The 72,089-nt window shown below is 35.2% G+C and overlaps 1 protein-coding gene across 3 annotated transcripts; it reads right to left on the bottom strand.

The window, feature by feature from the left end:
• Window positions 1-12,666: 12,666 nt before the first annotated feature.
• Window positions 12,667-41,143, bottom strand: LOC141503279 (cyclin-dependent kinase inhibitor 2A-like). Of its 3 annotated transcripts, none has more exons than XM_074208482.1 (3): window positions 18,158-18,342; window positions 14,578-14,878; window positions 12,667-13,011 (listed from the first exon to the last, which is right to left on the bottom strand). In XM_074208482.1, the coding sequence occupies exons 1-2, from the start codon at window positions 18,281-18,283 to the stop codon at window positions 14,588-14,590; spliced, it is 417 nt and encodes a 138-aa protein (XP_074064583.1). In that variant the 5' UTR covers window positions 18,284-18,342; the 3' UTR covers window positions 12,667-13,011; window positions 14,578-14,587. The 3 variants fall into 3 exon arrangements, with proteins under 3 accessions (XP_074064583.1, XP_074064584.1, XP_074064585.1); XM_074208483.1 differs by lacking the exons at window positions 12,667-13,011; window positions 18,158-18,342 and adding exons at window positions 40,247-40,573; window positions 40,993-41,133 and having other exon boundaries at window positions 14,587-14,878; XM_074208484.1 differs by lacking the exons at window positions 12,667-13,011; window positions 14,578-14,878; window positions 18,158-18,342 and adding exons at window positions 32,092-35,516; window positions 40,247-40,573; window positions 40,993-41,143.
• Between the last annotated feature and the right edge of the window lie 30,946 nt (window positions 41,144-72,089).

The following is a 72,089-nucleotide window of genomic DNA, read 5'->3' as shown; positions in this document are numbered from 1 at the left end:
AAAAATTACAACTGGCATAAAATGTCACATAAATTATGTTTAAGCATTAAGCAGTGTGGTTTTTGCATGTGTGTAATACATATGCAACGCACATATTATTCCTGATCTCCTATAAACTACATTTTGACTGAAAAGAGGGAAGAAAGAAGCAGTCTTTGCTAGCAATCCAAATAAAAGTCATGTATCATTCTCTTTTCCCCTTACTTACTGTTATATAGAACTGTACTCCAATTTCAGTATATATATTTTCTATTTCTTCTGGAAATTGTTGTCATTAGCATTGATTGGTATTAGTTTGAGAAATAACTTTTAAAAAAAGTCTTTCCTATATCTTGCATTTCAAAAGTAGGTGAAGTTTTCACCCATTTGAAAGAAACAAGATATCTTCCCCCTCTCTTTACCCCCTGAATCCTTTCCCCCTTTAACCCTCTGTATCACCTTTAAAATTTAAATATGCATTCATGAAGAAACTATTTGAAATTTCCTTTCCAACTTTATTTCAGATTATTCTCCTTCATGTACTCCATATCCAGCCAAAAATGGACAACCAACTGTTCTCCCCAAGAATCCCTGAACAAGGATCATTCCACTTACTATACCTTTGCATTCCCAAAAGCTTCTACTTATCCACCCACTTGCTCTTCTTTACAGAAAGGCAGGAGTTTTGGCTAGGTAGAGAAAAGAGACAGAAAATGATTATATGAAGTGAAATGATGCAGCTGTGGTAGAGGAGTTTCATGTCAAAACAACATGGTTGTAGAATGACAATGTCATGATTCTCCATGTCATGATGGGGAGAGTGCTACTGGGACCTGATCCATGAAAGATAAGATGTGACAAGAATTAGTCAAAGTTCTCTCTACTAGTGATGGCACTGCTGAACCTGAGAAATTAACTGATTTTAAGAACTTCTATTTTTTTTTCAAGTTCATTGGAAACTTTTCCAGAGTTCATCCCTTATACTATGTCAGACTGTTAATTCTTTCATCTAAAGACTGACAAAAAGGAAGCATGAACTGAGCATCAAGGAGTCACTTCTATGCCTGTTCATAGAGAGAAACAATAATTTCAAACTGTATTGCTTAGAATTCCCAAGTTCAAATCAATACTATGTATTCTCTAGTGACTCTCCAGAGATTTATAGGATTTGGCTTCCCTCCCTTTCCTCTTTGTAAGAGATAGAAAGGCAATTACAAAAGATAGACAACTTTGATTATTTGAAGCTGAAAAGTTTCTGAACAAAATTAATGCCTATAGAATTAGAAAAGAAGTAGTCAAATGGAAAAAATTTTTGCATAAAATTTCTGATAAGGGTTTGGTAATCAAGATACCAAATAATGAACATACTTTATTATTATAGATAATATCAATGATAGATTATAATTATATCAAAACTGATAATATTAATCAATGTTATCTAAAATAATATCAATGCATAAATATTTAGCATACATTTCATATATATTTATGAATGTTTATATATCTTGGTTACCAAACCCTAATCATATATATTTGTATAAGAAAACTATAATATATAACATATTTATAAATATGTCCTATATGACTAATAACCATTCCCTAATAGATAGTCAAAGAATATGAATAATTGTAAAAAGAATACAAAGTATTCACAATCACATGAAAGAACATTCCAAATCACTGATAATAAAAGAAATGCAAATCAAAACATCCTGAGATTGTACCTCATACCTTGCAAATTGGAAAAAGATACCCCCAAAAAGGCAACAATCAATACTGAAGAGGTCATGGAAGAATTAGTCCATTAATATATTGGAAAGCAATTGGGAATCATGAAAATAAAGTGACTAAAATAGTCATACATTTTGAACCAGAGATTCCCTTACTAGGTTTATATGCCAAGAAAGCCACTGATAAGAAAAATGTCCTCTTTAATGCCAATTTATTTATAACAGCACTTTTTTGAGAGGTAAGATTTGGAAACAAAGTAAATGACCAAATTGAGGAATGGCTAAACAAATTGTGGTTCATCAATGTAATGCCATATTGCTGTGCTATAAGAAATGATGTGTGTAATGAATACCCCAAACATGAAAAAATCCATTTGAACAAATGCAAAGTAAAAAAAAAAAGCAAAGAAAACAATATACATAGTAAGTTCATCAGTGTAAATGAAAAGAAGTTACACACTAACAAATCAAAAGTAAATATAAAAAAATTTTTAAGGATCAAATAGGATTCAAATTAAGAGATGAGAAGATACTCCAAGCCCACTTCTCTCTGTAGATAGGAAGTTCAAAGGTGTTATACATTAACACATGGTTTTGGTGTTTTTCAAAGTATTGATCAGTTGTACTTACCTTTATTTCTCTAAAAAAATACTACTTTTCATAAAAAAGGAAAGGAGGGGTGCATTAAATACTGTGGTGATTTTTTAAAAAATTATAAAAATGTGTATAAAAAGGAACACAGAACTGTGGGATAGAAAGTTGTACACTCATGTAGAACTTGCAAAATCTATGAAATTACTAACCCCCCCCCCCATATTACATGTGAATATAATTGCAAAGCATCTGTCCCTATCCCTTAGCAAAATAACTGCTTTCTTAACAACTCTTTTTTTATAAAATGTATATGTTTCATAGTCACACCCACTGATTATACCCTCTAAGCATAAGTTTTATATACATAAGTTTAAGGGGCGCCAAGGCACTGTGCTGAACAGATTCAGGTGAGTGGCTAGAAAAACCTATAGTTGAACCTCTAATATGTTTCCTTCTCACACCCTTTTCTCAAAATCCTTACCTTTCTTCAAATCAGATACCTTTACTTTGTGAAGCCTTTCCCATTTCCCAAGTTGTTTTTCAAATTACTTATTATTTGTCTTTATGTTGAATGTAGAACATATAGAACAAGCTCCTTCACTGTAGAGACTTTTTTTGTATTGGTATCCTCAGCACCTGGCACAATGCCTTGCCCATAGAATATATTTAATAAACGTTTTTTAATTGAACTGAACATTTTCAGAATCAGTAGTATGAATATTCCAATTAGATGAACATCCTGAATATACATTATAGCCAGCTTCCTCCCGGACTCTGTCAAAGGCTAAACTCATCATATGTTTGCTCCTTTGCATATAATGTTGGCGCACTCTGTCATATTCTATACCCTTTTCTTTTTCTAAGTTCTACATTTCATTTAACGTCTATTCCATGATTCACCTTCTCTGAACACATTTTTGATGTCACTTTAATTCTTATCTTCTTTATGTGACTTCTTTCTTTTTTGAGAGATGATGAGAGTGCAGTCTTTAATTTACTAGCTACAAGATCTCAGGCAAATCTTTTAGTCCTTTAGATCTTTTAACTTCAAATACATCCATCTCTCCTCACCTAAATATGTCCCAGAAAACATGACCTGTTAACTACTTTAAAAAGTATAAGGTCTTTAATTTAGAAGCAAATATAAAAATAGGATTTTTAGGCTATGCAAACTTTATATCACCTTTAACATAAAACCTTCTTTGGACTCATGAATACTTCTAAGCGTTTCATGGAATAACGGAAATTTCTAAGATTTCTAAGTTATAAAAAAAAGGAAAAAAAAGATTTCTAAGTTATAGCCTGGTAAGAGTAATTTTCTCTCTCTTCTACAGTGACATGCTTTCAATCATTTCTTTCTTACTTGTTTTTCCACTCATATGGAGATAATATTCAACATTCATTTTTGTAGTTTTGTTCCCCTCATTCTTCCCTCCCCTTACCCTAGGGATATCTGATATATGATATAGGTTATGCATGTTCAGTCATGTTACATATATTTCCATATTAGCATGTGACTTATTACTGCTAAAGAGGAATGATGTGTTTCTCCTTCTATTCCAGGCCTACTTTTGAAGAAAAGACATAAGACAAGTTATTTCACACTAAAGTGTAAATTATCTTGATTTTTTTTAAAAAAAGTACCAGTATATGCTAAAATATCCATAGTAGCACTTTGTGGTAATAAAGAACTGAAAACAAAGTAAATCATCAATCAGGAAATAGCTAAATAAATTGTGGTACATGAATATCATGAATGTAAAGGAGCAATGTGTATAGTAATAAGTAATGAATATTGTGAAAAAGCAAAAGTATGAAAAAACTGAACTGATGCAAAGTGAAATTTAAGTCATGTCAAGAAGGACATGACTACTACAACATAAATGTAAAACGATGCAAACATCAACCACAAAATAATAAAAATTGAAACTTGCAAAATTACAAAAAAACAAATGATTCCCAAAAAAGAGATTTTAGACAATGCCTTTCCCAACTCCTTTGCAGAGCTGAGAGGTTCATGAGTGTAGAATGTTTTGTATATTTTCACATTTGTTAATGTAGTAGTCATTTTTGATTATTTTTTCTCATTTATCTTTTTTATTTTTCCATTTTTTTTGCTATATGAGATAACTCTCTGGGAGGAAGAGCGGGAGTGTTAGAGAAATATAGGCAATATTTAAGGAAAATATAATTTTTTTTAAAAGTAGGAATGGTACATACCTTTAGATTGATGAACACACTCATTTGCTGCTTTGCCTGGTACGAACTTCATGGAAGAAGAAGGCATTTGATCCCTCTTGGGAACTCCCCCTGCTTTTTTCCCTCTTTTTGTATGTTGTCTCTCCTCATTAGATTACAAACCAATTCTAATTTGGGGATTCTATCTTACAAGTTTCTTGAAATAAGGTTCTATCTTTCTTTTTACTATTCACTTCTCTAGGATACTCAGAGTCTGGCATAGTAGATCTTTAATGTATAGTTATTGAATTGGATTAGATTAATTCCCTACTTTACAGATTAGGTACATTATGAATGTTCTTGCTAATGGTGATGAAGAAAGATCTTGGGGCAGCTAGGTAATGCAGTGGATAGAACACTGGCCCTGGAGTCAGGAGGACCTGAGTTCAAATCTAGCCTCAGACACTTAATAATTGTCTTGCTGTGTGACCTTGGGCAAGTCACTTAACCCCATTGCCTTAAATAATTTTTTTTAAAAAAGATCTTACCCTACTCTCACCTGATATTCAATCTCTGAAATCCTCATTTTCTAAGACTTTCTTGACATTAAGAATGAAATACCTATCCCATTCCAAGTCTCTAGCTGTATATTGTTTTCTTGGCTCTGTTTACTTCATTCTGCATCTTTATACCCTGTACATAGAACACCTAGGAACCCTTTTCTAACCCAATTCAAAATACTTTCCCTGGCATTATCTCCAAAGGCTTTCATCAACTATCTCTGAAAAAGATAAATAAGATGAGGAGATAAGAATATACTCTCCATATCAGCACTGTGGTTCCTTTTAGTTTTAGTTTGGATTTGTATTTGTCTTTGCAGAGACAACCCTTTGCAGAGTTTTTCCATTATATGTGTGTCAAAACCAAGTAGTTCAGGTTTGATTTTATGAAATAAGATATGTGTAAGTCATTTAAACAGTTAGTAGGATAGTCAAGAAGGAAAACGGGGAGAGAAAACTCTATGCCTTGTCATCTCTTAACTCTAGCACCTTGATAATTCAAGTTTGAAACTAGAACAAAAGAAAACGCTTTTAAATCATTGGAAAGTTACATAAAATTTACTTAGCCCAAACATAGTAAGAGATACTAAAACAATCAAAAAGGATGCAACGATCCTTAGCTTTTTAATATGTTCCTACATTTTATCTCTACATAGAAATCTGTTTTGGCATCAGGGTTTCAGGACATCAGGTGACTCAAGAAGTCTTCAGAAGAGGATCCTTGACTCCATGTTGATGGAATTTTTTCAAATGACTACTACCCTTTTTCAAGAAACTGTGTGAAGGGAGACAAGAGCTAATCATCTCCCAATGTCAAGTTGATTTCTGGGGCAGCTAGGCAGCACAGTGGAGTGCCCTGGAGCCAGGAGTTCAAATATGGCCTCAGACACTTAATAATTACCTAGCTGTGTGGCCATAGGCAAGCCACTTAACCCCATTGCCTTGCAAAAAAAAACCCTAAAAAATTATTTCCCTCTAGGAAAAACTAATCCCTGCTGGTAAGAAAAGAGTTAGATGATTTCGATTACATTAAATTAAAAAGCTTTTGCACAGATAAAACCAATGTAATCAAGATCAAAAGAAATGTAGTAAATTGGGAAACAATCTTTACAACTAATGATTCTGACAAAGGACTCATTTCTAAAATATACAGAGGACTGAGTCATATTTTTAAAACAAAAAGCCATTCCCCAATTGACAAATGGTCAAAGGATGTGCAAAGGCAATTTACAGATGAGGAGATCAATGAAATCCATAGCCATATGAAAAAATGCTCTAAATCATTAATTATTAGAGAAATGCAAATTAAAGCTTTTCTGAGGTACCACCTCATACCTCTCAGATTGGCCAGTATGACCAGGAAGGATAATGATCATTGCTGGAAGGGATGTGGGAAATCTGGGACACTATTACACTGCTGGTGGAGCTGTGAACTCATCCAACCTTTCTGGAGAGCTATTTGGAACTATGCCCAAAGGGCAACAAAAATGTGCATACCCTTTGACCCAGCAACACCACTACTGGGTCTATACCCTGAAGAGATGAGGGAAAAGGGTAAAAACATTACTTGTACAAAAGTATTTATAGCAGCCCTGTTTGTGGTGGCAAAGAATTGGAAATCCAGTAAATGTCCTTCAATTGGGGAATGGCTTAGCAAACTGTGGTATATGTATGTCATGGAACACTATTGTTCTATTAGAAACCAGGAGGGATGGGATTTCAGGGAAACCTGGAGGGATTTGCATGAACTGATGCTGAGTGAGATGAGCAGAAGCAGAAAAACATTGTACTCCCTAACAGCAACATGGGAGTGATGTTCAACCCTCATTCCATCAGTGCAACAATTGGGAACAATTTTGGGCTGTCTGCAAAGGAGAGTACCATCTGTATCCAGATAAGCTGCTGTGGAGTTTGAACAAAGCACAAGGACTATTCCCTTTAATTTAGGAAAAAAACCAGATATCTTATTGTCTGATCTTGTTACCTCTGAGAATTCTGTTCTCTTTAAGGATATGATTTCTCTCTCATCACACCCAATTTGGATCAAGGTACAACATGGAAACAAAGTAAAGACTGACAGAATGCTATCTGTGGGGTGGGGGTGGGGGGAGGGAAGCAAGATTGGGGGGAAAATTGTAAAACTCAAATAATATCTTTAATAAAAATAAATTAAAAATGAAAGAGTTAGATATTGGTAATATTATAGTAATTTTATGGCTTGATCTTGAACTAATATGTATCAGAATTAGATCACAAAATTAAGATGTATCAGGCGCAAGGTTTAAACTCACATCTTCCTGACTTTAATGATTGAACTTTATCAACCATGCTAATTTATTTCTCTAAAACAGTATTAATCTTTAAAATTTTTTTTTTGTTTTTTGCTAGGCAATTGGGTTAAGAGACTTACCCAAGGTTACACACTTAAGTATTATGTGACAGGCTATGTGCCTGGTGTCAGGTCCTCCTGACACCAGGGCTGATGCTCTATCCACTGTGCCACCTAGTTGCTCCCAAGCAGCATTGATCTTAATAGGAGCTGAGGAAGGTTGAGTAGCTAGTGAAGGAATGTCCAACAGATATTTATTTTAGTATTTACATCATTGTATCCCTAATTCATCATGCCCTCCATCAGTGCAGATGTTACCACTGCTACTTTCTCATTATGTAAAATCCTTTTTGTTCTCCCATAGATTCCCTAGAAAGGATCTGTTATCTTTTAATTTTTGAAACTTTTTCATTATACAAAATCAAATCAATAAGAAAATTCTGGCCATAGGATGCTCCTGGATCTCAATATTAAAAAACTAAATGCCAAAAGAAAAAGGAGAACAAAGCTTAGTGATATCTCAAATCTCAATAAGAATTCCACAACTGCAGATCAGACAAGGCTAATCGCTATAAAGTATAAGAGAAAATCAAGGAAAACTAGCAAAGCACCCAGATGAAAGTGATTCATGTGGCTGAGGTACATCTCACAACAGTTTGGTTCTGGATAGCCAGGCATCTGAACAAGTGTGTTCTTTTACAAAACCTACTAGTATTATGCTATTTGCAAGGTCTAACCTGCTGTGTGGATTGGAAACCAGCCTGGCTATTGATATCATCTGCACCACTGGTATGAACCTGTTCCTTTTTTCCACGTCAAATGGCATGACAAGTTATCCAATGAGAAGGATTGGGAATAGAATCACTCCACAAGCAGTAAAACTGAATTCCTCCCAACACAGCTAAATAAGAATTAGTCATGAGTTGATATCTGATGCCAAAGGCAGGAGGGGGTGCACTAGGGCTTGAGCAAGTGGATGTTCATCATTTTTTTCCTTTGCCAAAATAAACCCAGGAAATGAGATATAGTTGAAATCATCTAGCAAGAGCAGTAGAATCAAAGGGGGGAAAATCATGACAGTAATTCAAGGACATAAATAATTATTACAGTTTCCTGCTCACCACAGGGCATCTTTAGAAGCCATTACTTGCTTACAGCAGGAAAGTTGAAATTTTCTCCCTTTATGGAAGAGGAAGACCTGAACAGATTAAGTAAAGGTTTGCATTTGGAGTCATCCACCTCTGAAATGTCCTTTGTTTCACAGAATAACTTATTTCCAGAGGGGAAGAATAAAACATATATAGGAATAAATACAAAATATTATGAGGAGAGAGGGAACATTTACAAGTCAGGGAAGGAGAGAGATTTCTGGGAGAAGGGAATTATAAGAACAATAGTAACAATGACTGATATCTAAAAAGTATCTATTATATCAAGACTGTACAAAGCTCTCCTCAAATATCCCATTTAATCCTCGAAACAATCTTGGGAGGTAGGTGCTATTACTACCTATATTTTACAGTTGAGGAAACTGAAATAGGCAAGGGTTAATTAAGTAAATGCCTAAGGAAGTGTGCCTGGTCTGAGTCATGAAGAAAGCTAAGCTTTCTAACAGGCAGAAATAGGAAGGAAAGATATCCAGGCATTAGAGATCAGAGACAGACAAGGTGAAAGGGGAATGGAGTAGGAGGGAAACAGATTTTAAAATAAGTAGTGTTCACTATAAAAGATGGAGTGTAACATAGTGACTAGAATACTGAACTAGATTACCTACATTCAAATTCTATCTCAAACACTGTGTGAACCTGAACAAGTCATTTAATTTTTCTATTAATAGAATAGAATAATAGAATTAATATTTGGGCTCTAAAGCTATACTCCTATATACATTATATATAAAACCTTCCTATATTTAACAAAATTTATCAGCAAAAATGGTGGGAAAAAATCAGTGGCACTAGATCTCATTAATGTAGTTACATTATTTGAATTCTTATTGTGTATTTCCTTAGGACTAGAATCAATGATCATATTTATATATTTATAATTTTAAATGGTGCAAACTTGACTATATGTCAAGGAGATTTGTTGTTCATACTCAGAAGGACCAAGTTGTAAAATCATGAACTTAGAGAAACATATGTATTTTTTATGTTATCTATCAAAAAAAAAAAAGAAAAAGTTTTCTCAATGACATAAACATTATCTTCTTTATTGCTTGGAATCTCTGATTTTCAAATGTGCTGGCAAAGAATAAGTTGCAATTATTTTGCATGTCCCTTCCCAACAACCCTGTGAGGTAGAAAGTGCAAGTAGTATTGTTAGCCACAACCCCATTTTAAAGATAAGGAAACTGAACTTCAGAGCGTTAAATACCTTACCCATAGTCTGTCACAGTTTGCAAGGATCAGAGCTAGGATTTAACTCAGAGGAAATGACTTCTAATTCAGCCTTCTTTCCAATGTTCCATGGTATTACTACTTTTCTAAAATCAAAAGGTATTGTTATAATCTCAATCAAAATTTATATAACAGAAATTCAGAATCAGAAAGCAATTTAAATGATATTCTGACTCCCTACATTCCATGAAGTGGTCATCCTTTCTCTGTCTGAATATTTCCAGTGATAAGAAGCTCACTACTCAACATGTACAAAATTAAGCTCATCATATTTTTTCCTTTTAAATCCTACTCCTTTCAAACTTTCCTACTTCTGACTTGAGCAGATTATCTTCTTACACATTCAGAATTATTATGCTTGGTATTATCTTTGATTCCTCTCTTTCATCCCATATATACAATCAATTATATTTGATCGTAACCACCCAACTAAAATTCTCACCTCTCAATTGGTTTCCTTGTCTCAAATTTCTTTCCTTTACACTATTTTCCACAGAGCTGACAAAAGTGATTTTCCTAAAACTTAAGTCTGACCATGTTAATGCCCTATTCAATAAGCTCCAATGATTTCTTATTGTCTTTATGATCACTATAACGGCCTCTATTTAACTTTTTAGGCCTTCATAACTTGGTTCTAACCTACCCTTCCAATTCTATTATATATTGCACCCTTTTCTGTACTCTTAAGTCCAGTCAAATTGGACATTTTGCTATTCCACAATATAACATTCTATCTCCCACTTTTGTACTGGAATTTTCCCATTCCTGGAATTAATTTCCACTTTATTTTTGCCTCTTTAGAACCCCATGTCTCCTTTAAAACTCTCCTTAAGTGATAAACTGTACATAAAGTCCTGATCTCCCCAAATTCTACCATTCCCTCAAAAATTCCCTTGCAATTATTTTGTTTTTGATTATTTACATACCTAGAGTTCCTTATGAATTCTCCTGATAGAATGAAAGTTCGTCTTAAGGAGACCTTAGACAGAGACTTTTTTTTATTTTTGTCTTTTTCTTTCCAGCATCTGCAATATGCTTGTTGCATAACAAATGTGGAATAAATAATTATTAATTGATTGATTCTTTTTTTGACTGTTGTTTATTTATTTAGTATCTTATTTTCCCCTCTGTGTTTTTAAAACTTTGAGTTCCAACTTCGTGCCCTGTATCTGAATTGAGAAAGCAAGAAATTTGATATAGTTCAAAAATATGTAGTCTTGCAAAACATTTCTATAATAATCATGTTGTGAAAGAAAACAGGAACCCCCCCCCCAAAAAAAAAGAAACCTCAAGAAAAATAAAGTAAAAAAATTTGTTTAAATCTGTATCTAGACATGATCAGCTCTTTCTCTGGTGATACATAACATTCTTCATCTTAAGTCCTTGGGTCACTATATTGCTGAGAAAAGCTAAGTCATTCACAGTTAATTCTCCTACAAAATTGCTACAGTTCATTTAATTTTGATTCAGCTCATTTAAGTCTTTTTCAGGTTTCTCTGAGAGCATCCTGCTCATCATTTCCTATAGTAGAATAGTATTCCATCATAATCACATACCATAATTTGTTCAGTCATTCCCCAGTTGACAGGCATCCCCTCAATTTCCAGTCCACAAATGGACAAAATGAAATAATTTTCCATCCAAAGACAATTTAGAGGATCATCAGAAAGGGTCTGTCCCCTCTGGATGAGAGTGGAGCTCAATCCTTCAACGGGAAGAAGTCAGTGACTATTACTCTGAGACTACTTGATAGAATAGCTGGAATTAAAGCAGAAATTGGAGACAAAAGTAATGTCTTAATTTGTTTTGTGCTTGACTGGGAGAGATAAAGAAAATTTGTTTTGAAACTGGGTGGGAGAGTGGGAATGCGAGTAAAGGTGGTGAAAATAAGCCCTCGTTTTTACCACCTTCACCCCACCATTGCCCCTGCCCAAACACAGAGATTAAATACTTTTAGTCTGCATGGTATGGGGATGAGGAGGAGAATGTCTTTTTAAAAACAGAATAAATGTGTATTTGTTTACATTGCAAAAGGAAATGAAATAAGGAAGCTCAAAGCTTTCTGAACTCTTTGGTTATAGTGACTCATTTGCCTGTGTTGTCATTTTAAGAAATCAGCACTTGATTATCTTAAAGAGTTTCTGGGAATTTTATTGCCTCTTGGTAGCACTTGTGAAGCTGTGACTTTACCTGTGTATGACAAGATCAGTCAGAAGAAGGGACTTGAACAGACATTTTCCTGACTCTGAAGCCAACAACATCAAGCTGCCTCTCTTGCCCCTCAAAATCTTTCACTAAGCATTTAAAACTTCTACATTTAAAGTTTTCTACAATCAGGATATTAGCTACCTTTCTTGCCTCCTTTCAAGAGTTGAGTGGGGAGGAAGAGAAAGAATTTGGAAATCAAAAGTTTTAAAAATTAATTTAAAATTGTTTTTACATGTAATTGGAGAAAATAAAATATTAAGTAAAATTTAAAAAGTGAATGCAAAGAGAATTCTGATATTTATATTCTTTTTACAAGAAAACCCTAACAATTCAAATTTAAAGGACATGGAAACAATTTTAATATTTAGCATTTAATATGCTTATTAAAAATAAAGCAAGTAGATGATTCTATTCACTCATAGATCACTGAGACTGCAGTTGAGAGGACCTAAGTTCAAATCCAGTGTCAAATATTTACTAGCTATGTAGCCCCAGGCAAGTCATTTAATCTCTGTTTTCCTAGAAAGTAGTTAGATGTGGATAATATTGATCTGGAGACAGGAAAACCTGAATTCAAATCTGATTTCAGATACTTACTGTCACCTAATCTCTTTGCCAAGAAAACCCCATGGAATAGGCATGACTGAACAACACCACACACACACACACACACACACACACACACACACAAACACAAACACAAACACACATAAAGATCTCTCTCTGTCTCTGTGTCTCTCTCTCTGTCACACACAAACACACACACACACACACACACACACACACACACACACACGCACGCACACTTCAATCACAGCATTCTGAACGGCTGCCAAACTAAGAATGATAGAGACTGCCATTTCGGGGCCTTGTCAGAAGCAAGTTTATTAAAAAATTTGTCTCAAACAAATATGAAAATGCTAACCAAGATGTAGCTGAAAGCAAAGACGCAAGACGGTATAAGTATGTAGAAGCGTTAAGAAGCTGGTCCAGGGAAGGAAGAAGGCAGGAAGTACTATGGAGGATATCGAAATCTGCAAAAGAAAAGAGCAATCTAAGAAAACTCCTTAAGACCAAAAGTCAAATACCATTTCTTATGCCATTCCGGTTCTCATCCAAAATTCCAAAAGTGCTACAAAGAACTTGCTTTCAAATCTCGTCTAAACTTCCTACCACGAGCTAGCCAATTTTCTTTCATAGGATTTAAAAGCAGTAACTTCCTATGTGGAAATTTGTCTATGTATATATTAGTGTCTGTGTCCTCCTAAGACTTTCCCCTCTTTCTATCCTCTTCATACTTGACTTCCTTTTGCTGATTATCACCAACTTATCTTGTACATATCTTATTTGTGCTAAGTTGTTTGAATGTTGTCTCCTTCATTAGATTGTGAGCTCCTTGAGGGAAGAACTTTTTTCCATTTTTAGTTTATTTTTGTTTTCTCAGAGGTTAGCACGGTGCTTGACTCATAGTAGGAGCTTGTGGCCAGTCAGGGTTATTCAGAAGCAAGTACCATAGAACAAGTCACTTACCTGAAATTTGCCTCTCTCCCACTTCCCCCACGCCATGCCCTCTAGCAACAGCAAGAGAACCCTGTTTCTAACACGGCACACTGTCCCTAACTTCAGCTATTGATCTGTAGCAGCTCGTCCCTCATTTGGATAAGGGTTCTTCTGCGGGCTTTTCCTCTTTGCTGATCTCTGTCCCTCCCTCCCCAACCCCACCTCCAGTGAAATTTCCCCCCAGGTCATTGGGGAAAATGGACAAAATCAAAGATGTTGATTTAGAAAGGCTGGGGGAAAGTTGCTCGTAGTTCTTTTCTTCTCCACTACACAAAGGCTGTATGTAGTCTCTACTACAGATTCCTTTCCACAACTCTAAGAAGAGCACATACTCTATCTGGGTATTGTCCATTGCTAAGGAAGACACAAGGGAGAGAAAATGTTTCTTGAAAGGTCTAATATTTCTACAGACTTGGTGTGAAGAGAACGTGCAAGGAAAATTTCCTTGAGGTCCTTAGTCAGTCAAAACAAATGAGTTGCAATTTAGAATCTTAGAACGCTGCATGGCCTGTACACAGTTCATTTAATCTTGAGCTCGGTCACTGATTCTCTTTCTTGAGGGTTGCATTTGAAACCAGGTCTATCCCCTACGCCCCAAAACCTCTTAAAAAATCATCCATCAGAAGGCATATTTATAAAATGGAATTGTATTTCTTTCTTCTTTGCCACTCAATTCTGAACATACTTGATCTCAGTAAGTCACAGAAGCAACCCGCATGCATACGAGGGTGGATACATTTCATAATTGGTTGAGTGTTGGACCTGAAGTCCGAGAAACCTTAGTTCAAATCAAACTCGAGACAACGAGCTTTATGACCATGCGTAAATCATTTAACTTCCCGCTAACTGTTTTCTTAGCTAAAATGGGGATAATCATAATTACCTTCCTGGGTTTTGGTGAAAAACAAATAAGATATTTTTTAAAGCTTTTGCAGACATTAAAGAGCTACTTAAATGGTAATTATACTACTTAACTTTGATGATTCTAGGGAAAGGAAAAAGAGGCTCCACCTATTTTTTTTTTTTTTTTTTTACCTCACCTGAAAGGACCTATTCTGCATCCTGGATCTCCGATTTCATTCCCCCCTTCGCCACCTCGCGCAGATATGTGACCACGAGGTGGTGTCCCTGTTCCTCAGCTAGGTCCACGGGGAGGCGACCCAGGGAGTCCTTGACATCCAATCGTGCTCCCGCCTGGTGAAGTAGCATCAGAGTGTCCAGGAAGCCCTCCCGGGCAGCGTCGTGTACTGGTAGAGTGAGGGTTGTCAGGTCTGGAGTATTGGGCTCTGCTCCGTGCTGCAGCAGGAGCTCTGCCACGCGCACACTGCCCATCATCATGACCTAGAGGGCAAATGGCAGGATTGGTCACATTAACAACGCATCTTGGGAAGATTCCTAGGATAAGGCGCAAGAAATGAGATTTAGATTTATCTCCATATTCCCAGCACATAACAATGTCTTGCGTACAAAATGTGCTTTAGATTTTTTTTTAAAGTTGAACTTAATATAAGGATAGGGATGAGGCGACATAGAGCTTAGTGTATATGGGAGAAAGTTGGGGAAAGTGTACTAGACTACAGCAGCAGCAAGGAGGAAGTGAATTTAGGCTTTCGTTTTTTGTAAAACTAATAGAGCTGGAAATGTATTTGAATGAAGCATTGTTTACTATTCAGAACAAAGACACTAGTTTAATTTTAACTTTGATGTGGACAACACTTCCAGAGTTGCCCAGGCAATAACTAGCAGCACAGGATGAAACGGCTTCAGTTAGTTCCAATTAACGTTACTGAAGAGAGTACACTTCTCTGGAGTCACAGAATCACTAAAGAGGCAAAAAATTGACTCCAGGATGTCAACACAGGTAGAGGATCTGAAAGCCGTAGGGCTCTTGCAAACAGAGCAGACCATTGAATCCTTGAAGAATCTAAACTCAACATAAATTGATTTAAATTTAGTCAAAGAACCACAGATTTGTAGTTAGAGAATCTGTATTTGACTCCAGGCTCAGTTAATATGTGTGTGTGGACTAAGTTACTTTGTGGGGCTCCAATTTCCAGCCCCATAGATTTTCTAAGTCTTTCAAGCTCCGAACCTATGATCCTAACATGAAAAACCTTATCCCAAGGATATTCAGCAATCAATCACTGAAATGCTCTCAGACCAGAATAAATACAAAGCTATTTGAAGGAATTTATTTTCTGGTTATCAAATATATATATTATAGTATTAATTGCATTATATTGTAATGGTAGTCACATTTAATTGGTTTTAAATTTTTTTCAAATAAAAAATTAAACTGTCATGGCTTTCATATGAAGATTCGTAATTATCAGATTCTTCTGTGGAATTTTCAAATCAAAGTATAATGTCCCAGTAGCAATTTTATACATTTGGAAAATAACTATATTTGTACAAGTGGTCTGCAGATTGGAAAATAGCGTGGCTATTATTAATGGAGGGTGGATATTAAAACGAACTTTTTTTAAAAGTCTGAAAGTGCTAAAATTTTAAATAAGTTAATGAAACAAAATGAATTTTGGGATTTTGCTAGATGTATACAGCAGAGACGGTTATACAATTGTGAGTTTTGCCACATCTGATTTTTCAAAAAAAGAAAATCTTGAAACTTAAAGAGAAATCTAGTTTAATTTAATTTTATTATTTAGTTTGGTTTGGCTTATCCAAGACCTACATCTGTTTCATGGCTAATAAAAATAATTGTGATGTAATATAACTTGTCAACTGTCTTTAAAGAGAATTTCCAAAGGGAAGTGTTTTGAGTTATGATGACATCAATTAAAAAATATATAGCACACTGAGGTGATCAATTTAAGGGCAATACTCATGGATTTTCATTTGATGAGTTCATTTACAAATCAGTGTCATGGCTTTTTAATTGCAACACTCACAAAGCTTACAAGATAAACAACAAGGACAAAAATTAAGAGATTTTAGAATTTGAAGTTGGAACAGATCTTAAAGACATCAAATTCAGCCCCCCCCATTATTTTATTTGGTTTTTGCAAATACCAATTAAATCTTAAATAGTTTACAAATTATATTAAAGGAGCTGAATATTCATTTCAAATAATAGCAAAGCTGTTAAAAACAACCATTTAAATATTTATTGGAAATAGTAATATTATTGAATATTTTCATTTAAATTTTCATCAACAATCCCAGAAAGTAATCAGTCTATGGGGAACCAAATTAGATATTCAAGGGATTGTTATATCACCTCTCATTAAACTCTACAAATTTGATGTCATAATTCAGTTCATCTCATAAAAAGTCAGAAACAATATAACATTTGTTGGAAGTGTTTCTTAAAAAAAATCACAAAATATTTAAAAACAACTTTAAAATGTTTGTTTTCACTGTTTCCAACAATGTCATAGGTGCCATCCCTAATCTGCCCACCTTCTTGCCTGAATTCAAAAAGCTGACCACATCTGACCACCGGGTTGCACTCATGTTCTAGAGGTCTTTCAGTTCTCTCCACTTTTAAAAAAGACTACTTAAATATAGTCTTTTTTGAAGATTTTATTTTAATCATTTTTTCAAAACATACTAGTCATTTTCTGTCGTTCACTTTCTTTCAAAAGCATTTTTTTCAATGCTCTCAAAAAACTTTTTTTCCTAAAAAATAGGTCCACCTTATTTCACCGACACACTTAAAATAAAAATTAAAAGTCACACATTTTAAAACCGAACATTTATAAGGAAAAATCATTTTTGAGTGAGAAGTGAAACCCATAAAGTACTTTGCATTTTATGTATGGTAGGCAATAGTTACAAGCCCATATCTTAAAGGTGAGTCATTTATTTCTTTCGAGGACACATTTTGAAAAGACGCGAATATAACTAAAGCATTTTATTTGCCTTTTTATTTACCTTTTCCCCAAGAGTTGATTATTCCTCCACCTCCACTCCACTCCTCAAACTCACAATAAACTAGGCTTTTATAAGATAACTTTTATATTTAGCACTGTTAACCTTTTCCCCGATGAACTCCATTTTACAACTTGTAGATGTTTTGAAGTCAGGAAAAAGATTTTACATTTGTCAATGAAGTCCTTGTTTTTGTTGTTGATCTCTATTTTCTTAGGCAGTGACTGAAATTAGTAAATTCTGGATTTGAATAATCCTGGGATCCTGTAGAACAGTTTAGCTCTAGATTTTAGTAGTGAAGTAATAAAGGGCTTTTGTAAACTGGAAATAGCTAAGTAGCTAATATTTGCCACTGTTAATTTTCTCCCCAGTGAATTACATTTTAAAAACCTGTAGAAGGTTTGGAGTCAGGAAAAGATGTTTCATTTGCATGCATATATATGAACTATTCCATAGTTTTCATCATCTGTAATCCTTGACCATGTGAACAAGTAATTCATTAAGAAGCACAAACCACTCAATTGCGAATACAATTTTTAAAAGTTAGCCATTTTTAAAAAAGTTACTTTTAACCCCCCCCCCCCCCCCGCGAATAATTCGAATCAATACTTCATTCTTTAATGCCTACGATGAATTCCCTTTTATACGGAGCTCCGGAACACTCTCCCCCCTCTCCTCGTTCCTTTCCACTCACTGCCTCCATTCTCGAAGATTTCCTTTTCCCTCTACCTGAATGGCGCTCCGGCCGAAGCGATTCTTGACATTGGGGTCAGTGCCTGACTCAAGGAGCTTCTGCACTAACTCCGTCCGACCCCTAGCAGCAGCTTCTGTCAGTCTCTCTACGGACAGATTCATGATTTTCTTTGGATTGTGCCGTTTGTATATCCCGGCTTCTTTGTAGTGCGCTGCACCTTCACAACTTCCCTCCGAATTAAATAAGGCCTATTTCCCCCTCGCGGCATCCCCCCCTTCCTCTCCCATCCCCGTTAATTCCGCAACCCCTCCTTCCTTCTTAACAGTCCCTTCTGATTTGAGGAACATAGCAACTCTGTCACCATTATTTTTCGGATCCTAAAGAGGGGCGGGACGGACTGGGTCTGGGCGGAGCGAAGCAGGGAGGAGGGAGGTGAGTGAGTCAGCAGTGGTAGGGTAGAAATCGGGCAATTTGCCAAAAACGTAAGGCTTTGTTCCTGGGTCACTAACTTTTCTCAACTACTGGATTGATACAGAAGACAGCTATATTGACAGCTTGGGAAATTATCTTCTAAGGGTAAAATTCTCCTTTTAAAAACTAACTTTAGATGAACTTGGCAATGAGTAGGACGCATAGACCACATGATGGGAAGTAAGCATAAACCTCCCCCCCTTTCCCCGCCCCCCGCTTTTCCATTGTTTTCTATACCGAAAATTGCTTGGGATCCATGACTGTACCAGAACCTCACACCAACTGAGTCCTGCTCAGACACAGTTACGGAAAATGGAAATAGTTTCTCTAATCTTCATGTCAATTTTATTACTATGGTAGATCAAATCACCCATTAAAAGGGAATACAGTGTGATTTAATGATAAGGACTTTGAATTTTGAGTCAGAAGACTTTAAATCCTGATTTTGCTACTTAAGAACTATGAGTTTAGCTTTTCTGAGCATCAGTGGCAACTGATAAAAGGATTGGATTAGCTAGGTTTATCGGTCCTTTCCCCAGCTCTAAATCTTATGACCCTGCACAGATTGGAACACATGGGTCATATGCATACATATGTGTACGCATATGTATCGAAGTTTTTTTAAAGGGTTTTTTTATGTGAGAAATTTTATGTGAGATTTGATTTGCTTGAACCCAGAGGGCGGAACTACAAGCCATGGATCAGAGTAAGGTGTAGAAAGACAGTTTTAAACTTGCAAAACTTCATAATATTGAGTGCTATCCCAAAGTGAAATGAGTTGCTTGGGGATTTAGAGGATCGCCTTAGTACATATCTTTCATTCATCAAATATTTATTAAGATAAGAATCCTAAGCATTGAGTAATATGAAGAGCTTACGCACTGATGGGGAGAGACATCATAGGTGCAAAAAGATAAGTCAATATAAATACATAAAAAGTAAATAGTGATTGGTTGTTCATGGGAAACTGAGGGGAGGAATGGACATGCTATACCGATGTAGTATTATTTCATATGCAGGGGAGTTACAGTTAGCCTGGAAAGTGACTTTGGATAACAACTACGATTACATTTGTGTCCAATCTAAAGTGGATCAGAGCTCTTAAAAGGCTGACAGAAACTATTCTTGGAAATAGAGTGGAGCATGAAAAAATAGAGATGGAAAGAGGAAAATGTCATAAAATCTTAAGTGTCCATTTAGTCTAATCCACACATGAAGGAAATCCTTACTATAACATTTCAAAAAATAAATGGTTCCTCTGCTTTTGCTTTGAAGACCTCTAAGGAGAAGAGAAACTTCTACTGTTTGAGGATGTACAATGTGCCTTTGAACAACTTCAATTATTAAGTTTCCCCTTCCATCAAGTCTTAATTTTCTCTTTTGGACTTTCACCCATTGTTCCTAGTTTCACCCTGTGAGGTCAAAGAGATCAAGTCTAATCATTTTTTCATGTAATAATTAATCCTTCAATTAATCTTCAAAAGTAACAGCCTCCTGTCCTTTCATCTTACTGGTAGGTTCCAACGGGCATTTTCCAGGATTAAACACAACATCGCAAATGAAGTCTGAAGAGGGCAGAAAACAATGAAACCACTAGCTCCCCCTTGCTACTAGCTTTGCCCATCTTAATGCTGCTCAAGATTGCATTAGCTTTTTTTTTTTTTTTTGGAGGGATGAAGGTGGGAATACTACACATGGCTACTGATTCAGATTGAGTTTGCAGATTACTAGTTATTACTCCTAATTTTCATCATCTGCAAATCTGATAAGCATATCATCTATATGCTTTTATCCAAGTTATTGATAAAAATGTTAAACAGTAGTGGAAGGGCCAAATGCAAATACCTAGAGATAATTCTTCTGGAGAACTCCTGCCATACTAATATTGAATCTTTAACAACTACTTTCTCATGAGTTCTGAATCTGCATGTTTGCATCATTATATAATATAGCTTTCCACAAAATGGCATGAGATATTTTATCAAAAGTTTTGCCAACAGTAATTCATTGTTGATAGAATTGTGAATTAAAATGAGCTAATGATTTTAGAAAAACATGAACAGACTTTCATGAAATAAGAGCAAAATGAGTAGAGCCAAAAGAACATTATGTACTGTAACAATAATAGTATCTTAAGAATGGCTTTGAACAAATAATTTATTTTGGTTATTATTAAAAACCAAAATTAACATATAAATTAATATAAGTATAAAATGATATAAGAAATAAATTATCTGCTCTAGAGAAAGAACTGATAATTAGAAGTATGCATAGAATAATTTTACACACATACACTCACAAACATACACACCTATTTATGTCTAAGGGGGAAGGAAAAAAGAAATTTGCATGATATTTTTTATATATTTTGAGAGGAATAACAAATTGTGCATAGTGGATTTTTCAGTTTCATGTGTGTAATATTTATGTTGCACTTTGTTATAGAAATGTTTTTTATTCTATATATTAAAAATAAAATATAATAATAAAAAGTTCTGCCCCAAATTAAGCCATATCCACTGCAATACCCTTTGTAAGCCTGTGAAAAATATAAACAAGATTAAACTGGCATGACCTATATTCTAAATGAAACTATGTTTGACTCTTTGTAAACACTACATCCATTTCCCATTATTCACCAATCATCTCTTTGATTAAGTGGATTCTGAGTTAGGAAAACCTGAGTTCAAATGGAAATTCAGATACTTGACCCTGGGTTAAGTTAATTTAACTTCTAAGTCTCAGTTTCTCCATTCCTAAAATGGAAATAATAATAGCATCTCCCACTGAGGACTGCAAACCTTAACGCTTTCTATGAATGTTAGTTCTTAGTCATTTCCCCAAGAATCAAAGTCAATGTCACTAGTCTGATAGAGGTGACAGACTATTTTCAGTCTTTTGGAAAATCGGGGTATTGATCCTTCTCCAATTATGTGGGACAGCTCCAATTTCTACTGATTTTTCAAATATCAGTGACAGTGGCTCAAAACAATCACTTCTGACAGTTGTTTCATGACCAGAAGATGTAGTTTTTCAGAATCAGATGACTTAAATTCATCAAGGGCAACTAGATGCTCTCTCACTTACTCTCTTTACTTATTAAGTTACTTATTAACTCTCTAACTTACTCCTTGGGCATCAACTCCATGTTAGTCATTTTTGATCTGTTATTTCCAACGTAAAGTTCATTCTCCCTAGCAGAGAAAACAAAAACAAAATGTGTCAAGATTTTCTATTATAAAGATACTATCCCTTTCTTGATTTTCCATTTTCTAATAGAGGTTACCACCTCTATTTTTAAAAATAAATTTTGTTCTTCGATTCCTTCATCAGTCTGAGTTCATCATAATTTTTTTAAGCATTCATGTTAATCTTTTTACAAGGATGGACCATGCTTTTATACTCATCTTTTGTTACTTGTTGTTTCTTACATATTGTGTGTATTTCTCTTTTAAATTTAAGCAAGCTAATAAGTTCCCTGTTAATCACACTGGTCTCCTTAGACAAAACCCATCTTTTCTCTTCCTTGTAATTGGTTACCTTTTTGTCTTCAGAACTTCATTCTTGAGCTGACTTTCCCTGATGTATTTTAACTATGGCTTCATATCCAACTTTCCTCTAAACCTTTTTAAGTATGTCAAACATGGCCCTCCTGGGCTTCCTGGACACAGTGCACTACCCGCTCTACTTGAGGTCTTTCTCATCTTTCTAGTCATCCTTCTGCTCTTGTGCACCTGGGCCCTCTGTGGTTGGCCCCACTGGGGCATCCCTAGATAGATTATGTCCAGTATTGAGAGGTTGCTTTTTTGGATAGGGTACAAAGTGCATGCACCCACCTGGCTGGGTTATCTCTTGGACTGAAAACAGTTTTAGAGGGCAGAAGATTGATATCTGGATGGTCACTCAGTTATACAGCCCCGGGCCTTTATTGGAGAGAAGATGCACCCTAGAGAGGTATTGCTTAAGTTCTTAAAACTATGGAATCTGCCTATCCTAGTAAGTATCATACATTTCAGCATCAAAAGTCTCCAGGGGTCATATAGATCAACCACTTTGCCATTCTTTGAACTGGTGGCCTCTTCTTCAGTGATACCCCAGAATTTCCTGTTCCATTGTCTTCTGTTTCTTACTCGTGAGAAATCTTCGTCTCTATTTAACATAAAATCTTTCTCTTGTACTCTGAATCTGTTTCCTTTTACCTTTACATGGAAATGGAAAATCACAGGAATATGAAATAATTCTTCTGACTGAAAATCAAATATTTGACTCCTTCAAACCTTTGTTATCATTATCTCTTTCTGACTTCATTGGTATGATGAGTCCCTAAGAGGATGCTGCCTTTCCCCAAATGCAGATTTCCACCTCCAATGGGAATAGTCTTGAGAGTTGACTGGGGCATCCAGCAATCTCAGAAGCTGAACCTGAATCCAGCTCTTCCTGAGTTGGAAGCCTGTTCTCCAAACAGTCCTGTTTATCTTCTTTATAAATATCGACTGTAATGATTTGGTTTGTTTGTTTTTTAATTTGAGAGATTTAACAATCAACTCCCCTTTGTTTAAATAGGATTATAGTAGTATCAAGGAAAACTTGAAGTACAATCATTTTGACTTGAATGGAGTGAAAACAGCAAGACAAATTTCCATTTTTCTGAACTGTCTAGCTTTTAAAATTTAGATTAACTATTTTTTTAAAGCCAGGTACTTTTATTCAAATATCTAGAATAATATATCCTTGGTAGTCCAGGTAAACCTCTCTTCCTTCTGAAGACAGCCTATCTGCTGTAGAAAGGAAAATCTTTCTTCCTAGTATTCTTGCCTGTCCCATCTTTACAACCTCCTACATCTGAATTTTTCTTTTTCTTTTTTTTAATCTGATTTTTTCTTGATATGAATACAACTTTCTAACCAATTGAGGCTTACCAATTAGACACCTGCTAGGGGTCTGGTCTCTCTTCCCTCTCCAGAGCAACCCAGTTGTATAAGATGGCCAATACAAAAGGATTAACATCAGTCAGGAAGGTACCTCATCCAGGATCCCTTTCTTGCCACAACCTAATGATCACTGTACCAGACCCTGTGTACCCTTGTCTTCTTTGACTCCAGTTATATTTTTTTTTTGCCCCATAAGTGACTATGATCCAATTGTATCCATGTGTCTGACTTTCCTTTATTTTCCCACCTGTATTATGTTAAGCCACAAACTTTTTCTTGTGAATGAATATATCTCTAATAAAACTCTCTCTACTTTTTTTTTTTGAAAAAAAAATGCCTTCTTGAAATTTAGGATACATGTCAGACTAGGCCTAGATTTCTTTCCTTATCTATCATCAACTCTAAGTTGGAGTAGTAATTTCCCCCTAAGATTTCAATCATTTCCACCTAGCAACAAATTCCTCCCTCTTAGAATCAAATCCAGAATAGAATTTTTTCCTGTTGGTTTCTTCATATGTTGAAAAATGGAATTGCTATCACAGCAAATCAAGAAACTATTTATCAGCTGTTCTGTTTTTATTGGAGAGCATCAGCAGATATCTGGGTAAAGATCCCATGATAACCATATTTTACCTTTGTGTCATCTTTTCTGAACTTCTCATTTTCTTCTTTCTACATATGTGATCTGTTGCAAACTCCAAGGACAAAATCACTTCTCTTCCCTCACTTGTCTTTCAACTAATTTTTTTTCATTATTCTTTGTCTTTCAGTGATTTTCTTAGGATTTGTGTGCTACATTAAAAAGTAAGGGGATGGCGGCTAGTGGAGCAGTGGATAAAGCACCGGCCTTGGAGTCAGGAGTACCTGGGTTCAAATCCTGTCTCAGACACTTAATAATTACCTAGCTGTATGGCCTTGGGCAAGCCACTTAACCCCATATGCCTTACAAAAAAAAAAACCCTAAAAAGTAAGGGGAATTTTATAGTTTAAAGGCAGGACATCTTGAAAAGATGCAGAGGTCAAAATATCACCCTACATATCTCTAAGAGTTGTGGACCTGGAAAAGGGATTTCAGGTAAGAAGGAGTTCTTTGAGTTTTCTAATTTCCCTTTATTTTATCTTTACTCTGCCTCCCCTTAATAACTCTCCACCCTTTCCCCTTGTCTTCTGTACATGTTCATTCTTTTTTTTAAAAATTTATGTTCATTCTCTAGACTGGAAGACCTAAATTGCTGTATATATTCAGACTCAAGGAGAAACTACATGTTGATAAAAACCAGTATAGTATAGTAGGGAGACCAATTGTTTGAAAGTTATAGAAGCCAGCTTCTAAACCTTAACGTCATGGAATTTCACATTGGAAGTATGTTAAAACACAGATAACACTGTTGAAAAGATATATCTTTATATTAATTGCTTATATTTAGAATTATAATTACAAATTATATTTTCTTATATTTGAGGCCTTATGTCTAGCAATGTTTGATACAAGGAAGATAGTGTGGGGGAGGGAATAGAATCTGAATTTTAAAATGTATTTGTTACACTAAACACAGAAATGCCACATATAGCTAATGAAGAATTATTTATCAGCACAAATGGTATCTGTTCTATAAAGAACATTTCTTAATGTCAGATCACAATTTTCCCTTTGATAAATGACAAAACAAGAGTGGGATTCTATTTTATCTTTTAGTTTTCTACATGGACTCCCCATGATTCTTCTACCTTAAAAAAGTCACTACTTTTTATCAGCATAATGTTTAAAGGTTGTTAGTTATAGTTTCCACTTACATAATTTATTCTTCCACTTTTATAACTTACTGCATAATTGTGGAAAAATCAATGAACTTTTCTGGGTTTCAGATTTTCCTACTTCAAAATTGTAAAAAGAAATAATACTATCTTTGTTTACTAAGGTTATTGTAATAATAAAGAGAAGTACACTTCAATTTATAAAACATAAGTGTTCCTGAAATCTGTGTCAATCAAATTTTATTTTAATATTTATGAAAAACACTATTTAAAATAATACTACAGTAAATCTTGTAAAAAGATAAAGGTATTTTCCAAAGTTTTCACTTTTTGTAAATTAGATTTTCTTAGAATGTGGCATACATCCATATCTCTTTGTTAACATTTGAAGTCCTTGGAGATCTAGAGAGGAAAAGATATAGCTTTAATAATTGAGAAGTCTTTCTTTTATCAAATCAGAATCTCCTTCTATATTATTGTATTCATTACTCTTCATTCTGCTCTGTTGGGCTAAGCAGAATAAGTCTGATCCTTGTTCCACACCAAAGATTTCCAAATCCTTGAAGATCACTGTCATGGCTTTTACAAGCATTTTTTTTCTCCATACTAACCCCTTCTAGTTTCTTCAAATGATTTTCCTACGACATGATCTCAAAGGCATTCAAACAGGTCTCTCTCTCTCCTCTTGATAGGAGGATGATGTTCTCTTAAGTTGTTATCAATGTTGTTCATAAAAATTCTTGTCCAGAGTTGAATGAAAATTTCCAGATATTATCTTACCATGGCAGAATATAGTAGAAATAATACTGGGCTGCATGTCAGAACATGCCAAGTTTTTCTGTCTTTTATCAGGATGTCAAAGAACAGTTTCTATTACACAAGGTTTCTACTATATCATTTCAAATTATTTTACATAGCATAAGAATGTGGGGTTTTTTAACTTGCCATTTTAGCCTGTAGGTTCATATTAAGTTTAAAGTGACTAAAGACTTGAGATTATTTTTCTGAGATGAATAGCTATATCTATCAATATTTCTTCTATTTTGTATTTATGAAGTTGATTTTTTTGGCAAGGCAAATGGATTAAGTGACTTGTCCAAGGTCACACAGCCAGGTAATTATTAAGTGTTTGAGGACAGATTTGAACTCAGGTCCTCTTTATTCCAGGGTTGGTTCTCTGTTTACTGTGCCACCTAACTTAGTTTCCCCTGAAGTTGATTTTTAATAAGTTAATTTCTTTATTTGCCCTTATTAAATTTTATCTTGCTTGACTTGGCTCTAGCAGTCATAATCATTTTGGGATCATGACTTTTTCATAGGTATCTTAATGATAGCTTTGTGACATATGAAAAACTGAATGCCATCTCTATTTTTAACTAAATCTTTGATAAACACAAGGTACTCCACTAAAGACCTCCACACAAGATGAAAAAGATTTTGCTTTGGATCTGAACACTGTAACAATTCCAAATTCATCTAAATTTATCATAATTTTGCCCATATGTTTCAAAACCATGAGATTTAGTCAAATTCTTTGGGAATCAAGTAAATTATAGCTTTTGCATTGAACGAATGAATGAAAATTTTCTGTATGCTTATAATGTGCTAGACATTGTGATAATTGTTGAAAATAAAAATAAAAATAGAGAATAAAATCCGTGCTCTTAAGAGTCTAGATTCTAAAATAGCCCCTGATATTAAGCAAGGTATTAATTTTATATCAGCTGATTTGGTTTTATTCTTTATTGTCCAAAGATAATTCTTCCTGAGACACACAGACACACACAGACACACACACACACACACACACACACACACACAAACACAAACACACAGAGTAAGACTTGAATGGCCTTCCCTCTTTTACTTTTTTTTTTCTTAAAAGTTCAAAATCCTCTTTTCTTGTTCTTATGTTTCTTGAACAACCTAGCTTCAAAACATTTTGAACATTAGCACTTCTAATACAATTCTTACTGGATTAAGACATGTTTTTAATATTCATCTTTCTCTATCTACCTTGTTTTCCTTTTATGTACATTTCTTTTAAAAATCTATGTTGCTGGGGCGGCTAGGTGGCACAGTGGATAGAGCACTGGCCTTGGAGTCAGGAGTACCTGGGTTCAAATCCGACCTCAGACACTTAATAATTACCTAGCTGTGTGGCCTTGGGCAAGCCACTTAATCCCATTGCCTTGAAAAATCTAAAAAAAAAAATCTATGTTGCTTAATGACTTCTCTCTGAATCCATAAAAGTCTTTAAAAACATTATCCTTTAATGCAGTGTAATCAGAGTATTGGCTCTTGCTTCAGTAGACAAGGGTGCAAATACCAACCCTGAGGCTTCCTACTTGTGTAATCTTAAAAAAAAATTCCTTACATATTCAGAGTCACATCTGTAAAATTAAGGCTTTATATTAGATGACTTCTGAGGAACCTTCTGGCTTTAGAGCTAAGATTCTATTGATCTTTTCTGCAGATTTTTCATCTTGTGTCCTTATTTGATTCTTTAAAAAAAATCCTATTCTTTTATTATCTATCTTCTAGAGAATTTTAGTCCATAGGATTTTACAAATACTTTTGTAGGAACAATAATTAGAAAGTTAATTGCATTATTCTAGATAAGAGCCTAAACTAGGGTGATGCTCTTTGAGTGGAAAGCAGAAAGTATGGCATATATTACAGAGATATTGTGAAGAAAGATAGGACCAAGACATGTGAGTGAAGAATTCAGAGTTTGAGAATGGCAATTAAAATCACTGATCTGGATGACTAGAAGGATGGTTGCATCCTTGATAGTGATATGAAAGTTCAGAAGGAAATGTGTTTGGAGTAAAGATGAATATTCTTTTGGAAATATTGAGTTTGACATACCTATGGGACAATCTCTTCAAAATGTACATGAGGGGGGCGGCTAGGTGGTGCAGTGGATAGAGCACTGGCCCTGGAGTCAGGAGTACCTGAGTTCAAATCCAGCCTCAGTCACTTAATAATTACCTAGCTGTGTGGCCTTGGGCAAGCCACTTAATCTACCATTTGCCTTGCATCATATCTCTCAGAAGAGAGATTAGGTCTGGAAATTAGCTATATAAAGATGATAATTGGACCTTTTGGGAATTCACCAAGTGAAAGAATATAGAAAGAGGAAAAATTACAAGACAGATCCTTAGAGAACATCCACAGTTAGTAGCATGACACAGAGGAATATCCAGCTTTTTTTTTGACTGACAAGGCCAACTGTACAGGCACTAGGAGAACCGAGAGAGAGAATATCTAGGAAAACACAAAGAGGAGGTGGTTTATAAGAAAATCCAGTGTCAAATACAGCAGAGAGATCTAGAAGGATAAAGATTGAGAAGATACCATTAAATTTAGCAATGAAAGGATCATTAATAATTTGGAGAAACAATAGACAAGATCTAGTGAGAATGTTATTTTGTTTTGTTTTGTTTTTCTCTTGGACTGGGGAGACTTAGTCTGGTTTAGAAGTAGCAAGAAAGGAACCAATAGAAACAGATTGAGGACTAGAGAGGTAATGATAATAGCTAAAATTATATAGTGCTTTAAAAAAGTTTATGAAGTGCTTTAATTAGGGAATCCCAAGGGTCTTAAAAAATTACATTTTACGTTACATTAAAATTACAAGGCATTTAAAAGGCCTTAACAGTTTAAAAATGCACTAAGACTTTTGGGACACCCTGTTTAAATAATTCCATTTGCACCCCACACTAGCCCTATGAAATAAATTTTATAGGTATTATTACCTCACTTTATTGTTGAGTAAACTGAAATCCAGAGAGTTAAAAAAACATATCAGCAGATTTAAATGCAAATATTTTCCTGATTCCTAGACTACTACTTGATCCACTATACTATGGTTATCTTTATTTTCCTTATCATCATATCATTCCAGTGTTTTCATTGAACTTCCTAGACTAAACACAATATGTATGGGCACTACTACTTCACTCAGACCCAAAGGTAAGCAGCTTCACCTTTAGGGTATATTAATGAATACAATAAAATTTTCTTTTCTTTTCCAGTAGGCAAGAAGGTGAGAGAATTCTCTCTCCCTCCCATCTTTTCTTCAGCTATTCAGTGCTTTTCTAATTTTAAATATCTTCCCTCCATTACAAGAGGAAAGGTACTGAATCTTCATTTAGATTTGCTGAATAGTTGTAACTTAGTTTTTAGTTTCAATTCAGATGATATACTAGTTTAAATAATTTGTTTCTCTGGTTTTAAGTAACCAAAGACATTATCAAACATGAAGAAATTATTTGGAGGCAGAATAAAAACAAAACAGAGATAGGAAAAGTGTTGAATTTGGTTTCAGGGAACCACTTATTATCCATGTGTCATTGGACAATTCACATAGATTGATTTTCCTTGGCTTTAAATATGGAGATTGTACTAAATGATCTGAAATGCCCTTGAAATTCTAAACCTATGACCCTTAAAACCCTACTGTTCAGATCTCATTGGTAAAGATGATTTTCCTTTTTGGGGATTGAAGAGTAGAAAGGACATAAGTAACAGTCTAATTATGTTACAATAATTTATACTTCTACTATAGTATTTTATTATTTTATTGAAGTATATAATTATGATCAAAGAATTATTGTACCTCTTGCCATTAAATGTACAATTACATTTCTTTTGCTGTATTATGCTGTATTTGTTAGGGATAGGGACTGGACCTGTGATTAGAATAGTTTAAGGTATTCCCAGATGAGGAAATTCTCTCTACTTCAGGTCAGTACCTATCAATTATATAATTATGAAAAATTGCCTCAGTATGCTACATTTAAGTGATTTGTACAGGGTCACTCGACTAGTATGTGTCAGCCTTGGACTCAAATCTTGACTTTAAATTCAGCTTGGTCATCCACTGTGCCATACTAACATTGCTTTTCCTGCTTACTATTGGATAGTGTATTTTGGAAACCTTTTTTATACAAAGGTTCATAAAAACAATTCATTGAGGGATACATGGGTTAATTGGAAAATTCATATAATGCTTACTGAGGATCATAGTTCCTGGTTAATAGAAGATGCTTAATAAAGGCCTTGTTGAATTATCAAATGAATAAATGAGGCATCTATCTACACCCTGGGTTCTTAAACTTTTGTGTGCTTATCTCAAACCACCACCATCTCTTTAGAAGTTCTTGGAATCATATTTTTAACTCATCAAATAAAATTCAAAGGAAGGAAGGAGATGCATTTATTAAGCAGCTACTATGTGCTACATACTATGTTAAGTGCTTTTTAAATATTATTTCATTTAATCCATATAACAACATGCAAGGTAGATGCCATTATTATCCACATTTTATGGTCAAGAAACTGAGGAAGACAGAGATTAAGTGACATATGAAGAGTCACACATTTAGTGTCTATGAGGCCAATTATGAGCAGGCCCACCTCCTTCCTAGGTACTTATAATTAGTAATACAAAAGAAACCAAATGGTAATAAAACTAAAGCTGCAGTTTTTCCCCACCCAAATTTATAATCCTACTCCTTTAATCTATACATGGATCCTGTGATTTCAAATTCTTTTTGTTCATTTTAAACAAAGTATATCAAGAAATTTTGAAACATTATGAGTTTATTTAACTCACAATAGAGTTCACTCTATCCATTTTTATTATGAAATTCCATTTTAGATGATCAAATATTAGAAGCAAATGGGATCTTGAAACCATCAAATATTTCCTTTTAATTTATATTAGATGGGGAAACTAAAGGTAATTGAGATTACATCACTTACATCAAAATCATGCTGATGTCAAATGGCAGAAATGGGATTTTAACCCAAGACAACCCAAAGAACTATAGAAATAATTGAATTACTTGAGTCAAGCAATAATATTGATAGCTTTTCACTTTGTGATATCAGTGGTCATGAGTACATGTTTTTATTGATACTAGGCTGACTCAGAACATCTAACTTTGACAAAATGAAACTGGATTAAGCCTAGTGATATTATGACTTGCCACAATCACATTGGTGTTAAGTCTCAGATGAGATTTAAAAGCAGGTTCTCTGATTTCAGCACCAGTGCTTTTCCACTTTGTAACAGTTACTTTTAATAACAATTTAGAATCATAGAATAACATTTAAGGGATTAGTATTCTAAGTACAGAAGATATATACAATGTGATCAATATAATGTAAACTATGTAAATTAATGTAAAATTAACACTATAAAACAGTTTTCCATTGGAATTATTCAATTTCACTTTTATATTTGTTCTAAAAATAAATTTGAATTCTAACATGGTTTAAAATGAGTCTCATTTCACAACCATTTTTGATTGTTTGCTAATCTAGGTAGACATATAGGGCCAAGATGACTTATTTAGAGGGAATGACATTTTTCTTTGTCAGTGTTTTCCTCTCTCAGGGCCCCATGAGTGTTTTCACTTTGTGGTTTTGTTGTAAAATACCCTATTCTAATATCCTACCCCAGATCTATTCATCTCGTGTTCCAGCAATATTTCCTTCCCCCAGCCCACCCTGACTCCAAATCAAACTGCCAAAACAAAATATCAGTTGGGCACTAAAAAGAAAATGTGATAATTCACATTAAGTTATTAGCAGCCATCCCCTTTTTTATTTTTTAAACTCCTAGGAATCTAATACTATGAGTTGTACTGGAAAAGGGATTAGTACCCACTTCTGATAGTTGGATTATTGTATTGTTTCCTACTTTAGAAGAACCTTAGAAATACCCCATCATTTTATAGATGATGAAACTGATACAATGTATATTTTATAAAGTTTAAACCACTTTATAAATACGATGACAAAATTTGAATGATTAGGCTAAGCAAATCAGTTTTGGGCAAACTGAAAAAAGTAATCTGTGATTTTTTAAATCATAAGCAGAATGCAAAAGCCATTAGTATGCCTTCATTAATCTTTTCATGAGGGTAAAAGTTCTTTAATCAAAGAATGCTTGAGCTGGAAAGGATTTTAACATTCTCATTTTAAAGATGAGGAAACAAAATCTAAGAGGGAGGGAACAAAATTTAAGAGGGATGAAGCAAGTTGACACAAGTAAATGACAAAGTGAACATTCCCATTCAAGTTTTGTGACTCCATACTAAGCTACCTCCCAAAGATTTGTTTTGAAAACAAAATGCTAATTTAAATAGGTTTCTTTGAAAAACTCAAAAGCAAAAAAGACACAATTTGAAACACCTAGAATATGAACAGTAAATTTCAATTGAATAAAGCGTACATTTGTTATGTTTTTTTCCATGCATACATAGTGAACACATTTTCAAACTCACTCATCAGAATTAGAAAGATTATCAAACAGGGGAAGTGACTGTTCTCTGAGTGACTGTTTCTTTAAAAAATGGTGAAGTGAAAAGTCTACTGAACAAGTGCTGAATCAGATTATCAGGCAACCAAAAAGAATCATAAGGCAAGAAAAAATGGTGGCACTGAAAGAAGAGGCAAAACATAAGCTTATTTTTAGAATAGATCAACCAAATGAGATGCTGTCCCATAATGATCAAGACCACAAATGACAAGAAATATTAGCTTTTGTACTTTGGAAGGCTCATGTGTTTTCATTTCTGTTTCAAAATCATAAGTAATCATTTGGTTTAAACTATATTAATCAATCCCTTCTCTAGTGTGCTGCATAGAAATACACACTATTTGGTTTTTCTCTTAGAAATGGATACTACTGGGATCTTATTTTCTGTAGTCTTACTGTGACATTTATTTTTGGCATTTTAAAAATTGAACATCTCCTATGCAAGTTAATAATGATATTTGTACTTGCCTGCATTTGAATTATATAAACTAAATGGAAATATTATTGTAGACCCTTTCATTGTGAGAGTGGGGTTGTGGGGGGAAGATAGTTAAGGTAGTATTATCTAATCAAAATGACAGATCCATACACGTCTTTTTGTTAGAAATTCACTTTCTCTATAAAATAGAAAATGTATATACACACACATACACATACACATACACACTCTAGGTTTTTGTGTTTTCTCTTCTTTCATTTGTTAATTTAGTTGAAAGCTTCAGCAGCTTCTTAAATTTTGAACAAACAAATCTAGATTGTGATATGGAATCCAATCTTTCTGACTGAGATGAATGAGCACAAAATTATAAAGTTTATCTTTCCTTTGACAAAAAAATAAAAAGTTTTCTCCATTGAGTACAGAGGCCTTCCCCAGACATTATCTGTCCTTAATTATTATTTTTATGTTACATACACTATAAGCATGAGACCTTTCAGAATAATAAATAAAAACAAAATCACATCATCTCCAATTTCTTTATTGTTACTTTTTGGAAAATCTCATAATTAAAGATGTAACCAAGACAGAAGAAAGTCTACCTCCTTGAATAGACAATGAGTGTGCAGAGAAGGAATTTTATAGAAACTACTTTTACTTTCAGAAAGGAATGACTTTATATTCCCTATAGCTCTTCAACTTGTTTAGAAGAGGTTCTTTTCAGTTCTATTTTTGTACATCTCAATTCTGAACGTCTGCATATTATAACTCTGTATTTACTAAGAGCTCATTGGGCCACACCCATTCCAGAGTATTCATTTAAAACTTTTCTCCAGGGCTAAAAATGAATTTTTTTGAGGTTAAGCGATGGGAAAGGAGAGAAGATGAAGGAGTGGGAGTTAAGGGAGAGGACAGAGAAGGACAGTTAAGAAGAACAATTTATCCAAATGTTTACAAAAACCCAAACACAAAACAGAGGTCACTGTAACTAAAAATGAGCAAGCATTGTTACATTTCCAAACAACAACAACAATGCATTGATTTCTATATGTAGAAAAACATTTTAGCAAATTTTAACATAGCAGTGACAATGTGAATTATTTTAATGTAGTTTGTGGGCCAGATCAACATCTAGAAAATGAGTCAAAACGGATCTAACAATTTTATACAAGTTTGCTACATAATGAAAAACATTTTTGTGTTTTAGAATCCATAGTTTTTTTTTTTTTTTTACTATTTACATTCTTTTAAACAGTTATAATAGTCTCAAACACAGGAAGGGACTTTGGGAATCATAACATCTTTTATTTTATATGTTTGTTTCACTGAGATTGTCACTCCTATATAACACAAACTTGCAAGATCTAGAAGCCAGACTTGAAGCCAACTCTTCTGATTTTAACTCTAACAATCTTTCTATACTCTCATTAAAGAAATGTTTGTACTTTGGAGATTTTAATGTAAAGCTTAATGATAATGAGTGTATCATAATTAAAGTTCTTATTTAAATGCAGGTAAGAAATAATGATTCAGGTAGACTCCTGACAGAATTTTCTTAATAAAAATATTGATTTTTAAACTTTTATATAATTGGTTTTCAAATAATTCTCTTCACCTTTTCCCCAGCTCTTTGCAGCAAATAATTTTAACTAAAAATGATAATTCAGGAAAATAAGCCAACATATTAATCAGCTTGAAAAAACTTATAAATTTCTACATTCATACTTCCCCATTTCTAGGGGTTTATTTGGAGCAATGAATTTTAAGTTTTCTTAAAGATGTTTACTTATCTACCTCACTTATTTCCTCACTTTTATGGAGAGAGAAAATTTTTTTAATATGGGAAAAGATAGAATGAAAAAATTATTGTTCATATCTGAGTACCTCTGCTTCTTCCCTTCAAAGATCACTAGCTATTGTGTGAAGATGTGTGTGGGTATATATATATAAATGTATACACACATGTATATTTTAATGTCATGTATGTTAATGTATCTTAATATATACATATGTGTGTGTGTGTGTGTGTGTGTGTGTAAAGCCTACACATAACTTTGAACACACAAAGCCAGAGTGACAGCCCCTTAGGGTGAAGTGAGGAGTGAGGAATAGGGGAGTTAAGAAGGGGAACGAAGATGGGAGGAGAGTGAAGATGGAACCAGGGTTTGCAGCTAACACTTCCAGTTGACAGCTGTAGTCTAAGGGCTTAGTGCCTGAGGAAGGCTCCGGGTATGTGTATGTACATGTTAGACAGCCGGTGGTGAGGAGAAGAGAGACTGGTGGAGTCTGCTACTGCAGAATTGATCATATCGCAAGAGAGAAGTAGTGCAAAAAATGATAAAGGATCTCCGGTAGTTTTTCCATGACGTACAGAGAGGAGGGAATTCTCCTAATTAACGGTGTACAGCATCTAGAGTTTTCGGCATTCTTGAAGCTGGGGGTAGACAAGGGATGATGTTCCAGACCTGTAAGTCCAAGAGACTTCTTGGTAGTTAAGTGGAGGGAGACAAAGTGAATTGAAAATAAATCCCTTAAAAAAAAGTGATGATTCACAGGAAATAAAACAACTGCAATTCTAGAAGTCTCCCTGCCTTCAGAGGCCTCTGAAGATGAAATTTAGTCTTAAAAACAAACACAAAAATCAAGCAAAAACCCCCAGTTTTTCAACAGTCTAATCTTTCATCTATGCCAAGAGAGTTTGGGGTCCCACCTCCAGATTAGGAAGAAATCTGTGCTCAAGGTATATATTTCAGAATTTTATGATTTCCTGGGCATAGGAACTCCCTCTCTGAAATCCCTTTACCAGTTCCATAGTTTAGGTGGCATGCAACTAAGAATGTGGGAGAGTTCAACTGGTCATAGATATGTAAGTTGCTCATAGTCAAGTTACTCGCAAGGGTCAAAAATAAGATCAGAATCTGATTACTCTAAACCCATATTATACCACAATGTTTCCCCTAAATAAACATTTTGTACGTATAAATATATATCCTGGATTTATTCTCTCAGCATTTTGTTTTTTCCCTTTCCCTTCCCTCTTATTCTTAACTCCTCCCAAGTAAAAACAGATGAATTAGAGAATTCATCTGTACCTGCAATGTTTTTTATTATTCAGATTAGTTATGTCAATTTCACTCTTTTAAAGTGTAGTGTTCAGTTAACCATGTACAATAGACTCTAAAATATACCAATAGAGATTGAATTGCTAAAAGATCTCTGATTTAGGGCTAGAAGGAACTTTAAATATCATCTAGTTCAACTCCCTCTTGGTAATGGAATGGAAAAGGGATAATTTGTTCAAGGTTACATAAGCAAAACTCTGATTTGAACCAAAGTTCTCTAATCTCAATTTGTGGATTACCCCCCACTCCCAGGTTAATACAGTGTTCCACAGTGTCTGAACTTTGTAAGGCAAGTGATCTGGAAAGTGCATCAATTTCTCCAGGTCAATACAATATGTTTAATATCCTGGTGGGGAGGGAGAAGGGAGGGAGGACCGTTAAATAAAATTTTAATAAGCTTTTACTAAGTGCCAGGAAAATTGTCAGCTGCTGGGAATAGAAAGGCAAGCAAAGACAAACCCAGTTCCTTGATGCTGAGATGAGCAGAACAGAACACTGTAAACCCTAACAGCAACATGGGGTTGATGACCAACCTTAATGGACTTGCTCATTTCATCAGTGCAACTATCAGGGACAAATTAGGGTACCTGCAATGGAGACTAACATCTGTATCCAAAGAAAGAATTGTGGAGACTATTACCTTTAATTTTTTTAAAAAAATCTTATTATATATATTGCTATTTTTTCCTTAAGGATATGATTTCTCTCTCAATACATTCAATTTTGACCAATATATAGCATGGAAACAATGTAAAGACTATCAGACTGCCTTCTGGGGGGAGGGGTGGGGGAAGGGAAGCAAGTTGGGGGAAAAACTGTAAAATTTAAAAAACAATAAAAAATTTAAAAAATAAACATACTTCTTACCCTTAAGGAGCTTATATTCTAATAGGGGAAGAATATAAAAAAGAGGAGTTAGTAAACCCTGTGCATGCCTAATTTAATAAGCAGTTTCAGTCACTGTGGACAGTGCTCAAAAATTATTAGTCACCACACAATATTTCACAGTGATATATTACAAATCCATAAAAATTCATTTTACACATTTTATTTTTATAAAACTAGGGCCTATGTCTTGTTCAATCTGAGATATTATGCTATGCAAAAAATGAATTTATATATATTTATTAATTCTGAGGCTCATATTGCATAGATGCTATTATGTAAACTTCACATAAAATGTCATTACTACTAATTGTAATTTTCTTGTAAGGAAAAAATCTCAGAATCATGATTAAATGATAAAATGTCTGAGTTATTAATAAGAGCATTTTCATGAATACATTTACATCTGTAGGCTTAATATATAGGCATATTTAAACTAATATTTTATATGAAATATATTTTTGTAAGATAAATAACTGATGTTCATTAGTATTTATACCTAAGTAGCTATATAGTTCAATTTAATACTGTTTTCAGCACTGAATTTTTTTGTTTTTGTTGTTATTGTTGCAAAAATACCCTTTACAGATCTACTCAAGTGCCACAGGGAAAATGAGATTTATTAATATAGACCCCATCTGCTGTGGATCAATAGTTGACTAAAACCTTGTTCTACAGTTTTGATAGTCAGTTCTAGTACACTAGAAATGTTCTCAGTATCGGCTTGATAATGAACTGTCTGTTTCATCTCAACCAGTCTAGCTAAATACAATAAGCTTATAAGGTTTTTCTGCAGGGTGATTTCTTTTTAGTCAAAGGATCTCATGAAAACTAAATGGTTTGAGAGGTTATGATCTTCACTAGTAGCTAAATTATTTACATCTAGAAAAATACAGATCTTTTAAGTTACAAAAGTGTCTCTCTGTGAGTGAATGAATGAATCTTCATATATGAATCTATAGAACCACTAAAACATAGTTTATAATTTCATATTTTGCTGAAAGTAAAAAAATACAAAAAACCCTTATGTATACCTTTATTTTTTTGGCAGGCAATTGGGTAAAGTGATTTGCCCCAAGTCAAATAATTATTAGGTAAAAATTAATTATTACTTAATCTGAGGTCGAATTTGAACTCAGGACTACACTCTCCTGGACCAGTGTTCTATTTGATGTGCCACTTGGCTGTCCCTTTTGTATATTTTTAAATGAAGACATTATTATACAGTCTTAAAAACAGATTTTTAAACACGAACAACTGAGTAGTTTTTGCCCCACCAAAGAGAACATATATGTGTGTATGTATGTGTATATGTATACATATATATATATATTACATATCTAAAATACTTAGCTGTTGTAATACATCCTTGAATACTAAAATATTATTTCATAAATATACAGTATTGCTGAAGGCAACATGGTGTGGTCGATAGGGAGCTGGCTTTGGAGAATGTAGAGTTTGGATTCAAGCCCTATATTTGACACATGCACATTGAAAAACTCTGGGTAAGTCACTTAATAACCTCTCAGTATTCCAGAAAACTGTTTAAGATCAATGAATGGCAGAGAGGGTTCTGATTTCAAGGAATGGCAGAGAAACATTGCCTTACCAGGACCTCCCAACATGGATGAAATTACAGGTCCAGTTCTTAATTCTATATCATATTATTCCCATAAGCAACTAGTCTTTTATGTGGAATTATTTGAACAGCAATATGATATAATTGACTGTGTTCATTTAAAATTATGAATGAATAAAATATTATGTATATAATCACATATCCTGAAATGTAATTAGGTTATTTTTTAAATTATTTATGCAGTAATGGATAACTGCATTTCTTCAAATACAGATTTACAACTAGACAGAGGAAGTAGGACTTTTAAAACAAAGAAGTTAAGCACAAAACTAACGTGCATATTTCTATCTTATATTTACTTTGGAATATCAACCTATTACAAAGGCTATAATTTATCTTATATATCAAATTATGGTTGTGAGATCTCACATTTTGCTTAAGATTCAAAACTGTGATGTTTAAGAACCTCAACACAAGAAAAAAAGATCACTAGAAATAAAATATATTTCTCATTTGAAATAAGTGAACCCCAAATTCGACTTTGCCGCTTGCTTTTACAGAGTTTTTATTTTATTTTATTTTTTTAATGGGGAAGGGTGGCTACCACGTGGGAACTCACTCAAATAATAGGCCTCATTACAGGGCTGGCTACATTGTTTTCAGGATTATTATCAAAGACAGATTAAGCAGTTTTGTTATCGTGACTCTAAAATTTCCTTTCCCTCAATATTGCCTTCAACATGTAGACCAAATAGAACTAGTACATATTAATAACTAAATAGTGTTGTAATTTGATTGGTTAGAGACGATCAAATTTAGATGGTCAATTGTCCTTATTTATAACAATAGGGACAGGCACAAAACATAGCACCCCTATAAAAAAACAAGATTGAGTGTGCCACTGAAAACAAACTGATTAAAAAAATCATTCCTTAGTGCAAGTTGGCTCCTGCTGGTTGACAACTGAAGGGTACAATTACGGGGGGGGGGGGAATTCTTCGAGGTTTGTCTCACTTGGGCAAGGTTATGAGGGAGTTAAATCTTTTGGGGTGCTCTCGCCCCCATTTCCCTCCAAAAACTTCTAGAAAACGGGAGAGAGCGATACTAGGAAAAGATGCCACCTCTAAAGAATGAAGACGTTGGGACGGTAATAAATTTTCATAACTAACAACAATAACAAAAAACCCAGATAACCACGAGAGGACTAAATATACTGTCACTACATGGGATCAGACTTCCACTCATTCTTGGGCATTCATTCAGAAGTCTCCAGATCACTATGATAGCTTCGGAATTTCCTACTGAGAAGTTGTGGAATAACTTCCACGAAAGAATGAGAATACCTGAGTTGGGCAGAACAGGGCTTTATGTGCCCCGAGCAAAACGAATTTTAAGATTTTAAAAATAGAGATTTTTTAAAAGAGGTACGAGGATATAAAAGGCAGCCAGAGTGGGATGGGTGGAAGTGGGGCTTCTTTTCTGTCTGAAGGCCCCCCCCCGTCTCTGTTCAATTACGTATTAAGTAAGGTTGAGTTCTCTATTAATCACAGGCACCGATAAACCCCTCTTTTCTTTTCCACAGCTTCTCTCCACGGTCTTTGCCTACCTGGTCTCCTATGGTCCCGTTTCCTCCTCACTATTAGTAGAACTTGGAAGGGTGTCGCCTGGTTGCTGACGGCTAATGCCCGGCACAGCGCCTGCACCAACTTGGCCACGAGAGTCCTGATGCGGTGGGGCCGACAAGCTCTGCTCACGCGGATGGTCACTCTCATTCTCCGAATCATTCTTCCCCCCGGATTTACAGGCCCAGTCCTTCTGCTCCACCGTGCCGATCCCTGCAGCGCCGCAAACTCGCCCTCTGCACGCAGACACACTCTCACACACGCAGAAACACGCACACGCGCGCACGCACACGCGAACACGAGTCAGAGCTCTGCAGGAGGAGAGGGGCGGGAAACCTCCATCAGTACCGTTGCTCAAGATCCGCTTTGCTTGCTGGGCTGATTGGGACCAGAGTCAAGTCAGAGTTAAGGGCACGAGAATTGGGACCGGGGGATGGGGACCTGGGGGTGGGGAGAAAACTTGGGGGCCACCTTCTCCTCCTCCACAAGCCAGGATGGCTGCTCTTTAGCTTCCCCTCCCCTTCTTCGGCTCCTTCTCACACCCCCTCCCCTCCCCCTCCTTCCCCCTCCCTCCCCCCGCTTTAGTTCCGCCAGTCATCCCTAACCGCCCCTTCCTGCTGCTTTCTCCGCCCATTTCACTTTGTACCCCAACAATCTTGTCCGCCCTGCCCCCAGCCTCTCCTTTCTTTCACTCTCCCTGGAGGGTCGCTAATTTTTCATTCTTGCTTACAATATAAAAAAAAAAGCTTCGCCCGGATTGTTTTCTTTGACCAATCAGGAGCTAGAGGTCAAGTTTGAAATAAACGGCTGCACAGACCCACTCCTCAGGAGGCGCGAGATCGGGCAGCGGTGGGGGGCTGGTGCGAGGGAAGAAAAGCTTAACTTCACCTGGGGCGGCTGCACGGCCGCCTGGGCTCAGGGAGGCGCGGGGCGCGCGGGCTCCGGGGGCGCAGCGGGGAAGCGTCACGGAGCCTAAAGGCTGCTGAGGAGGCCGGGCACTAGGTAGGCAAAGCCGGGGCGAGCCTCCGGCGCGGTGCCTCGCCCCTTCCCCTCTCCCTCACCCACGATTCTCTTCTCCACCCCCTCTACCGTTCTCGCCTGTAGCTGTCCGGCGTCATTCTGTGTGGCCGGTCTGCTTCTTTAGCAGACTCCGCTAAAGGAGGTGTGCCAAAACACATTTTTATTTTCGGTTTTAAATACACAGAGCCTCACAGAGAAGAGTATCGGGATCTGGCATCCCTTTTCTCTTGTCCTCTTTCCAGGGTCCTTTTTCTCTGTATCTCCTTTACAACAAGAATTGTAACCGGAAAAGGAGGCGCGGGGGTGGGGAAATCCACAGGGTGAGGTCAGGACACCAAGGCTCCCTTAACAGCTGGGGTTTGGGAGGCGAAACACCCTGGTATTTCCTTCAGCCAGAGATCGCTCTCGTCAGAGCTCGGGTTCTAGCTCAAAGCCCGTACCAGGCCGCCTGCCTTAAGGCAGACATCTCTCTCTCTCTCTCTCTCTCTCTCTCTCTCTCTCTCTCTCTCTCTCTCTCTCTCTCTCTCTCTTTCTCTCTCTCTCTCTCTCCCTCCCTGGGGACAGTCCTACTGCCTGTCTTCAGTTGGAAATGAGAATGGTGAATTCATTAGGGACGTGGCAGTAGGAGTCTATCCTCGTCTTCTCCCAGTGATAAGGAAGTACTCCATAGATATTTTGAGATAAAGTCAAGCACTCTGGAAAAAGGATTTCAGTGTAGGATATTTACTTTTCTCTCCCCTCTTTTGTACGTTTTAAACACTATCGCTTCTAAGGTGTCTTCTGTAATTCCAACCCTTTTGCACACTACCCACACCCACACCAAAGCAATTTTTAAGGATGTGTCCTAAATCTAGGATGGTAAATTTAAACTGTAAGGGATCTCAGAAGTCGAACCTAACTTCCCCATTTGACAAATAAGGGTACTGGGGCCCAAAAAAGTATTTTATTGACAGTTAAATTTATATAAAAGTAGAGATTTGAGATTGACATCCAGAACCACCGGACTCCAAATTCAGATCTCTTTTCATTGTCCAAGTAATCTATAAAATTTCAAGCAGATCGTTGTACCTGAAAGACACTCCCCCCCCCAAATAAAACGCAAATAGATATGCACATATATTGTTCTGACATGGAATGTAGTGTCTTTCCCACAGGTATGATCAACAGGTGATACTTCCAGATTCCTGTTTATGCAGAATCTGACTTATATGTACAGTTCAAATGAACACATATTATAATTTACAAATTAAGAACTTTGCTGCTTGTTAAGGATGGTGTAAAATACTTATCATGTTCCTTTAAACTAACTCCTTTTCTAATTCATCTTTAGCATGGCATCACAGTTAATCTTTTTTCTTATGCACAGAACTTTGGCTGTGTCCCTCCTTAGAGAAGAATCCTATTGCCTATTCAGTAAATTTCAAGCTATTTAATTTTGAATTCCATTATCTATCCCTCAACCTCACCTTTCCTTTCTTATTGCATACCACTCATTTCCTTCTACCTAAATCTTGGTCTAGTCAGCCTAGATTATTTATTATCTCATATTTATCCTCAGTTGCCCTACAACTGCGCTTTTGGTCAGTGCTGTACCCTACATCTAGAATGCAATCTTAACTTAAATCTCACCTCTTCTTGAAATTCTATCTAAATAGAAATTAAATAATGAGACCCAATTTCAAATGCCATATACTTTTGTGATCATTTTTAATCCCCTCAAGGTTTTGATACTCCACACATTTGCACCTTGAATAGCACTTAGTTTATCACACACATATGCACATATATGTTTACACATACTTACCTTGTATCACTTTACTCAGTCATATATGTGCTTTAAAACTCTACTAGATAGAATTTGGGCCCCAGGGGTTCTTGCACTGATGGTGGGAAGGAAGAATTTTTTTCTTAGCCATGCTTTTTAAAATATAGAGATGCAAGAAATTTGACAATCATAAAGTGAAACTGAAAAAAAATTTTAAACAGTCAATTACTGTATAATCAGGATACTGAATGTTGCAGATATTTTTTCCTTCCTGATCTGAACTCCCATATTATTTTTTTTAGTTTTTTTTTGCAAGGCAATGGGGTTAAGTGGCTTGCCCAAGGTCACATAGCTAGGTAATTATTAAGTGTTTGAAGCCGGATTTGAACTCAGGTACTCCTGACTCCAGGGCTGGTGCTCTATCCACTGCGCCACCTAGCCACCCCTGAACTCCTATATTATATCAATTTTGTGTTCATTTGGTGAAACAGAGATTATCTATGTGAGACCATGTTAGTTCTAACTTGTAAAGCATTCTGAAAAGTTAAAAAAGTAGGCACACTATGGATTGTTTCAATGAATGGGGAAATAATAGTATATATGAATTCAAAGAATTTTGAATTCATACCTACCCCTATCTTCTTCAGGGACTATTGTAAGGAGAAAGATAATAAAGTAGACATTTCATTCTTGGTCCCCTGAATGGCGAACTGTGCCTTATTTAAAAAAATTTATCTGTTTTTTTCCTGCCATCCTGAACCTGACCCCACTGTCAGTTGGCACATCCTTGGGAATTCCAGTTTACTTAAATAGCACTTATAACAAAAAAAAATAGTAAGATACCTCTGAAGCAAAAGCAAGTTTATACTTCCTTCCATTGAAAAACTGAAATTCCTTTGGATCAATCAATCAATCAATTGATCCATCAAAAAGACCAAGTCCTTGTTATATGCCAGGAACTGTGCCCTATGTCCTGAGGATACTAAGAGAAAAAACTTAAATAACTCTTGTTTTAATGGAACTCATATTATGTTCAAGTACAAAATATATACAAAGAGATTTTTTGAGGAATACTTAGGGATGTGGAATCAGGAAGGGTCTCATGTTGGAGACAATACTTTTACTAAATCTTGGAGTAATTGAGGGATTCTAACAGGCAGAGAGATGAAGTTCATTTGGGGCATGAGGAAGAAGACTGCAAAGATAAAGAGAGGAGGGACATGCAATATTATGTTTGAGAAACAGGTGGTCAGGTTGTCAGAAACTCAAAACAAGTAGAAGGGAAAATAAGTAATAAGCCTTTAAATGTAGGCAGGAGTCATATTGACAAGAGTTGGAAAGGCTCTTAGAAGCCATCTAGTTCATGTTACAGATGAAGAAGCTGGGGCACAAAGAAGTTAAGTTACTTAGCACAAGGACCTATAGACAGTTAAGTATGGAATTGGGATTTGAAGCCTTAGCTTCCAACTCCAAACCCAGTGTTCTGTTACCATACTTCTACTCAAAGGCGTACTGTTAGAACTGCTATTCAGTCCTCACTTTCAAGGGAAATAGGAGTTTTTATTTTATCCTAGAAGCAACAGAGAGTTACTGGAACTTTGTGTATAAGGTAAACAAGTTTTTCATTTGAAATGACTAGACTTGTGCTCTAAGAATAGAATTGTTGATGATGTGGAGAGATCCTTGGGGCAGGAAAGTCTTAGTCTTATTACAAGATCAGGTGAAGAGACATTGAGAATAACTAACATAAGAGAAAAGAGATACTGTGAAGGTTGCATCATTAAGATTTGACAACTGATTGGATTTCAGAGTTCTACATTTGTAAACCTGGATAAATTGTTACTCTTGAATGGGATTTTGTGGTACTCTTGACAGATACAGGAAGTTAGGTAGAGGAGTGGGTTTTTTGGGAAAAATGAATTCTGATTTAAACAGGTTGAGTTTGGGATATTAAAGGGATATTAAGTTGGAATGTAACAGACAGTATATTTCATGGATAACATGTAAACTCTAAAAAATATTTATTATTTTAAAAGATGATGTTTCTATGATATTATTGATCCCAGTTCTCTTCTTCATGCCTTTTTCTGAGGTCTCTCACAAATATAGAATTCAACAAATGTTAAGTACCTGCTATTCAGAGTACACTGAGCTGAGTTTAAAGATAAATAAAATCCCCGATCACAAGAAATGTATCCCAAAAATACAGAGAGAGAAGACCCTCCTTCTTGTTCTATTCAAGATTACTGGAGAACATAACTTTAATATGTGACATAATCTCAGTCTTATAGTGTTTTGCAGTTACTTTCTATATCCAGCACATTTTTGAATCTAAGATATGTCAGAAAAATAATGTAGTGGGGGGGCAGTAAGTAATTTTTTTTGTCACTGAATGATGAGAGAGATCCTAGGGCTCATCTAAAAAAAATCTTTTTTTTTTTTTAAGAGTCCAGAAAGCCTGGGTTGGGGATGTAGTTCAAAGAACCAGGATCTTAACTCATCCTCATACTGCAAATCTAGGGCTCTTTTATATAATTCATTACTCACAGATAGTGAGTATAAAATATTCTGTGAGACTACTTTGTAGCCTATGTTCTCTACAACATATGTATACCTTTTGCAAAACTTAAAGTATCATCATCATCATCATCATCCTGACCAGTGGGTATGTTTGAGAATTGAGCAAACTATTATTACTGTTATGGTCACTCTGTTATAAGTTGAGAGTTAGCTATTATATTAGAAAGTCTTCTGGACTTGGAGATAGGAGATCTGGAATTCATGTTATATTCCAACAACCTGCTTCCTTTCAATATAACTCACTTCTAACACTTACTGGTTGTGGGACCAGTGGAAGTCACTTTCCCTCTTAAGTATGCTAGGTCACTTTATGACTATAAGTTACAAAGAAGTTGCTGACATGCATTGGTGAAAGCGATTTTCTTATTTGGGCGAGCCCTGTGATATCAAAGGTCTAGTCCCTATACTTATCCTATCCAATATTTTGAAACACTGTGATGATATGCAAGTTGCTTAACTTATCTGAGTATGAGAAGAGCTTTTAGTATATGTTCCAAAGGACTATTGTTGAATAAAATAATGTATTAAAAATCACTTTGAAAATTTTAGTGTTACATAAATGTCAAATCTCATCATTTTTCACATCAAACTCTCAAGCTAGCCTAGCTCAGGGAGAGAATGATAATCCATAAATTACTTCTTTTTGGTTTTAACACAGAGAGATATACAAACCTACAGCTTTTCTTTTATTGACATTGATCCTTCTAAACTCAAGGTTGATAAAATGTTTGGGTGAGACTAGGGCTATGAACAACCAAAACTAGCATTTATATGTCATTTTAACATTTGCAAAATTCTTTTCACATCATATGTCATTTGAGACTTTCTGCCACATTGTAAAATAGAGGTACTATAGATGTTATTAACCCCATTTTATAGATGAGGAAACAAATTGAGAGATTGACTTTGCTGAAGTGGCACAGGTAATAAACTCAGAGGTTAGACTTGAACCAAGGTCCTTCTTATTTCAGTGCACTTTGCACTGTCATGATGTCTTATGAAAGGGAATGAATTTCAGATGACATACCACAAATACACAATCAATGTGTCATACTCATCTATTGTCAAGATTTAACAGTTTATCTGAAATTCAGAAATGCCTTTGTATCAAAATCAAATCTAATAAAGCTTCAGTTCCTTAAAATGGTTTAATAAATGTATTCAGAAGCACACAGCTGTTTCATTGATCACTGATTGGTATGTAGCTAAAGACTCAAAGGGAACCTAGAGACAATTTAGTCCATTCCCCTTGTTTTATAGATAAGGAAAGTGATACCCAGAGAAGTTAAGGGGCCTTTGCAAAGCCAAACGGCTCTCTAGTGAGAGTCGACATCTGAAACCAGGTTGCCAAGTCCTAGTCCAATACTTCTATGTTATTTTCATTTTTGGTTCAATTTTTTTCAGGAATTACAGAGCATATTTACTTTTTCTGATTCTGTTCTTATAATATTCTGACTCTGAAAAATAGTGTCAACAAGCTATATTAATATTGTCAAACAAATGAGTATGTACTTTTGGATTTATTATTTCAATGAATCAACTAATCAAAGTCTCTTTCAGGAGCTATTTCCTAGCATATTCCTAGATACATGTTTATTACAAAGTGTTAATTACAGCCTTGTAATTGAAGACTAACTAAAATTATATAATTTTGAGTGTTATTATTTGTACTCATTTTAAAGTAGTTAATATAATAATAATGTTCAATTACTTTTTGTCATTCCATTAATACCTCCTATTGCAAAGTAAGCTTTCCTTCATTCAATAATTGGAATAACTCTCAGTTACCCAAGTGTATATATCTATATCTACATATATGCACCTAGTCATATATGAAAATATGTGAGAATTATGTACACATATATAATATATATATATATATATATATATATATATGTTGTACATCTGTAAAAGTATGTTAATCATCACTCTCCTGGAAAGGAGTAGCATTTGACTCAATTCAACAAAAAGTGTTTATACCTATCTAGTGCATACTAGGCTAGAAAAGCATATAATTCACCTAAGGCTAAATCCTAGAACTCAAGGAGATTATAGCATAGTTGGGAGAAGATATCTATGCAATCAAAAAGAATTAGTATATTATATATGTTTAGATAATTATAAAGGAATCATTGATAAAATTTGAGAATAAATAACCTCTTAACAACATATGTAGAATCTTCTGAAACAACCTGATAAAATTAAAAGTTGATGAAGACAACTGCTGAACAGATCATCCAGGTTTCTTAGGGCCTATATCAGGGTTGTCCAAAATGTGGCCTGCAGGGTGGATTTTATGTGGACCCCGTGGGTTTACTAAATGCTTTAGTAAACAAAGCCAAGAAAAATGGCAAATCAAAATATATTGTCTGTGTTTCAATAAAAACTGTTAAAAGTAAGGTTGGATAGCCCTGGCCTATATAAAGCATTATTTTGAGCTTTGAAGGAAGGACTCAGATGTTAAGGATTTTTTCCTATTAGAAGCTGAAGCAAGTGTGCAAATTCTCTCTTCTGTCTTCCCCATCAACAGTGACATCAAGTATTATAACCTGAGAAGGAAGTTAAAGCATATTGCTTTCTGAACTCTAAATTTCTGTGTCCAAGTTTGAGTTCATAAATGTGAGGGGTCCAGGCATATGATTATCTCCATAGAGATTTTTTATGTGTAATAATTATTTGAGATGGAAATAGATTCATCCTATGCCTTTGATCCTGAGACCTACTTGAAGTTCAAAGTCACTGGCAAGTTCCATGGAGTGAGAAGTTGAAGAGGTGGAGATTACAGCAAAGAAGTGATGTAATGTCTAGTGCAGCAACATCTTTCAGTATCCAATAGAGTCTTCTCATCCACTATTTCCATTCATGTATTATGTACTATGGAATAGCGTGCCCCAAGTTTATAGAGGTAGTCCTTTTTACTATTACCTTTTAAAAACTATGCCATTAAGATATTTCACATAAAAGAGGCAAGAAAAAGCTTTTGCAATGGATTGGAAAGGGGGAGGTAAAGGGGAATGAGCTAGCCTTCATTCTCATCAGAAGTGGTTCAGAGAGGAAATAACATACACACTCAGAAGGGTATGGAAATCTATCTTACCCTAGACAAAAAGGATGGGAGAAAGGGGACAGAAAAGGGGGGGGAGGTGTAGGTGAGAGAAGAGAGAGATCATGGGAGAAGGTAGTCAGATACAACATACTTTTGAGGAGGAATAGGGTAAAAGGAGGGAGAGAATAGAATAAATGGAAGTGGTGAGGAATAGAATAGAGGGAAATATAGCTAACATTAGCAACTGTGGGAAAAATAATTTATTGAATGGACTTAGGATAAAGAATGCAATCCATCCCAGAGATGGAATTGATGGTATCTGAACATAGACTGAAGTACACTTTTATTTTCTCTCACTTTATTTTTTTTTGATGTTTTTCTATCTTTGTGGGGGAAGGGGGATTATGTTTATGTTTGCAACAAGATCATTGTAGTAATGAAAATAAAGTAAAAAAAAACCCAACCCCCCCAAATTTTGCCATTTTAGTAAATGCTTTTGTTTTAAACTAATAGTATCCTTTGGTTAACCATTAAAAGGTAAAAATATTGGTGGGGGGCTTGTGAGCTAAAAATTTAGGGATACTGTGAACCCACAGAATACCTTAAAACTACGATAGTTGTCTCCTCGAGGAACCCAATCTGTGAATGTGAATTGGGATGAGTCACTATGTATAGATGTGGTTCAGAAGCAGGGAAGGGGAGGTTATTATCTACTTATAGAATGGATCAAAGTAAGCTTTGAGGAAGAGGAGGTGCATTTGAATAGATCTTTAATGACTTTATACTTCAAAAGGAAAAGTTGTTGAGGGTGGAGGGGGGGAATCATTATGGAATAGATAGAAAAAAACTGAAATCAGAAGACTTGAATTTAGATTCTGCTTTTTTGATGCTTTCTACCTATATAAATCTTAAGTCAAGTTACTTAACCTCCTCATCTTTAATTTTTTCATCTTTGAAATGTCAGGGTTGTAGGGGTGGCTAGGTGTCACAGTGGATAGAGCACTGGCCTTGGAGTCAGGAGTACTTGAGTTCAGATCTGGCCTCAGACACTTAATAATTACCCAGCTGTGTGGTCTGGGGCAAGGCACTTAACCCTGTTGCCTTGCAAAAAAAAAAAAAAAAAAAAAAAAAAAAAAGAAATGTCAGGGTTGGACTAAATGGCTCTTTTCATCTCTACCTATATGACATTTATGTATAGTAAACAATTCATAATATTCTCCTTTGTTATTACTACTACTATATTCTAACAGGCAAAACCGGGCTAAAAAGCCCAGAATGAACTCATCTGTGATCAACTAAGTTAATAAAATTAAAGGTGGTACAGTGAATTAAGTTATATTACTTTATTGAGGTTTGAGATAATTCTTAAAACTTGGGTTCATGACTCAATATTTCAGAATTTCCATCAGCACGAAGATCTGGAGATAGATATGTATTGAATTTATTATTCTGTTGAACCCCTAGCCTTTTCTCCACAAATACCCTTCTTAGATACAGGGCTTTGTTTTGTTTTACTTTTTACTTTTTAGTTTTTGTAGGGCAATGGGGTTAAGTGACTTTCCTGAAATTACACAGCTAAGTAAGTATTAGGTGTCTGAGATCAGATTTGAACTCTGGACTCCAGGGTCAGTACTTTATATCCATTGCATTACCTAGTTATTCCCTAGTTACAATTTTCAAGAGGGAAGGAATATTACAGTTTATAGAAACAGTCTGGTGCAGGGGATATAACACCGAAGTCAGAAAATATAACTTAATTCCATCTCTACCATTTACCAACTATAAGGTCTTGAACATGTCATTCTCCTCTCTGGTAGAAGTCCAATTCAAAAATGAAGAATAATTCGTCTGTATTTTACAACTGTTCCTACATTACTTAATGAATAAAAACCATTTTGTTGTATAGGAATTGAAATTTCTAAGAAATTTCTAAGAAACTCTTTTCCATCTTTTGAAAGTAGCAATAACATTTGCATATAAAATGTTTTATCAGTGGTCAGAAATCTTGAAAATTAGGTTTCCTCATCTGTAAAATGAGGGAACTGAATTCTGTCTCCTCTAAAGTCACTTTCACCTCTGCTCAATTTGATATTTGTATAATTCTGCCCCTGAGACTTGTAAATGGCACCACAGCCCTCTTTCATTCCTTTTCTGTTTTTTCTCTGTCTTAGTAGCTCTTTCTCAGTTACAGTTGCCTTTAAATAGAATATCCAGACTCTATAAATGCCTAGCTTTTCCCACTATCAGTCAAGTAACTTCTGTAAGACTTGAGAACTAAGGGACCAAAGAAAATGATCTTTGAATATAGTCAATATCAAAGATATTCTGTTCTATTGGAAGGTTATGCTAACTCCACAAGAACTATTTACACAATATCATTAGAAGCTTCTAAGATTCCATAAAATATAAAATTTATAACATAATGCCCACTTCAGCTAATCATTATATTTAGAGTGCTTACCTTCTGAAGATCACTTACCAGCTTGATCTGCATGGGGAAAATCCATTAAAGGCAAGAAGAGCAAGAAAGAAGACCCTTAGCTTCATTTTTACTTTCCAGGCTTAACTAAAAACAATCTCTGGTTCAAGGCAATTATATTTTGAAATGAGTAAAATAAAAAGGGATTCCCTTATGACTCTCTTTTTTTTTATTCCTGAGGTCTCAGATGTTTTAACTAATATGACTGATCATTTTAAGAAGAAAACAGAATTAAATAAACATTTAAAGAATTTCCCTTCTAGTTTACATGATGGCAAGAATTCTCAGAAGGAAACAATACCAACAAATGTGAAACTTAAATTAAAAAGTCTCAACACGATCACAACAGAAGTATCCTTCATGATAAAAAAAATGGATCATTAGAATCTCTTGAAAATAATGTGTTCACTATTTAAAATAGCGATCTTTTCAAATCTTTGACAAATGATGACTTTTTAGATAGTGAGAACTACAAGTTGAAATTCATTTCAGAATCTACATATATATATGTGTGTCTGTGTGTGTTTGTGTGTATGTTTTTAGGTTTTTGCAAGGCAGTGGGATTAAGTGGCTTGCCCAAGGCCACACAGCTAGGTAATTATTAAGTGTCTGAGGCTGGATTTGAACTCAGGTACTCGATACTCCTGACTCCAGGGCCGGTGCTCTATCCACTGCGCCACCTAGCTGCCCCTGCTAATGTATTTTTTAATAGTAAATATAAAACTGTAGTTCTGACTCTGCCACAAATTAGCTGCATGATGATGGACAAGTCACTAAATCTCCCTGAACCTGATTTTCCTCCTCTTTAAAATAAGGAGATTGAATTACATAAGTTTCAATAGCTCTTCAAGATCTAATTATCTTATGATGTATGAATTAGGAGTATAATAAATAAATAAATAAAATAATCAACTTTATGTATTTTGGGTTCCAAAAACTGACTTTTACTTCAAAAGACATTATCTCTCTCATCCCCACTCCCACCACGCAAACTACTATTACTATCTTTCATTCAGAAGAGACTATACTAAGTTTATGAAAACTACATGACATTATATGATCTCATCAGTAATAGAATTCTGGTTAAGAACAAAAAGAAAATTTGTATATTTGTATGCATATATGTGTGGGTATATGTACACACACTTGAATGCTTGGATGTATGTCCCTGTCTGAATTTGACCCTTGTGTTTTGGGAAATGATTGAGTCTTAATTGAATGTACTAGTAAAATGCAAAACTATGAAAATAGTGGTAAATTTCAAACCTTCTGATCACCCCAATACATCTTTTTACATTTTTCCAAAGAGAGGTAAATAGGTGATTGATGAGATAACCAATATAGATGAGATAACCTATATAGTTATCTACATCTTTCACGATGGCCTTTCAAGAAAGGCCTTGGGCTCCTGCCCTGCTCTGTTACTTATTTGCTAAGTCAGCAAGTCATTCAACTTATATGAGCTTCAAATTCTTGATCAAAAAAGGAAAGAAGACTAGATTTCTAAAGGTTTCTTATAGCTTCAGCATTATAAGATTGAAATTGAAACTTGAATTTCAATTTGTAATATTTTCTAGTTGAATAATTACCTGACCTTTAGAGAAATGGAATTTGATGATGCTACATAAGAGCCTAAATAAAATAATTTGTGATTATAAACTTTTCAAAGTTTTATAAAAGTGCATGTTATGTCTATAACTCCTTTTGAATTGATGTGAATTAACTAGTAAAAATTTACTTTGCTTTCAGTATTAAAATAATTTTTAATATAAATGAAGAGATCATAAATTTCTTAAGGGCAGGGTTTGTGTCTTTATAATTTTATATCCTCAGATCTTATACATAGTTTTGTTTAATATTTATTGAATTAAATTTTAATTAAAATATGAAATTAATGATACTCAGGGACAATTTTATTTATTTGGTTTTTACTTTTAATTTCAGCTATTTATTAGAAATAATTATAAGAAGGTTTTACAGGCCTATATATATGAAATAATTTGTATACAAACTTGAATTTATTTCCTATGCATCCTGCAAGAGAATTCTTTTACTCAGCATCAGTCAATTAACAAGTTCTGTCTTCTTGAATTTTTGGAATTACATGACAAGATAGTATATTAATTAAATTAATAATTTCTTTGGATTTGCAAAACACACTTTTGTTCCATGTCCTTATGAGCCTATCTTCCCTAATTTAGGGTTAAGGATAGGTCTTATGATTTTATCTGTAAAGGGAACTCCTGAGTGAGGAAACTCCTATCGATGCGCAAGTTAGAGCCTTCTTTGTCACTTAGAGCTTTAGAGTGATGCCTGATGTACTGAGACTAAGAGAATGAAAGAGGAGGAGAGGGAGGGAGAAGGGGAGAAAGGTTGATGAGAGAAGACAGGAAGAGGAAAAGGGAGGTAGGGAAGGAGAGATAGGATAAATGAATTATTAGGTCTTTAAAATGTCTTCAATCTAGGCTAATGAAACTGCAGAAAAAAACTGAAAAAACTTTGGTAAGAAAAATCTGCTCAAGATGTAATAAACATTTTAAATGAATTGGTTATTTGCTACATCATAGTGATAAATAACAATTATGAATCTCTTAAATAGGTAATTTCTTACTCTTTATACTCCTTGTTTGATTTGTCCTGAATGTTTTCCCTCCCATTTAGATTTATTACATACAGTGCTTTAAGATCTTAGAAGTGAAATAAATCTATCAGTTAGATAACTGTTTTATTATCATTGTATTTTTTACTTCAGATCACTTTTAAAATCATTACCTAGTCATCTGCCAACATGTTTGTTTTTAAAAAACTGGATCTTGACAAATATTAACACAATTCTAAATGTGCAAATGTTTCTATAGATATAGATATAATGTGTCTATGTGTGTATATATATATATGTATATATCTGTATATATCTGCATGGTATGGTAGGATTCAGGATCTTCATACTTTTTTTTTTTTAGTTTTTTTTTTTCAAGGCAATGGGGTTAAGTGGCTTGCCCAAAGCCACACAGCTAGGTAATTATTAAGTGTGTGAGGCTGGATTTGAACTCAGGAACTCCTGACTTCAGGGCTGGTGCTTTATCCACTGTACCACCTAGCTGCCCCTCCACTGTACCACCTAGCTGCCCCCATACTTCTTTAACAAATAGTGAATTACATCCATTCACTTTGAATCCACTTACCTACATTATGGAATTTATTTTTTCTCTAAGTTTTGTTAAGACTAAGCTGTTATTTTTCTGAATTAATCTACATGAACATTTAAACCTGGTACCCATGCTTATGTAGTTTATACATTAGAAGACAAATTATTATATTACAAGTTATTACAAGTCATTATAAAAGCTAAGAAATTTTCAGTTTTTATATTCATTTCAATCCCTCCGCAAACATATAGGAAAAATTCTACTAAGAAACCTGATAACTGAATTATGAGATAATTTTATTGAATAAATTCATCAGTGCTTTAAACCATATTTATAATATTTATTTTTATTATATTATATATTATTATATATAATATAATTTTTATTTATTTTGGGGCTATATTTATTTATTTTTAAATTGGAATTTTAGTTTATTCTTCCGGTTACATGCTTTTGAAGTTTTTCAACATTCACCCTTTTGTAAATTTATGAGTGACACATTTTTTTCTACCACTCTCCTTACCCTCCCCCCTCCCCTTGGCAGCAAACAGACTGGGAAGAGTTTGTGTTTACTGTATTTACATATTAGTGATTTTATGTAAGAGAAATTAAACATAAGGGGAAAGAAAACATGAGCATTTATAATAGTTAAAGGCCTGCTTGAATACACCCCCTGGGTGGGTGTATTCAACAAGCCCACAGAGAAATCATTTTTAAAACAACAGAAGATTGGGGCGGGGGAGGGAGGGAGGGAGAGAGAGAGAGAGAGAGAGAGAGAGAGAGAGAGAGAGAGAGAGAGAGAGAGACAGAGAGACAGAGAGACAGAGAGAGACAGAGACAGAGACAGAGACAGAGACAGAGACAGACAGACAGGTAGACACAGAAAGAGAGAGACAGGGGTGGCTAGGTGGCACAGTGGATAAAGCCCTGGAGTTAGGAGTACTTGGGTTCAAATCTGGTCTCAGACACTTAATAATTATCTAGCTGTGTGGCCTTGGGCAAGCCACTTAACCCCTTTTGCCTTCAAAAAAAAGAAAGAAAGAAAGAAAGAAAGAGAGACAGAGACTAGATCTTTGATTTCCTTGTTTTTGGGAGCTCCCCAGTGAGGAATTTGCTTCTACCTAAACTCCTCTACAATTGAGGGAAACTACAACTCCCTTTGTTTTAGAGTTGCTTAGAGCACTGAGAGTTTAAAGTGTACATCCCCTGGGGTCACAAAAGTCAGTTTTCATATTGAATCAGATCTTGGCTTCCAGGTGAATTTAAAAGAATTGTAAAGGAATTCATTATTTTAGTTTAAACTAGTAAACAGGTTGTAATTAATATAGTTCTAATCCTGCATTGAATTTCTTTGTATCTAATCAGGACAGTAAAATTAACATGGATGTTTTTAGACATGAGTTTGTTCAATTTCCTCTGCCAATTTCCCGATAGTCTGGGTTTCAAAAATCTCTTTAGAAAACATTTCACTTTCACAATTTTTTCACTTCACTCTTTCATCCTGGCTAGAACCTTTGAGGTGACCTGGAGCTTCAAGGGACTCAAAGACATTAACAATGACCAAAACATTTCAGAGTCACCTATCATTGCAACTCTTGGTTTCTGTAGTTTATGGGCGAATCTCTGACTTTCAGTATTCCCACCCCCTCCATTTCAAACTACATTGAAGAAATTTAACCACCATAAAGTGAACACATCAATTTTATTTGCCATCTGTGGCTTTCTTAACAACACTCAATGGAATATTCCACTTAATAAAATCTGCCTGCATCACTAGAATTTGCCTTCCCCCACACAGAATGACTCCAGTTACACTTGGGAGAATTTCTACAATTCTTACAGACCTTTCACACTAATGAAGATTTTTCTAACCAGGGATGCCTATTTGTATGAGACAGTAGTTAAAAAAAAAAGACCTCTACTTACCACTCCCAGTAACTTCCTACTTACAAATTATGCATTTACAAGTCTCGCTGGGAAATCCTGACCTCCATTTCTATTCAGCTCCTCATTTTACTGTAAAATGAGAAAATCATGAGGATATAGTTAGAGTATGAATACACCTTTCTTCTGGGAAAGCTTCACTTGGTTGTTCTCTGTATTAGACTAGTCATCCCATCTGAGAAAGTGCCGAAGGCAGTATATTTAAAGATGCTCTCTGTAACTTCCCAAGTACCCTTTCTTCAATCTTGTTTGGCACTGCTGAGGAGGCCAAAGTGAGAAGGGTGGATCAGTTTCATTCTTGCTTTTAATCCCCTATCACTGCTGGAAGGTATAAGGTGACTTACTTGTTGGTATCCCTGTAGCAAGGGGAGGTAGCCTAGGGAGTCTGCAATATCCAAGCAAGTTTCTGCATGAAGAAGCAAGATCAGAGTGTCCAGGAAGCCCGCTGGGGCAACATCATAGACTGGTAAAATAAGGGTGGAGGGATCAGGGATATTGGGATCTACTCCATGCTTCAGTAGGACTCTGCCACTCCAACATTGCCCATCATCATGACCCAGAAGATAATTGGAGAATGGTCAGTGAAGTGATGTGAATGCCTAACCAGTGGGGATGTGTATATATACATACATACATACTTACTTAATGTGCCATATATACATGTATATGCATACATACAGACAATTACAAATTGGCTATTTGTCTGAAAATTGTTCATAGAAGTGAGATACATATTTGTCTATTTTATATAAATTTGCATATAAAAATAAGTTAAATTCTCAACTGTCAACTTCACACATTATTTCCCACCGACTCCCCATTTCAAATAATGCTGAAGTAGTACAGTAACCTTTTCCAGACAATGTAAGTTTTAGTTATGAAACAACAACTACAAATTTTCTTACAATTACAAAATTTTATAAAACTATAGCAATTCAATTCTATAGCAAGTAATTTGCTAATCTATGAGACAAAGCTAGAGGTAAAAGGGAAAGACTGATCAAAATTTGATAGTTTTTTAAGGTGATCTCTGAAACAGTATTTTTACTATTAGTGTTTAAATTTCATAGTGGAAAAGATGCATGTTATAGGTTCCTGGAGTAAAATTTTAGTTTATTTTTCCAGTTACATGCTTTTGAAGTTTTTCAACATTCATCCTTTTGTAAATTTATGAATGACACATAAAGAAGTATTCTTGCTCTTTAAAAAGTGTCATATTGTTGTTCTAAAACAAAGTAAAATCTTTTTTAGACTATCAGCAACTACCCCAATACATATTTATATAAAGATTGACCAATTCCAATTTTAAACAGAAATATTTTTAAAGTGGTTTATAAAGGAAATTTCCTGTAAAATTAATCTTACAAATGGAGAATATTAATGTGGATTTTTTTGGAAGTGGAGTCAGGTGATGGAAACAAATATGCTTAAGTAATTGACAGTTAACTTGTTCAAATTTATACATATGTGTATATGCACATATGACATATACATAGAAACACACATAAGATATATGGAACTACTAGTCAAAGACATAGTAGAAATATTTTGAAGTGGAAGGGGCATAATTATAGAAAATTAGAAAGAAAAGCTGGTTCAACAGTAATATAGTAAAAGTATTCAATATAAATTCTGATAAGATTTTAAAGAACACACAAAATATTTCTATTGCCCTTCTGTTTTATATATATATAATATATATTATACATATGCTATAAAACATAAAAAGGGAATGAATTTTTTAAATCGGCAGTTTTAAATCTGTGCGCATATAGAAAAGGCAATAATGAGAAGGACTGCTGGGGAGGGATACCCATGAAATTGTTTGCTTCTCAATAGACAAAATGTTTTAACAGGGAAACTGAGAAAAAAGTAAGGACCCTTAAAAAAAGTTATAGTTGAAGTAAACTTTCCTTGAAGGTTCTATTTAGATAAAGTCTAAAATTTCAGGGGAGAATATTGCTGTAATATGCAGAGTGCTTTCATTACTGCCGCGATCTACTTTTAAAATCTTTTAAATGTAGTAACAATCGCTCAAATTAGCATGCAATTTCCCCAACCCTCCCAGTGGTAGATAACGCCGATAAAAATCTCCAGGTAGTATGATTTCCTTTTCCCTAGTCTCTGACATATGACATATTCATATATAAACACTTGTAAAAATTGAAAATTAGTGTTAATGTTCCTGATTTTTTTTTGTGTGTCTGTAGTTAGAAATACTTGCATACCTTCTGAATTGAAGATTTTCTTTTATTTTTTAGCGTTATCAGTAAAAGCCAAACAAAAAATGGCCCAGAGTAAATTTCAAAGACCTTTCAGTAAGAAAGTGAAGGAAAAAAAGGAGCAGTCACTCACTTTTAAAATCTATTTTTTAAAAAATCGTATAAGGGTAGCTAGTTGGCGCAGTGGATAGAGCACCGGCCCTGGAGTCAGAAGGCCCTGAGTTCAAAATTGGTCTCAGACACTTAATAATTACCTCGCTGTGTGGCTTCTTGGGCAAGTACTTATCCCATTGCTTTGCCATAAAAACCCCCCAAAATCGTGCGGCGCGTTATATCTATGATTCGGAGATTTTTTAAAAAATCATTCATTTAATACGTTTCACCGAATCTCACACGCAAAAAAAAAATAGCAATACCCGGTTAGGGAAATGATGCAGCAGCCGGCTCCTTTGGCTTCCCGTACAGCCTGCGTCCTAAGGCCTAGTTCCTGGGACTCTCCCGCCCTCTGCAGACCGTCCTGAAGGCCCCGGGGACCTGGATGGGCCGCCTGCCAAAGCCATAGATTCTGATCCCTCTACTTGCCCGCGGGCCACGATCCTGTCAGAGCTGCGGAGGCGAATACCCCTTCCTCCTCCGCTTTTGCTGTCATTTCAGAACCCACGAACGTTTGGACTGGAAAGTGCCAGGCTCGCTCCGTGTACTTGCCTTTCCTGCTTCCCCTGTCATTTCAGCTCCTTTGCGCCTGCCTTCACCCTTTCTATTCCGAAGGCTTCTTGATCCGAGTCTTAGAGATGATGGCTGGGATTCCAGCACAGCCCCCACTCGCCCCCCCCGCCCCCGGCTCCTAAATCCCTCTTCCATCTCGGGGACGCTTGGATTGGAAGGCCACAGTACTGGTTAGTTCCAGCTCCCCCCTGCTCCAGTCCTCCACCCGCAATGAGGACTCTGGCGTGGATCCAACGAGCCAGAGTTCTCCTCTCCTGTGCTAATGGGATGGTTCCGGGGCTCAGGAACGCCTGGGCGGTGCTGAACCGAGCCATTCCCACCTTTACTCGGTGTCGGTGGAGAAGCCGCGTCTGGAAGACGGAGACTTTTTGCTCTTTGCCTGGCTCTGCCCGCCCCGCTGCGGTGCCAGCTCCGCTCCAGGCGGGCGCTTGAACTTGTCCTGACTTGCCCGTCTCTTCACCCGGCGGCCGATGACATCACCGCACGCAATCCCGAGTGACCGCACTCCCCCGAGAAGCGAAGGGGGTGGGGGCGCGGGGTAGGTGTGGAGGTGCACCCCCTGCAAATCCATTCAGGGGCATCACCCCGAACCTAGAGCTTCGTCTAAATGCAAGGCAGAAACCGAAAGCCTTTGGAAATGCTTGCAGAAACACCTCCCCTCCCCCTCTTCCCCATTTTTTAACAAGTCACAGTCGCTTCCCCGTCCTTTTGGGGAATCAGCAGGGCTGCTCCAGGCTGCTCATCAGTTGAAATGTCAGTAGCTTTACCCTTAAAACCAGTTTCTGGGATTCGTTTCGCTGGCGCCACTCTGTGGTTGAAACGATCGATTGTCCTATAGAAGGTTTACATTAAAGTGAGATAATTCACACTAGACATTTAAATAATTCCCACCTTCGGGGAATTCTCCCTTTCGGAGAAGGTCGCTTAGAGACAGTTTTGCACCTGCTATGCTCTTCTAGCAGGACTTGGCATTTCAGAGGCTTTCCTGAAACGAAGTCTTGTATCAATTGAAGATGCTTTCTCCCTAAGTCTGCAGATCAGAAACACCGGAAAACCCTGGGTATCCTCTTTTTTTTTTATATGTTTACATGCTTTTATTTTGAAATATGGATACAATTAAGTGGATATAATGCATTAAAAAAGTTTAAAAAGATTTTAGGAAATGTTGGACCACCCCACGATTTCAATAAGTTTACTTTGTTTCCACTTAACATCTATTTATTTATTTTTAGTATCGCTGGCTCTATTTATGGTGAACATTTTTGATTGATATTTTATTTTTCCAATCGCATATTGTGAAGGTTTTTATAAGTTACACAAATTTCTTCCATCCTCTCTTGCCCCTCCCTCCCTTCAGTGGTGAATAGTCATGTACATGTACATTTGTGTTTAACATCTTTACATATTAGTTATTTTGTACACGAGGAATTAGGACATAAGGAAAAGAAAGAAAATCGTGGGATAGGAAGGAAAAACATAAGAAAAAATTTTAAAAAAGTGAACAAAGTGTTCAGATACTATGGATTTTATTTTCTCTTTCTTTCTTTTTTAACTCTGGATGTAGTTGGGGGTTTCCATAACGGGTCTCTCAGGTTTGTCTTAGTTCTCCGAACTCAGAGAGTCTACATCTATCCGAATTGATCAACTCACAATTGTCAATACACATAGTCATTGAAACCCACCATCTGGGCAAGCATTTAAAATTTTATTATCAAGAGATTTATGTATTTATAATAGACATATAGCCATAAAAATAAAACAGTGTGCTACTGTCAAGAAATTTAGCATTAAACAAACATATACATTACATAAAAGATTTTTTAAAATGCTATCTGTGCAGTTAGCATTGGAGGGTTATGAATTCCTAGGATCAAAATTTTATTCTGTGGAAATATAATGATGAATATACTTATGGGTGTGCCTATCTGAAGAGTCAAAGCTTGTAATGACAATGTAGTTAAATGTACTGAAGAAGACAATGTTTATTCATGCTAAATTTAAAGAAGTTGGAACTGGGAGATGGCTGTCATTTATGTTAGGCCAAAAAAATAAAAAAAAAATCCTACCAAATACTTGGCCTTTATACTCACAGAAATGATAAACTGCTCAATTGTTTCCAGGGAAAATTTTCAGGGAGGAAGAATAGGGAGAGAAAAGGGAAGGAGAGAGAGGGAGAGAGAAACAAAAAATAGATCTATGGGCCCAAAAAGGATGTTTCCCAAATAGCAAAGTCAGAAAGCCAGAGGAAGTTTAAATCTCTTTAGAGTAAGTTGATGAAAGTAATACTATGTAAGTAGCTAGATTTAAAATAGTCAGGTGCCCTCCCTATGTGAAGATAAAAACAAAAACTGTAGAAAAAGCCAACCTTACATGGATTTTACAGGTGAATCCCCCTTCAATCAAAAGACCTCACCTTCTCTCCTGGTGTCCTTGTAGGACACTCAAACTTCCCACTGCAGAGACTGGGTTAGATTCATGTCATGGACATAAACCATTTTGGACAATAACCAACTATACATAATTGCCTATAGAAGTAAAATAAATTCCCAAATTGGCCTGTATGTATAGATAGCTCACAGTACTTTAAAATGAGAAATACCAGAATAACATTGTGATTAGTTTTATGTGTTCTTTTACATTTAGATATGATTTTCATTAATGTAATTCTGATTCTAGTCCCTTAGCTACTCTAAATCAGAGAAGAAATATTTGGAGATTTAGATGGGAAACATTTTACCTAGTTATTCCTTCTCTTCTATGCTCAACCCCACTGTACAATAACCCCCTTCTACATAGCGAGGGCAACTGAGGGAGGATTAATTTACTGGAACAGGAACTGGAGCGTGGATAGCATTTCAGTTTCATTGGAGGCAGTAGGGTGCATTAGATAGATTTTTGGGCATGAAGCTAGGAATAGCTGGGTTTAAATCATTTAATTCCTCTAAAGTTCGCTATCTATAAACTGGGGATAATATGAGAATAATCCATGTAGGCTTTCTCAACCTGAGTGATTCTTGTTTTCTGTAAATCCTCCATAAGGAATTTCCCAAATATGCTGAATACTTTTGTCAGATTATTTTCATTTTTCATGGATAGCAATCTAGAACATGAGCTGTTTATGGGTTGAACTTATGTTCAACTAATGGTTCACCTTTTTTTTTTTTTTTTGGTTAATCAGGCACTATGCTATGAGCTGATGATACAAGTAAAGAAAAATAACTGACATATCCTTTATAAAAATAATGCTTAAATATTGGGATAGATTTTTGATTCTGACAAAATGGGAGAATTTCCAATGTTGGAACTTCTAATGATGTAGATCACATCTCATTCATGACTTAGTAGACAAGTTCAAAGGAGTTGCTTAAACTACAGGGTGTAAAATGATGTACTCAGGCTCACACTAGTAAATATCTTTGGTAGGACATGAACCTAGATCTGGTTGATTAAAAGTCTCAAATTTTATTCATTATACCATACTTCCTCTAATAATAATTAACATTTATATGATACATATTGCAAAAAAAATCCATGCCTGATTTTACTTGATGATATAATTTGCTATATTTTCTTCTTACAAATCAGCATTGTACTATGCTCTGAACTATTTATACCCATCATATTATTTTTCTATGTGCTATTTGCAATTTTGTGAGAATACTGCTACTAACAAGATGTAATATATTGAAGTGAATTTAAATTCATTCCAAGATCCATCATGACCCTCTGCCTCCTCATACTATGTAACTTTAAAAATTAATTAAAATCCATAGATAAGTGAAATTTACATTTAGCTTTCTTATCTTAAGAACCTTATTGAACTCTTTGTAACATTTACAGAACATTAATACTGGAAATTAATGACTTGATTATTTGATTCTTCAATAGTTGAGAACTGGCCTCTTGGGATTCTTGGTTCTGCTATGATTTTTTTTTTTTTTGCTTTTCTCAAACAGTTGTAAATGTTGGATATATTCCCTTTTCCTCTCCAAGGAAACCATCCCAAATGACAGATATATTTTAAAGGAAAAAGTACTTGTTATTTGCAACTCATTGATATATTGAAAAAGTCCAAAACTAAATGCAACATGTATCATCCATGGATCTCTTACCTAGACAAAAAAGGTAGATTGGAAATGCTTTCTCATGTCTCTTCATTTGAATATTATTAGATATTTCTAATTTTATTATATTATCTTTTGATTTTTTGTTGTATCACTATTTTTACATTAACATGGCTTAGCTTCTTGGCTTTGCTTACTTAATCCAGCATCAGTTTATGTAGATTTTCCCATATGAGATTCTTATAGTATAATAATATTCCATTACTTTCATGTACCACACCTTATTTAGCCATCTTCTAGTTGAATGTCATCTACGTTATTTCTACTTCTTAGATCTGACAAAAAGTACTGCTAACAATATTTTAGCATCAAAAGGGGACATTCCTCTTATACCTTATACCTAAGCATATAAGCCCAGTAATGGAGTCTCTAGTTTAAAGAGTAATTTTAGTAATTTTATTTGCACATTTTCAAATAACTTTTAATTGGAGGATGGCTTGTGTTATGTGTATGTATGCAGGACTAAATTTGGCATGTCAGAAGTAAACAATATTGATGGAAATCCTTTTGTTGGAAACCTTCTTTGAATAGAAAAATTGATTTGACCAGATCTATGTGAAAAGCCAAAAAGTAGCTTTTATTAGCATTAAGATTAGTTGTCTTGATAGATATTTGACCTCCAGTAATTCACATATTTTTGCTCATTATAATGTCATCTATGTCCCATCCTTGACTTACCTTATTTTTTTTTTTTTTTGGTATTGTGAACTGAGAGAGAGAGAGAGAGAGAGAGAGAGAGAGAGAGAGAGAGAGAGAGAGAGTTTATTTTTGAATATTGAAGCCTTCCCTTCTTAGTCTAGAAATAAATGCTGTCTGTGCAGAAGCTTTAAGTTTCAAGTATTCAAAGTTAGCTCTTTTACCACTTTTTTTGGTTAATGCATCTCTTACTTCTATAAGGGAGATACGTGATCTGTTTTCAATATCTCTTCTGAGTTTAGTTAACCTTTCTTTTTCAATTATTAATACATGACTGATTTCCTCTGCAAGGACTGCTTTAGTTGCATCCTCAAAAATATGACATGTTGTTTAGTTATTATAATTTTCTTTTACATACTAATTTATTGTTTCTATAATTTGTTCTTCAACACTCATTAATTAAGATTTCATTGTTAAATCTCTATTTGGGTGTATATATATATATATGTATATATATATATATATATATATACATATATATATATATAGTTTTTGCAAGGCAATGGGGTTAAGTGGCTTGCCCAAGGTCACACAGCTAGGTAATTATTAAATGTCTGAGGCTGGATTTGAACCCAGGTACTCCTGACTCCATGGCCAGTGCTCTATCCACTGTGCCACCTAGCCGCTCTTATTTATTTTAATGTGGTCCTCGAACCATAATTTCTATTCTTATTTTATTGTGGTCTATTGAAAATATATTCTTTTTTTGTTTCAATTGATGCTTAGATTTTTTTCCCCATTTACTCAGTTTTGTTTTTTGTGTGTGTATCTATCTATTTATAACATATATATAAAATATATATGTATATATAAAATATCTTTTTCTTATAACCAACATAAACATTCAGTTCATCACTCTTCATTTTATTGTATTGTTTAATCTATTAACATTTACATATAAGAGCTAAGTTCATATTTTTTTATTTGACTCTAAAATTGAATTTCAAGTTATAATTTTTCTCTTGTGTTGTTAATATTATATTCCTTAATTAACTTTAATTCAATCTTTTTAAAAAAAAATGAAGACCTGTTTCCATGGACTCATTTCCTCTCACTTCTGATACTTTGTTTCCTTTTCTTATCCCTTTCCCTTTAAGGTTTTGTTTTTTAGTTTCTCTTTCCTGCTTTCAACTGGAGATATATTTCTTCTCCCTTTTTTCATCTCAGTAAAGTATATTCTTCCTCCTTTTTTTCCATTTCAGTTTGTTGATGTTGAGTAATTTTTTTTTCAGTTGTGCCCAACCCTTTTTGACCCCACTGGAGTTTTCTTGGCAAAGATACTGGAGTGACTTGCCATTTCTTTCTCCAGTTCATTTTACAAATGAGAAGTTGAGGCAAACAGGGCTAAGTGATTTGTCCAGGGTCACAAAAATAGTGCTTGAGGCTGATTCTAGGCTCTTTACTCTATCCACTTGCCCCTTTCAGCTAGTACTATTCATTAGTTTAATTTAATTTTTGAGCCCCTTTCCAAAATAGCTTTCTTTCACTCTTTTCATTATTCATATTCTTTTTCCATTTCTTGTAGATCCTCAGTCTCTGATTCATGATTTCTATGATCATCTAGTCTTTCTTTTTTCTATACATTTTTCATACAAAGTTTTCAAGTTATCCATTCTAGGTTCTCTTTTCTAGATGCCTTGAAGGTCTTGCCGTATGAATTCTCCTTTTTTCTTTGCCCTTTACTCTTATAACAATGCCAATTTTTGTATGCATCAGAAAGGATACTGCCCCATGGTAGGACTCTATATCCTGGCCCCCTTTCCCCACCACAACCCACCACCATTGCCACTATTTACTCTCTTTTGCTCTTTTTCTTCTCTCTAAATTTGCCTAGAAATCTCTTCCCTATGTCCATGTTTTCCCACTCCCCCAGGTGTCAATTGCCCACAAGGGTTTCAATTCCTCCCATCACAAGATGTATAGACTTTTTGAAGTACCAAATTTCCCAGGCTTCTTTCAGTTTAAGTTTTTAATCTTCCTTCACCTATAGGAGCATACATTAGTGGAATTGCATCCCACTTCCAAAGTAGGGTCTTTTTCTTTTTGCCCATCCCTTTTTTTCAATTTTCCCCTCCTCATCCTTTTTTCTTCCTCTTCCTTTTTCTTTTGTTCTCCTCTTCCTCCTCCTCCTCCTCCTCCTCCTCCTCTTCCTCCTCTCTTTTTTCCCTAAGGTTACAAAGGTCACTCTCTCCTCATTATTAGCCCTTGATTTGGTCCCAATGTATCTCTCAGTCTTATCTATAACTCTGTTTTTCTTCCAGCCTTTACTGTACCTTCCCCTTTTATAGCATAGTCCCACAAAAAGACTCACCTGTAGGCAGAGTGCTTCCAGTTTCTGTCCCTTGTCTACTTTCTTTCATATTTGTTACCTTTTTCAGATTTCTGTCTTCACCTTTGTCTTCTTGTGTAAATCTTGACAGAAGTCTCTTTGGGATCTTTCTGTGGTCATTTTGTTGCTGCTTCTGTCCTTGTCTGCTGCACTGAGTCACTCCTCCTAAATTTCTGTTGTTTGTGGTTGCTTGAGAAGCAAAACATTTCAGTTTTCTTTATAAAAATATTTCAAACATTTTTATTCTTGTCTAATTTTTGTCCCAGATGATTAAGCTCAAATTTGTAGAATTTGCTGCATCTTTAGATCCATAGCTCTTCAGAACCCATGATTTAATTTCCTCCTCCTTTTTCTAGTAGGTTTGTAATACTCTATTATCCTTTTCTTCGTTTGAAGGTCTTTGTCTTTCCTAATGGCTTGAAGAAATTGTTGTTTCTGAACTGAAATAATGTTTTTATTACAGATTTTATTTGAGTTTTTGAGTTTTGCAATTTTCCCCAATCTTACTTCCCTCCCCCCCCACAGAAAGCAATCTGTCAGTCTTTACTTTGTTTCCAAATTGTTTGATCCAAATTGAGTGTGATGAGAGAGAAATCATATCCTCAAGGAAGAAACAAAAAGTCTTAAGAGACAACAAGATCAGACAATAAGATATCTGTTTTTTTCCCCTAAATTAAAGAGAATAGTCCTTGAACTTTGTTCAAACTCCATGGCTCTTTATCTGGATACAGATGGTATTCTCCATTGCAGAGAGCCCCAAATTGTCCCTGATTGTTACACTGATGGAATGAGCAAGTTCATCAAGGTTGAACGTCACCCCCGTGTTGCTGTTAGGATATACAGTGTTTTTCTGGTTCTGCTCATCTCACTCAGCATCAGTTCATGCAAATCCCTCCAGGTTTCTCTGAATTCCTCACCCTCCTGGTTTCTAATAGAACAAGAGTGTTCCATGACATACATATACCACAGTTTGCTAAGCCATTCCCCAATTGAAGGACATTTTTGATTTCCAATTCTTTCCCACCACAAACAGGGCTGCTATGAATATTTTTGTATAAGTGATGTTTTTACCCTTTTTCATCATCTCTTCAGGGTATAGATCCAGTAGTGGTATTGCTGGGTCAAAGGGTATGCTCATTTTTGTTGCCCTTTGGGCTTATGAGCTGAAATAAATTTAACCATTATGTGTCTTGGAGTTTTCAGCCTTGAGTTGTATTTTTTTTTTCTGGAGGTCATCTATGAATTCTTTCAACTGACATTTCATTTTTCATGTTAGACATTTTTTTCTTTCTATTTATTTTTGAATTTTATAATTTCACCCCAATCTTGCTTCCCTCCCCCAGCCCCCACAGAAGGTCATCTATGATCTTTACTTTGTTTCCATTTCCATATTGTACATTGATCTAAATTGAATATGTTGAGAGAGAAATCATATCCTTAAGGAAAAAAAGAAAATATAAGACAGTAAAATTACATATTAAAATAATGGTATTTTTTAAAAATTAAAGGTAATAGTCTTTGGTCTTTGTTCAAACTCCACAATCCTTTCTCTGGATATAGATGGTATTCTCCATTACAGATATCCCAAAGTTGTTCCTGATTGTTGCACTCATGGAATGAGCAAGTCCATTAAGATTGATCATCAACCCCATGTTGCTGTTATGGTGTACAATGTTCTTCTGATTCTGCTCATCTTGCTCAGCATAAGTTCAGCAAATCCTTCCAGGCTTCTTTGAATTCCCATCCCTCCTGGTTTCTAATAGAACAATAGTGTTCTATAATGTACATATACCACAATTTGTTCAGTCATTCCCCAAATGATGGGACATTCACTCAATTTCCAATTCTTTGCCAGCACAAACAGAGCTGCTATGAATATTTTTGTACAAATGATGTTTTTACCCTTTTTCATAATCTCTTCAGGGTATAGACCCAGTAGTGGTATTGCTGGATCAAAGGGTAGGCACATTTTTGTTGCCCTCTGGGCGTAATTCCAAATTGCTCTCCAGAAAGGTTGGATGAGTTCACAGCTCTACCACATGCTAGACATTTTTGGTAGTTGTCTTCTATTATTTCCTTTATTATATTGTTAAGCATTTTTTCAGATTTTTATAACAATAAAATAAAAAATGAATGCACAAGAAACTGCAAATCTATTACGTACAACATGCTATTCCTTTTAAATATATAATAAAGTTATCATGCAATTCCTTTTTATTTAGGTTTTTGCAAGGCAAACAGGGTTAAGTGGCTTGCCCAAGGCCACACAGCTAGGTAATTATTAAGTGTCTGAGACCAGATTTGAACCCAGGTACTCCTGACTCCAGGGCCGGTGCTTTATCCACTACACCAGCTAGCTGCCCCTGCACCACCTAGCCACCCCTCATGCAATTCCTTTTAAAAAATGTTTCCCTCCCCCATCCTAGAGATGGCTACCATTAGACATAAATATGTTTGTGCATAAATATATATATGTATATAGAAGTAGATGATCATATAATCATTCTATACATACATTCTATTTAGACATCATTTCTTTCTCCAGATGCTATATGCATCCTTCACATATCCTTTGTAGTTAGTTTGGGTATTTATAATATTCATTATTTTATGCAAGTCTCCCCATGTTTTTCTAAGATCATCAAGCTCAGAATTTCTTAATTCCATCACAATTTCATTCCTCAATTGTTGGGCATCAATTACAAATTAAAAAAAAATCTAAAGAAACTTTTAAAAAAGTAAAGAAAAAGTATCTTTGATTTGCATTGGGATGGCCAGTTTTGTCTTTGTACACAGGCAGCATTTTTCACTATAAGTCTTAAGACAATTGTCTTAGATCAATGTATTGCTGATAATAGCTAAATTATTCATAGTAGTTGCTCATACAATATTGTTGTTACTGAATACAGTGTTCTTCTGGTTCTACTCATTTCACTTTGTATCAGTTGATGTAAGTCTTTCTATGCTTTCTAAGAGAATCATTTCTTTTTTTAAAATTTATTTATTTATTATTTTCCCCCAGTTACATGTAAAAAGCTTTTAACATTCAATTTTAAAACTTTGAGTTTCAAATTTTCTCCTTTTCATACCTCTCCCCCACCCCCACTCCCCAACATTGAGAAAGCAAGTGATTTGATATAGGTTATAAAGGCAAAACATTTTTTAATATTCATGTTATGAAAGAAAATATAGTCCTCCCACCCATGAAAGTAGCATTCATTCATTCCCCCTAACCTCTTCATTCTTCCATTCCACTTTAAAAACCTTTTCTTACCTTTTTTTATGTGAGATAATTTATCCCATTCTACCTTCCCTTTTCCCTTTCTCCTAGTATAATCCTCACTCATCCCTTAATTTAATTTTATTTTTTTGGATAGCATTCCTTCATCTTCAGTTCACATCTGTGTCCCCTGTATTCTCTTTCTAACTGTGATAATGGGAAAATTCACATGAGTTAACAATATCATCTTCCCATGTAGAAATATAAACAGTTCGACATCATTAAGTTCTTTATGATTTTCCTTTACAATTTGCCTTTTTATGCTTCACTTAAATCTCTTATTTGAAGATCAATATTTCTGTTTTTTCATCAGAAAAGTTTGAAAGTCCCCTATTTCACTGAATATTCTCTAAAAAAAATGATCAATTTTGCTGGGTAGGTGATTCTTAGTTGTAATGAAACTCTTTTGCCTTCTATGATCTATGATCCTTTAAAGCAGAAGCTGTTAAATCTTGTATTATCCATGATACTTGAACTTTCTTTCTGCCTGCTTGCAATATTTTCTCCTTGAACTCGGAGCTCTAGAATTTGGCTATAATATTCCTGAAAGTTTTCATTTTGGCATTTCTTTCAGGAGGTGATCTGTGGATTCTTTCAATTTCTATTTTACCTTCTGCTTTTAGAATATCAAGGCAGTTTTCCTTGATAATTTCTTGAGAGGTGATTTTGGTCATGACTATCAGGTAGTTTAATAATTTTTAAATTATCTCTCTTGAATCTATTTTTCAGATCAATTGTTTGCCCAATGAGATATTTCACATTGTCTTCTAGTTTTTCATTCTTGTAGTTTTGTTTTATTGTTTCTTGAAAGTCATTAGCTTCCATTTACTCATCTAATTTTTTAAGGAATTATTTTCTTCAGTGAGTTTTTGTACCTCCTTTTTCATTTGACCATTTATACTTTTTAAGGAGTAGTTTTGTTTTGTTTTGTTTTGTTTTTGTATTTTGGAAGTCACTGGGGTTAAGTGACTTGCCCATGGTCACACAGCTAGCTAATTTTTAAGTGTCTGAGGTCAAATTTGAACTCAGGTCCTTTTGACTTCAGGGCCAGTGCATTATTCACTGTGCTACCTAGCTGCCCCCAAGTGTTTTTTTTCTTTAGTGAATTTTTGTCAATCTATTTGGTCAATCCATCTTTTTAAGGCATTCTCCTCCTCATTGGCATTTTTGTGGCTGGTTTTTAAGGTGTTATTTTCTTCAGTACTTTTTTGTGTTTCCTTTACCAAGTCATTAACTCATTTTTCATGATTTTCTTGCATCATTCTCATTTCTCTTCCCAATTTTTCCTCTATCTCTCTTACTTGGTTTTCATAATCCTTTTTGAGCTCTGTCATGATCTTTTCTTAGAAGCTATAGTATAGGAGTTCTGACTTCTATCTTTTTCAAGTTGTGTGTTTTGCTCTTCCTTGTCACCATAGTAACTTTCTATTGTCAGAATTTTGCTTTGGGTTTTCTCTTTGTTAAAGTTGGGTTGTCCCAAACTTTAGGAGTTTTGTGCAACTGTTTTTAGAGATTCTTCTAGGAACCTGCAAGTTTTCAGTTCTTTCAAGGTATTATGAACAAGGAGATATCTTACTACTTTTCTGGCCTGTGCTCTGGTCTGTGAGTGATCCCATTTTTTTCCTTCCTTGGAATTGTGAATGAAGTCCCTGTTCCCCTATGGCAACAAGCTCTCATGTGCTACTTCTCCTCCTCTTTCTAGGATTGTGACCCAGTACTATAGTCCAGATCTGAGTATGGGCAAAACAACAGAGTCCTTCCTCAGTGTTAGCAGAGAGCTCCTTATTCTTTTGTCATCCTACTTAAGGCCTGTGGGCTAAGAGCTGATTCAGAGGCTCCCAGGATCAGTTTCTGGTTTGCTGGGGTTAGCTGTGCTGGCTTGACCTGTGCTGGACCCTGCCAGACTATGCTCCATTCTCCCCTGGTGTTCCAGTCCTTTCCTGTTGACTTTGTAGCTGAGAGGTCTGGAAACCACCACTGCTGCCATTGAGTCTGTCACCTGTTCCCGGATTGCTAGGTTTCTGCACTGTACTTCTCTCTACCCCTGGTGCAATAGACTTTTCCTGCCAAACTTCTAAGGTGCCTTGGGCTGGAAAATTGTTTTACTCCATCTTTTTTGTGAGTGCTTCCATTGCAGAAATTGTTTAGAGTCATTATTTAAAGGTATTTGGGGGGAGTTTGGGGAAGAGCCTGGGCCTTTACTTTGCCATTGTGGCCCCTACCCATGATCAATATGTTTTCTTACATAAAGACCATATTTTCTTCTAATGCTATTTTCTTTTTTCTTTTAGATTATCCTTCACTTCTGCATATTTGCATTTGTAATATATTATTCTTTCTTATGTTCCTTTCTTTGCCATTATAGATTCAAGTTTTCCTCTTACTCATAGTAAGCACTTAAGTTCTTCTTGACTTAATACATTTCCGTGGATTATATCTTTTTTCCCTAAATCCCTTTAAAATCATT

Source organism: Macrotis lagotis, chromosome X (genome assembly GCF_037893015.1).
Source record: "Macrotis lagotis isolate mMagLag1 chromosome X, bilby.v1.9.chrom.fasta, whole genome shotgun sequence".
NCBI classification, from domain to species: domain Eukaryota; kingdom Metazoa; phylum Chordata; class Mammalia; order Peramelemorphia; family Peramelidae; genus Macrotis; species Macrotis lagotis.
The sequence above is the reverse complement of the archived record's forward strand: the minus strand, read 5'-3'. Positions and strand labels throughout refer to the sequence as shown.

Coding starts and splice junctions, on each gene's coding strand:
- LOC141503279 (XM_074208482.1), bottom strand. CDS start 18,283: ATGAATCTGTCCGTAGAGAGACTGACAGAAGCTGCTGCTAGGGGTCGG. Junction 14,879..18,157: donor TCGGCCGGAGCGCCATTCAG/GTAGAGGGAAAA, acceptor TTTGCCCTCTAG/GTCATGATGATGGGCAGTGT.